Source organism: Lactuca serriola, chromosome 8 (assembly GCF_051521515.1).
Source record: "Lactuca serriola cultivar US96UC23 chromosome 8, Lser_US96UC23_V15, whole genome shotgun sequence".
Lineage (NCBI taxonomy): Eukaryota > Viridiplantae > Streptophyta > Magnoliopsida > Asterales > Asteraceae > Lactuca > Lactuca serriola.
In genome coordinates, this window is record NC_136415.1 from 21,232,582 (window position 1) to 21,304,670 (window position 72,089).

Consider the following 72,089-nt stretch of genomic DNA (forward strand, 5'->3'; position numbering starts at 1 on the left):
ATGTAAACCATATCACTATGGATTTATTAAGTCTTTTTTAATTATACACTTAATTAATTTAATAAAACCGTAAGGGTGCAATTTGAACTTTTTCCAAACTAGGGTTTTAGAATTTAAAATTTCAAAAATTAAACTTTTAATCAAACAATTTTAAATTGCAAAACTTGAGGGCAAGTCTTGAAACATTTCAAAACATTAGGGTTTAGAATTTAAATATTTCAAAGCTAAACTTTTAATCAAAAAATTTTAATTCCAAAACTTGAGGGCAAATTTTGAAACTTTTCAAAACATTATCAAGAATATTCTAGATCAACAGTTCAAATAAGGCAATTAACAATTAATTATGGTTATCTAATTTTGACCTATTCCAATTACTTGCAAGATAATTCACCAAATAACTTAAATAATTAAACATTATCTTATAAGGCAAGAAATATTTGATTAATTGGTAATTATCTACTATTTTGGCAAGGATAATCACCCAATATCATAAAAATCCGAATCTTTTCAATAAAAATCGTTTAGGTAATTATCCCACAACAAATAGAGCATAAAATCCCAATTTTCCCTCTGTCTGACCCCGAGACTCGTCGATTCAGGGACTGAACTCGCCGAGTCAGTTAGGCAGAGAGCAAAAAAATCAATTTTCAGGCAATAAACGATCAAATATGCATCAAATTCATTAACAAATAGCCCTAGGTTCTGATACCACTGATGGGTTTTGAGCACTCCATCATTCCTATGGTGCACGTGCAAACCCTAAAGCTTTGGATCTATTTAGTCTAATGAACATGCAATAATCATCCAAAGCCATAAACCCTAGATCTATCTTATTATTAACCGAATTAAGGGTTTAGAAATTACCTTTGATTGTTATGTAGTAATAACAATCTATTCCTCTGTGTAATTGGCTTCTGAAAGCTTAGTGTCACAAATGTCACACCTCTAATGGCTCACAACACCAAGAGCAAGAGGATGAAGAAGGAGAAGAGGAGGGGCACTCAAAAACGTCTAGAAACCCTAAGGAATCAATTAGTTACATTTTTTGGTGCCCTAGGGGTCCGTAAATATGTGAGGCTATTAGGGTTATCTAACAAGGAAACCCTAATTTGACTGCTTAGGCCCTAAGCAGCCCATTGACTCCCTTCTTAGATGCCTTGGACGATTTCTAATGGGTTTCCCCATAGAATTCGTCCACTCCTCTAATATGGAGTCCATTAGCCCAGTATTCAATTATCACAAAATTAATAGTTCTAGTCCCCTATGTTTAATTAATCTCTTTTAGCCACAAAATTAATTCTTAATTAATTATTGACTAATATTAATTAAGCAATATGATTTCTCCTTTAATATATTATTCTCATGATATATTAATAAATCATAATTAATCGTTTCTCTCCATAATTCATCCTATCAATTTGCTTTGGTGAAGGCAACCCAAAAGGACCATGCACCATCGGGTCAAGTACACACCAAAATAGTTATGGACTTAGACACTAATCCAAAGAGAAGAGATACTCACACTTTGGAAGACTTTAGGGTGTTCACGGCCACCAAGAACAAGTGTGTGTTCTTGGTGTTCTTGGTGAAAGATGATGATCTTGAAGATCTAGACTAAAAGTGATGAATTCATGGATGGAATCAAAGGGTTTCATAAGATGAAGAAAGATATCAAGAAACAATGGAAGAATAACTTACACTTTTGAAGATAAAGGAGGATATCCTTGATGAGACTTGACAGAGAATGGAAGTTCTTGACTTGAATATGTGAAGAATGATGAATAAATTAGGGAAATCTATACTTAACATGAGGAGTTCACGGTTAGGAGGGTGTTTACAACCGTGAATAGAATTTACGGCCGTAAACCCCATGTGGTTGGCTTTCTGGTTCGGGTGCAGCCTTCTGATCTCGAGCTAATACTTCCTAACACTCAATCCTTAAGTGTATTAGGCTTAGAACTCACTAGAATGACCCTTAACAAGGCTAAAAGGCAATAGAATTAAGTATGAATTTTGGTTGATTGGCTGGATTTACAAGATAAAAAATTTTGGGTTGTACCACCCATGGTGGGAAGTTGTATACGAAGAACGGAATATTTTGATGCTAGTTGAAGAATGGAATCGAGCCACATGTCTGAAAATCGAGCCATAAAACTGAACAGATCTGAAGTTGACGAGATGGTTCTAAATAGTTTGCAACATTCAAGAACTCTAATGAGTTCAGACGGGAATAATCAATGTTCTCGAAGATCTGGTGTGGAATTTTCTTGTTATTACTTGAGCTTCACAAATATGGTTTTGCTCTTGCAGATGTGTGTGTTCACTCATGTACACCATGTGTTCACTGAAATGCTTGACCAAGAAATCAAACCCAATGCAATCTTACACACACGGTCAATTCTCACATTAGGCTTTGGGGTTTTTAGGAGGGATGGTTAGAGAAGATGAAGAGGGTGATTTCTTCCCTGTTAAATTCAAGAACTAGAAAGCTTTTAACTTTCAATGGTTGAGAGATGTGTGAGTTATTCAGCTGCGAATCGTGTTTTGGCAGAGAGATATATGGATAGGGATTCTTTCGATTTTATTGATGGTGATTCTTTTGGGAGTGATTCCAGTTTCTTCAGGTGTGTGATATGTGCATATTTAGTTCATATTAAGTATAGATTTTTCTTCATTTATTAGCTAAATTATTGTATTTTATGGACAAAAGGTACTTAAAAGTGTTTGAATTATATTTTCAGTTAAAAAATGAAGCTCGGAAGCAGATGGAAGCAGGAGAAGCGGTTGAGAGATCAAGAATGGAATAAAGAAGAAAAACACCAAAAATAACACCTACTCGGCGAGTAGGGTCGACTACTCGGCGAGTCCGATCGAAGAATCGAGAAGATAATGACTCGGGATCCCGAAGATTTATCACAATACGGGGACTGAGAGATGGACTCGACGAGTCGCCACCTGACTCGACGAGTCGATTCGTATATATAAAGATAACTCCTCAGAACGATAGGAGAAGAGTCTGGAACGATTCATAAGAGTTTAGCTGCGATTGAGAAGGCAGAAAAACCCTAGAAGACGACGAAAGAAGCTAGAATTCAATCCCGGAGAGTAATTGAGGCAAAATTTCATCATTCCACTTATTCTTTTGTTTTATCACTATGGTTAAGCAATTTGACTTTGTTTGTTTGCTGTTATTTACTTCAATTATGAGCTAAAACCTTTAGACTTCTGTTTGGGGATACAAAGTTGACAATATGGTTTGATTGATTGGTAGGATTAATTCTAAGTTGGTGAATTTTTGTTATTTTAGCTTGCTAAAGAACCTTGTGTGTGAATAATAATTAATTTTCTGTTAATAGGAAGATAATTGATTAGCATGAACATTTATTGATTATTAACCTCATATGCTATGTGATCACTATGCCATATGTCTAGGATTAATGAATATGAAACTAGAATTAATAAGAAAATTGAGTAAATCCATGTGCAAGCTTGTAAGATGACCATCAAACAAGAAGTTAATTAAAAGAATAAATTAGTTAACTATTGCAAGTCTAACTTAACCCGAATAATTAATCTAGTGAATTTAATTAAATTAGACAATTGGCCACTGTTTAAGTTTGTTTATTTGCTAAGGATTAGGGTAGTGAATACGAATCTAATCACTTGAATCGGTAACCAACGAAAAAATTAATCCATTGCACCATTACCTTGAAATCAACCATAGAATCAACTAAGTTGAACTAAACAGAAGTTCCTTTCCAATTATTGAATCTAGTTAAGTCTTTATTTTCTAGTTCTTAAATTAGTAATAGTTAGTAAGTTTCTAGTCTTGTAAAACTAGATAAAACCCTTATTTATTAATTAACTTAGATAAAATTAGTTTTTAATTTTAATTTACCGTACCCTGTGATCGATACCCTGCTTATTTAGCTATACCACAATTGATAGGTTCACTGCCTTTTGTGTGTTATTTAATAATTAAAAGTAGGTTTAAAACTAAGTGAGTTTGCACACATCAAGTTTTTGGCGCCGTTGTCGGGGAATGGTTCTAAATTAACATTAAATTCTAGTTTAATCGATCCTTTGTGTGGGATTTATCTTACACAAAGTTATTTAAGAAGCAATTCAGTAAGTAGAATTAATTTTATTTAAATTTCATTTTTAGAGTAACTAGAAATTTTCTTTTCTGTTTTTGCCTTGAACTCGCCGAGTGCACTCGTGCCGACTCGGCGTGTACATCGCTGTTTCAGTTTTAATTTTTTTTTATTTATTTTTGTTCTTTTTACACGTTTTCTGTTTTTTTTACAGTTGTTTCATGACCCGAGGATCTGATACACCTCTGGTCCCCCCTCTTGAAGACCCGGAATCCGCGCTAAGGAAGAGCAAGGGCAAAGCCGTTGGAGAATCCGCTTCGTCAAAGAACTCACCACTCAAAAACCTCAAGTCCGTTTTCAGCAAGAAGAGGAGCAGCAAATCCGGAGCATCCAGTGCCTCTTTGACTATTGAAGACCCAATTCAAGAAGATATCGAATACGAGACCGAGGAAGATGAAGAACCCACATTCGAGCACGACTCCGAGTTTCAAGACGATTTAGTCATCACTATGGCTAATATCGATGAAGTCCCCATGGGGGAATGGAAGAAGAGGATGCGCGATGACACCGACCCGGGACTTGTGTAGCCCGCAATTCCCGCAACCGCTACTTTCGAACTAAAAGGCCACATTCTCGCTCAACTCAAGGAGATTCATTTTTATGGGAAGGATCACGAAGACGCCTACAAACACTTGGACGAAGTGAATGATGTGGCCGACTACTTTAATGTATCGAATGTCCCCCGCGAGACCCAACTTCTTCGCATGCTCCCAGTCACGTTCAAAGGAGCTGCAAAGGATTGGTTAAAGTCACTTCCTTCCGGATCAGTCACCACATAGGGCAAGATGAAAGAGGAGTTGATTGATCACTTTTGTCCACCCTCCAAAATAGCCAAGCTAAAGAAAGCAATTGCCAATTTCGAGCAACAGCCTGGAGAATCTCTTTATGAAGCATGGGAAAGATACAAGAGTTTGCTTAGAAATTGCCCACATCACGACCTTAATAGCCAACAAGAGGTCTCCATTTTCTACGATGGAGTCAATGTCACCACAAGGCAATTGCTAGATTCTCAAGGTTCGATCACGAAGAAGGCGCCCCCAGTAATCAAGGAGCTAATTGAAGAATTCTCTAAGCACTCTAGAGAATACCACAATCCAAGAAACGAAGTAAGTCGGGGAGTAGTGAACGCGGAAAATGATAGCATAGTGGCGGTGATAGCTAAGCTTGATAGTCTCGATAGAAGAATGACAAAAATGGATCAAACAATCCATGTTATGAGGGTGGGATGTGAAAATTGTAGAGGGCCCCATCTCACCAAAGATTGTGATGTGGATGAGAATGGAAATAAGAAAGCTCAAGTCTTCTATTCAAGTGGCGATAGATACAACGAAAATTGGCGAAAACCTAAGAAGGAATGGCTCCCATACGAAGAGTATAAGAAGGCTAAGGAGGAAAAATACAAGCAGAAGGAGAGGGGAATATATCAAAGAGAAGAACCGGTAGAAAAGAAAGCTGATTTGGAAGAAATGTTCACTAGATTCATAGCCGCGTCCGAAAAGTGACACAATGATCACGATGCTGCAATACATGAGACCAAAGACATACTAAGGAATCAGCAAGCATCCATCCTCAACATTGAGAAACAGCTGGGACAGCTTGCACACCAAGTGAACGAAAGAAGACCGGGTCAACTTCCAAGTAATACCGAAACCAATCCGAGAATGGAGAATGTGAGTGCAGTGACCTCCAGAAAAGAAGAAATTTTCACAAATGCACAAAGGATCTCCAAGAGGAAGACAGAAAGGGCAGAAGAGTCGACTCTAGCAAGACCCGATCTGACTCGCCGAGTCCTTCTAATGGACTCGTCGAGTCCATGCGTGAATGATAAAACTGTCAGTCCTTTAAAGCCATATAATCCCCCTTTTCGATACCCAATTAAAGCCATGCCTGCAGAAAAAGTCGAAGCATATAGAACCTTCATGAAGCATGTTAAAGCCTTACAAGTTAATATGCCATTTGTGGAAAAAATGCTCCAAACACCAAAATACTTCAACTTGCTAAAAGGTCTTTTTGCTGCTAGGAAAGATTTGGCTGAAGTCGCGGAGGTACTATTGAGTGAGCTGCCCGAAAAGAAAGGCAATCCGGGGAATATTATAATTCCGTGCCAGTTTGGTAATAAAGTTGTCACCCAAGCATTGACTGACTCGGGTGCAAGCATCAATATGATGCCTTTATCTTTCTTTAAGAGGTTGAATTTACCGGAGCCAAGACCGGTAAATATGAAGATCCATTTGGCAGACAAGACAATAATTCATCCACAAGGCGTTTGTGAGGATCTCCTTATTAAAGTAGAAAAGTTTATATTTCCGGTAGACTTTGTGGTGGTTGACATGGAAGAAGACCCCAAAATTCCAATCATTTTGGGGAGATCATTTTTAAACACCGCATGTGCCTTAATTGATGTATGCGAGTCTACATTAACATTCAGGGTGGGTGATGAGTCCGTAATATTTAAAGCTATGCCAAAAGCCAAGCAAGAGGAGGAAAGAAAAAAAAAACATCTCATTGATCCATTTGGATGATGAGATATTACAAAAAGAACTTGAACTTTTGCAAAAAGAAGATCCAACCAAGTTTCTGCTACATTCTGAAGAGGATGGAGATGTTAACAAGGACTTGGAGGAGTTAGAAAAGCTACTGGAAGAAGCCGACTCAGAAAACAACCAAGAAATGGTGGAATACGATCAGACTCGCCGAGTCACTTTACTAGACTCGACGAGTCCAGTCGAATTTGATAATAACTTGGATGATTTGGATCTACTGGTTGCTAGTCCTTTGTATAATCTAGATTTGAAAATTTTTCCTCATTCTTTAGGAGAACAAACAGAAAAAGAAGACATGGATACGGAAGTTCAACACACTTATATAGCATGTCTTAATGCAATTACACTTGAAGATAGGGTGAGCACAAAGAAAGAAGAGGAGGCAAAAGAAAGGAGGGTGGAAGTTGATCAACCATTCATTACCAAACCTAGAGCACGCACCTTCACAAAATACGAAGTAATTTAGTTTGAAGGAAAAGAAGTGAAAAAGAAGGTGAAAGCGCATGGGGTAAAGAAGAAAAAGAGGAGAATGGAAGCCCAAGCAGCTGAGGAGGACACTGTGAAAAAGAAGAGAGAAGAAGCAAAACGGGTTTACAAAAAGAAGATTCACGCTTACAAAACAAAGTACAAACCACAAAAGACTAGGCGTGCATTCCCGATGTTGGAAGATGACGAGACGTAGACGGGAAGGAGTCCAGCTAACGACTCCTTAAAAAAGAAGCGCTTGGCGAGAGGCAACCCGTTATTTAGAGTTTGCTTTCTTTTACTTTTTTGTTTAAAATTTTTCCTTCGTTTTTAGATTGTTAATTCTCCAATTCGTCGGACATGTCTGCTTGAGAGTGTGCATGGGCTAAGTGTGGGGTGAAATGATTTTTAGATAAATGAAAAAAAATTTATGAAAATTTATGAATTTTTATCAAGAAACTCGCTAAGTCTGACCGTGACTCGACGAGTCCATATATATTTCAGAAAAAAATTTGACATCGCGAATAGACTCGCCGAGTTTGACCACGACTCGACGAGTCTGTATTATTTACAGAAAAAAAATAATGTTGAAATTACTTTTACAGCCAGTAACTAGGGTTTTAACCCTAATGAATCAGTTTTTTTTCACACACACTCGCCGTGCGCCTCTCTCTCAACTCTCTCTCAAGCATTCAAGTGTTCTTCCATTTTTCTTCAAATTTCTCAAGTTTCATCAAAAAAGGTAACAAATTTCTTCCTCTTTTCTGTTAAAAGCATGAGTTTAAGGCTATCTATGATGTGAATTGCATCGAAAGAACCGATTTTGAATAAAATTAGATTTCTAGGTTTTCGATTTTTCAAAGATTATGATGTTTTGCATGTCTATTCTTGCCTAAAAGCCTTATATACATGTGTCTAGACAAAACCCTTGAAGAAATTTCGAGATCTCCTGGTCCAATTTAGACCGACCCGCCGACTGACTCGTGCAGTTCGTGCGACTCGCCGAGTCGTACATGGACTCGACGAGTCGAGTCGGGGAACATATGCATGATGTTTTTTGTAATTATACTCTGTGTTTCTGGGTTTTGTGTCTTTGTTTTGCAGAAAAGATGTTCAGCAGGGGGCAAAGTTCTGGGGGACACCAAGGTGGCTTTCCTTGGTTAAATTTCCCACAAATTGAGTCCGCTTCAACAATGCGGAAGTGGAAGAAAAAGTTAGCTGACATAAGGAAGAAGGAAATATATGTGCCCAACAGGATAGATTGGGATTGGTTGCAAGGAGTACGCTATGAAGAGGAGCTAGCTCCGTATATTTTAAAGGAGCTTACCCACGAAGGAGAAACAATGATTTGTGATAGGTGGAGCCGGGTCTTTCGAATCCAAGAGCCGGTGTATTTGGAGTTATGCCTAGAATTCTTCTCCACAATATCTTTCACGGGGGGAGTGGATTGTTATCACCCAACAAGTTTCAGTTTCTGTCTTGGGGGTGAATTTCATCAATGTTCCGTGCTCGACCTTGCCTGTCGATTGGGAATTTATGACCAGCCCTTGGTCTCAACAGATATCTTTCGGGCCTTTTTGGGGCAATCCCACATGGTGTTTCCCGATGGAGTTACTAGCACAGGGTGGTGGAACACGATTGGTAACAAAGTTTATATTCCAAAATCGGCACAAGAAGGGAGAATCCGATCACCTACGCATCGCCTTATACATCGTCTCATTTCATCCATTATTAACCAAAGGAAGGATGATGACAAGGTTTCTAACCTTGATGTCTTCTATTTATGGAGCATTATCACACCCGACATTTTTTGCAATATTCCATGGTGTTTGGCTTCATATCTATCGGAGGGTGCGGTTAAGGATCGCAAAACTTCTCGAATCAATGGTGGTATGTTTGTCACCCGGTTAGCCAACTCGTTTGGGTTGATGACCCGTGGTGCATGGAACTTTATGACGATGATTCCTACGCCTCCATTCAATCCAATTCTTTTCCGGCGGGCCAGGATTATTGAAGATTATGGTGGTGGTCATTATGTTATACCGCATGATGATCCGGTTGTTGGTCCCGAAGTACCGGGGAGGAGGGTTCGTTCGAGGAGGGAGCGGGATGTGGAGGAAGAGCCGCCGGTGATTTCGGTTGATAATGAAGAAGTACCAATGGATTGGTACAATGTGGAGATGACGCGGCTACAAGATCAAATGGCGCGGGGCATTAATTTTAGCAACCAATCACATATCCGGCTTTTCGATTATTTCAACATACCGCATATTGATGGCGGTAACTTTTCGTACATTCCATCATGGGACGAGGTGATTAGTGCAAGAAGGAGTGGTGCAGGAGGAAGTGGAACAACAGCGGATCATGACGAGAAGGAGGATTGATTTCTTTGCATTTTTTTAAACAATTTTCGATTTTTATGTTTTCTTTTATTTGGTTGGTTTGAATGTGTTTAGACTTTTTACTGTTTTGTTTAATGTGTGGTTGCTTTGATTATTTTTCAGAATTGAATTAGGAATGCTTGCATAGGAGAGTTAAAGTTCTAGAGTCGAAAGGGTTATAAGAGTGATAGAGAGTCAAGGAAGGGAAGCATTAGAGTCAAAGTATCGAGTCCGGTCCTTAGGGACATGAGCGAGTGAGTCCAGAAGTGAGGAGAAAATGTTGAAGATTTATTGGAGGCTGGCATATGTGCAGAATGTATTTTTTTTCGTCCAGCGATCTACTCGTCGAGTGCAATAAACTGACTCGACGAGTCGCTTTGTATTGTCACACACATAAAGATGTCCGCGCTTATACTCGACGAGTCATCAGTTTTTAACCGAAGGGGACTGCTGATTTGATGCTGATAAGAGTACCACTTGACCATTTATTCTTCCTATATTGATTCCTGAAGATCTTACACTGTTTTTCCGCGTATTTGGAGCGACCCACATGAGATTTGACACCCAAGGCATGGATGAGATGTTACCATGTCTAAAGTCAATTGGAGTTGGAGCTAAAATGCAAGTGACCAACCTATCCACTGCTATCCCAGGGGAGTTTGTTCCAATTCCCTTTTTATTCTCTTTTTATGTTTTTATCATGCATAATATGCAATGAGGGCATTGCATAAAATAAGTGTGGGGTAGGGGGTTGGTTACATATTAGAAAATTTAGAGTCTTAATTTAGGTTAATTTTAAAATTTTGTTGCATATTAAAAATATTACTTAGGATTTAATTTAGAAAATTTTGGTAAAAGTAAAATTAGGATCCCATGTTAGAGTTGTGTTGATAATTGCATGAAGACCCAAATGTTTAGTTGAGCCTATATATGTTCTAGTGCATTTGTGGCTTCCTTATTCCAGTGAAATCATGGGACAAAAACACGACCCTGCTCAGCCTGAGGGATGCAATATGTTGAGCAGCCTAAACCTGAAATGTATCCAGGAAGATTGTTATCGTTAGCCAATAAAGGTTGAGATTGAGCGCCCCTGCTTAAGCATGTAGGGTTTTGAGTGAAAAAAAGTGAGGTACATGTAAAAGAGAGAGAATTACAAGAAAAGTTGTAAGAATTTCGGAGCAATCAAAGTGAAGATCAAAAGATCAAAATTCCAAGAAATTAAAAAAGTTGAAGATACCAAAAATCAAACAATAAAGGTGGTGAATTCAAAGAGATCAAAGATCAAATTACCAAAGGAAGTGAAGAATTCAAAAGAGCTCCATGGTGGTATCGAAAAAGTTGTAATTCTAGATTATGTATGCTTGGGTTGCTCAATTTAAAACACCTTGAGGGTAAGAGGTTTTCTGCGGATGGATTCGGAGGGATGCATAAAATGAGCATAGTTCGGGGTGAGTAGGCGAGTGTTTATGAGGATTGTGAGTATTTGGAGTATGGGAGGTCCTTAGCAAAAATTTTAGACACAAATGCATGCGTTGCGGTCTTGGCGTAATGGCTGGGTTAGATTGGAGTTGTCATATATGATTCTAATGTTTTAAATTTTAGTTTTGCTTGGGGGCAAGCAAAAGTCAAGTGTGGGGTATTTTGATATGTGCATATTTAGTTCATATTAAGTATAGATTTTTACTCATTTATTAGCTAAATTATTGTATTTTATGGACAAAAGGTACTTAAAAGTGTTTGAATTATATTTTCAGTTCAAAAATGAAGCTCAGAAGCAGAAGGAAGCAGGAGAAGCGGTTGAGAGATCAAGAATGGAATAAAGAAGAAAAACACCAAAAATAACACACTACAAGAAAAAAGGCCTTTTACGACGCTCATTGCGCGTCGTAAATGGCTCAGACGACGCGCAAATGCGTGTCAAGGAAGGCCATGTCATAAAGATAGACGACGCGCATTTACGACGCTCATTTACGACGCGCTCTTATGATATGCAATGCGTGTCAAGGAAGGCCATGTCATAAAGATAGACGACGTGCAAATGCGCGTCATCTAGAGACGACGCGCCCTTATGATACGCAATGGGCGTCAACAAAGGCCATGTCATAAAGCTAGACGACGTGCAAATGCGCGTCATCTATAGACGACACGCTCTTATGATGACGCTCATATGTCATAAAGGAAGATGACGCTCATATGCGCGTCGTCTAGAGACGACGCGCTCTTATGATACACAATGCGCGTCAAGGAAGGCCATGTCATAAAGGAAGACGACGCTCATTCGCATGTCGTAACCTTACGTCTCTCGTTTTTACTACGCGCCTTTATGACGTTTTTACGACGTGCATTTACAACACACATTTACAACGTGAATACACATAATAAATGAAAAATATACCAAAACATTCATTTTCATCTAAACGTCAAACAACTTTACATATATGTTGAATTACCTAAGTTGTAACTACATGTTACCTTAAGTAACATTACTAAAAGTTAGCAAAAAATTGTACATGTGTCTCAAAAGACTACCTAGCATTACACATGTCAAAAGACCATACCTAGCATTAGTGGTTAACCATAACATTGTTTTGCGGATACATTGTCAAAAGACCATACATATCATCGATAAATGAAGCCTGTAACAAACGTTGACCATTCTTCACGTATCTCATCGATATCAGCAGTTGTGTACTCAGCTTTGCCATCCCCGATCTGTGAAAACATTTGCATATTGTTTTTATTAATAAAAAATAGCATATTAACATATTCTGTAACAGTAAGTTGCTATATTTTAACAACTAAGCATTGTATTTTCAAATGAATGAAAGCACATATTCTATAACAGTAAGGATGCCATAAATTATAGTAATGAAAGTAGAATGCTATATCCTTACATTGTCTTTGACCAACACTTCAATTCCTTCTTCCACTATCTCCTTCATGAACCTTAGCATGTAGTAGCCACATTCGGTAGATCCGGGCTGAACTGGACACTACAAAGTTACATATAAAATGATCATTTCAATTGATCCAAAAAATAAAGTTAAAACTACAATTTCAATAAGGAATTAAGTGCTGACCGTAACATTAACCCAATTTAGTTTAACCCTTTTGTTGGATCCACTTTGTGTAGTGTACAAAACCATTGCCCTATAAAAAAAACATTAACAAATATGTGTTTATTGTACTCACATCAAGTGTTTTGATAATTTATATTACTTACGAATCAACAATTTGCTTCAACTGCATATTGAAATTGCCAGAGCTCAAGGAATCAAGATAATAGCAAGTATCCGATTTCATGTCTAGTACACCCAATACCCAATGTCTTCTACAAAAACCACAAAAAAAAAAATAAAATGCCAAATAACATAATTGCAGTCATTTTAAAAATAAAATGTCAAATAACAATACCCAGGATTGTAGGGCATAAAGATGATGTCATTGCACTTTCTTTTAGACAACCGATCTGCTAAACCTCTGCTTGCATCGTCAATATTCTTAGATTTCCCTTTACGCGTACTTGGTGAGATTACTGCCGGGTTCACAAAGCAAATTCCATGGTCTCTTTCTGGGGAGCCATACTTCAATTTGTTAAACAACACCCTGTTATCATACAAACACTAAATTCATTAAACATTTTTTTAAGACACATTGTTATTTAAATTAAATTTCTTGCACTTACATCATATAAGACACAATAACAGCACCAGTCAGCTCATCCATTGTAAGAACTGCTTCAAAATCATCCCAAGTTAAGTACGTGTAACTATCGTACCCAAAAAGATCATTCTCACTCTGCACTCTTATAGAATCAACCTTTGTAACTTGTCCATCAGCCATCATTGCAGTCATTTTCAAAATACTACTGTTCTCAATCCTTATCCTTGTCTTCATTTGTGCTCTGGTCCACCTTCTTTGCACGGTCACATTTTGTTTCTCCTTTTTAATCTTCTTTTCTATTCCAATCAGTACTTCTTCCACATCATTCCCTTCTTCCACATCATTCCCTCCTTCCATATCACATGGTTGTTTTTCTTTCTTATTACTTCCTATTTCTTCTTTTGGAGGTGTTGCATCTTCCTTCACTGGTGTTACATCTTCATTCACTGGTGTTGTGGCTTTCTTCACTGGTGTTGCATGCTTTTTCACAGATTTTGCCACCACTTTTCCCTACAAATGCAATCAAAAATACAAATAGTATTACCAAAAAAATTAAGAACTCACTCAAATATCAGAAAAATTAAGATAACCAAGGGAAAATATGTTCAAATAGTATTACCAGGTCAGAGCATCGAATAACTAAGTGTCTTGGCCAACTTAGTATGTGTCCCAGTGCATCTTTGACCTTCACAATGAACTCCTCTTCAAGTGGAAAGGGTACTAAAGCTTCTCCTTGCAAAATTGTTTCAATCATAACTTCAATGTTTTCATCTGTTACATAAACATAAAAAATAATTAAGATTCAATCTTCTAAAAAATGAAAATATATAAATAATAATAATGCAAATATATTTCAAAATACCCGATGCTTTCATTATGGTTCCTTTAGCAACCACATTTGCAGCAAATTCAACCGCAAGAAGACATGAATTATCCTGCAAAATATAGTATGTTAGTTTGTAGAAAAAGAAAATTATTTAAATATATATTTTTCATAATTGTCTTCAAGGACTTACAAGTGATTCATTCTGTGGTTGTTTTTCAAAATCTTCAATGACGCCCCCTATTTGGCAACTTGCAGCTTCAGAAACATTAAGTACACCTCTTTTTAGTTTCTCCAAGTCATCTTCAAGTTTGTTTATTCGTTTATCCACCCTCTCGTTCTCAATCTCCAAGTAATACTTAACATTCTTGGGTAAATAAAAGTATTGCTGTGGCGTTATAAATCTACCCATCCCTCGTACACGCCCACGTTGTTCCTGAGTACCCAACGCCTCTGTAAGCACATCATGTGTTCCACATGTAACCTCTCCAAAGCTTCCCGATTTCTAAAGCTCATCCTGTAAAAAAATAAAATGGGACAAATGTTAGAAAAATAAAATGGGACAAATGTTATGTTTTTTTATATATTTGGGAATTAATGAAACTTACAATTTTATCAACAATCGTCTTCACATCTGCATCGTATCCTCCTGTCTTCAACTCTCTTGCTTTTTTCCACAACACTGCCCTATCAATCTCCTCTTCCGTCTTGCCGGTTTCTTGCATCTAAATTATCAAGAATAACAAAATCAATTAACATAAATATATACAAATAAAATAATCAATATTCAGTGGGAATCATACAATGTCATTAATGAGTCCAGCATATCCTTTTCTGCTCAAACGATGATTGTATTTATGATGTGCACGAGTATTTTTAGCTTTCATACTTTTCTCCTGCATTAGAAACATTAAAATTATAAATACAAACATTAAAATTGTAACTACAAATGCATATAAGAAAAGTTTAACAAACCTCCCACTTCTTTGTAACTCTATGGGATACAAAAACTTTCCAATCTTCTTTCTTTATAAACGGATAATCTTTCGGAGGTTTGAATAGATTTGCCTTGGGATCTTTACTTCGGTTCTTAATGAACTTGGCATATAGATAATGCTTGAAGTTTCTCCACTTCTTCCCGATCAATTGGAGAATTTGCTTCCGACTCTTTGGGTCAACTACAAACTTTTCCTGAAACATAAAAAAAAGGTTGGTTCAAAAACAAATCTGAACAGGGACAAAAGCAGGGACAAAAACAGATCTGAACAAAGGTAATAACAGGAAGAAAACAGAGACTTACCAAAACATATTGCCATAATCCTTCCCTTACTTCCTCACCAACTTCCAGCCACGAGTCATAGGTTATGGGAACCATTGTTCTTGCAACCAAACCCTCAAAAGTAGACAGTTTTGTGGCTTCCTTTCCAACCGGGACACCTTTTTTATTGTAAGTTATTACAAGCTTCACTTTATTAGCTTTTGTCTTTGTTGTCGGACCTCTTTGTTTGGAGTCCTCGTGATCAGAAGCTGAATCTGATTCCATGTCACAAAAACACAACCTGTTTCAACAAGATTCAAATTAAATTAAGTACGTTGTTATTTGTTGCAGTTGGACATTGATTAATCACATTCAAAATCTGAAATAAAAACATACCAAAAACTTTATTATTCTGCAAAAAAATATTTAAACTAATATGCCCTCGCCATCCGGACGCGTACACGAAAAATCATCATCAAGGTCTAATAAAGCGGAGTCTTGTGTTAAATCAAAAGTAACATCAAATTCCAACATATCATCAGTTTCACCATTTGATCCATACTTGTACATCCTATGAGGTGTGAATCCAACAACATGCAAATTCTCATCTTGTTGATCTTGAACATAAAAAACTTGTTTGACTTGACTAGCTAATACGAAGGGTTCAGACTTTTGACCAAGCCTATCAAAGTTAACTACCGTGAATCCTAAATCATCCTTTTTTACTCCACGACTATCAACCCAATCACACATGAATACAGGAATACTAAACATGTGATAATTAAGATCCCATATCTCCTTTATACGGCCGAAGTAAGTTACAGCACCATACACAGGATTGGAGTCTTTTGCACTAGCAATCTGCATGGTATGTGCAACTAAAGACACTCCACTGCATTGAGTTGTTCTAGACTCATCTCGAGATGTTGTATGAAAATGATATTCATTTATGGCAAAACCGCTATATTTAGTAACAGCAAAATTAGGCCCTTTGGCCAACCAACGAACATCATTACAAATATCTTCCCCGTTAGCCAAACGTTTTCCAACCTAATAGAAAACTATATAATTAATGTAATTCAAAAAAATAATTAAAAATATTGTAATTCTAACAATCTTATTTTAAAAACAAACCTCTTTCTTAAACCAACTAATAAATGTCCGACTATGTTGGCTCTACAACCATGTACTCTTGCGAGCATGACGGGGGTTCAGATCCTTCAATTCCAACATATGTTGCCTGAAGTATATTACAAGTTAAAAGAATGTTTTATATGATAGATAATGGTATAAGAATATACAGTTTCATGTAATTCTTACTCTATATACGGCTCCACAACAGTAGTGTTTCGTAATACATAAAGATGAGCTTGATCAAGTAACTGAGCATCTACAGCATCAATTGTAGCCTTTGATAAAGGCTTGCCACTGCGGATTCTTTCATCAACACGCTCATGAGGATTGCCAATTGATTTCTTGTTTTTTAAGTAGTCTGAACAAAATTCTAAGGCCTCCTCTGCCACATAACACTCTGCAATGCAACCCTCGGGTCGTTGATGATTTCTTACATACCCTTTAAGTGTTTTCATGTATCTCTCAAATGGATACATCCACCTAAAATGAACCGGGCCACACAACCTCACCTCTCTAACTAAATGCACCATCAAGTGAGTCATGACATCGAAAAATGAAGGAGGAAAGTACTTCTCTAACAAACATAATGTTAATACGATGTCACTTTGCAACTTGCCTAGCTTACTAACATCAACAACTTTACTACACAACTCATTGAAAAAATGACACAGGCTTAGGATTGTTCTCCGCACCTTCACATCTAATACCCTTTTGATTGCAAATGGAAGAAGTTGTTGCATTAGTACATGGCAATCATTAGACTTCAAACCATTCATCTTTGAAACATCATCCGACACGAGATCCTTGAAATTAGAGCAATACCCATAAGGAACTTTTATGTTAGACAGGGTTTCATAAAATAGATGTTTCTCTGCGGAATTCAATGTGTACTTGGCAGGCGGAAGCCAATGTCGATCCCCTTTTGGTTCAGGTCGTAATTCAGTCTTGATGCCCAACGCTTCAAGATCTTGTCGTGCTTTTAATCCATCCTTCGTCTTGTGAGGCAAATTCAACGTTGTCCCATAAACACTCTCGGTCACATTTTTTTCTATGTGCATGAGATCTAACTGATGGCGAACAGGCAACTTCTTCCAATATTCAAGTTCAAAAAAAATCGACTTTTTATGCCAAAATTTAGATCTCTCGTCGATACTTTCTTTTTTCTTCTTTGTCTTCTCCTTCTTTGGCGTTTCCTTCTTTGACGCTCCCTTCCTTGACTTTATCTTCTTTAACTTTATCTTCTTTGATCCTACCTTCTTTGATACTACCTTCTTTGGCTTTATCTTCTTACCCCATGTAGTCTCAAATCCCGCCAGATAGTCATAAATCTCTTCACCTGATGATGGTTGTGGCATAAAATCGTGCTCCTGTTGATTGTTGAAATGTTTTTTTCTTTTGCGAAAAGGATGTTCAAGTGGTAGGAATCTTCTATGCCCAAGGAAGCATACTTTTTTGGACTTTGGCAACCATTGTGAACAAGTATTCTTTGAACATATTGGACAAGCATAATAACCTTTGGTAACACACCCCGAAAGATTACCATACGCGGGAAAATCACTAATAGTCCAAAGTAATATTGCTCTTAAATTGAAGTATTCTTTCTTATGAGAATCAAAAGTCTCAACGCCAGTTTCCCACAAGAGCTTTAGATCTTCTATCAATGGTGCCAAGTAGACATCAATATTGTTACCAGGTTGGTTTGGCCCGGATATCAACAGAGTCAACATCATGAATTTTCTTGACATACACAAATAAGGGGGTAGATTATATGTTATTAGGATAACTGGCCAACAACTATGCTTGGAACTTAATGACTTGTGTGGATTGATACCATCAGCAGACAAGGCTAATCTAAGATTTCGTTTTTCTTGTCCGAATTCTTTCCACGTGTTATCAACAAGCTTCCAAGAAGGGGTATCGCGAGGATGAGTAAGCTTCCCACTATTGACCCGACCTTGTGCATGCTAAGTTAAGTCATGAGCAATTTGTGGTATTGAAAACATTCTTCTAAATCTAGGGATGATAGGAAAATACCACAAAACTTTTGAAGGTACGTTTTTGGAATTCTTCTTCCAATGAGAAGTGCCACAAGTTGGACAATGAGAAGCATCTTTATGTTCTTTCCAGAATAGAACACAATCATTTTCACATGCATGAATCTTCTCATATTGTAGACCTACTCCTTTTAGCAACTTCTTGGACTCATATATCGAGCTAGGGATGGTATTGTTTGATGGTAAGATATCTTTTAGGACAGACAACAAAGCATCAAAACTAGCATCAGACCATCCAAATTGACCCTTCAAATGTTGGAATTTCAATAATCCACTAAGTGCATTATACTTTGACCCTACATAAAGTGGCTTATCACACTCTTCAAGAAGTGATTTCAACGAATCAGGTTCATCGTCTACGTATTTGAAGGCATCATGAAGCATATCCTTTGTATAAATAGCATCAGGAGGAATGGAATTGTTAGGGCATCTAGAATCACTATTGGGTTGTTTTTCTCCATGGAAAGACCAAATCTTATAATTCTCATTGAAGTCGTGGGCAAAAAAATGATAACGGACATTGTCAATTGAGTGGTGACACAAATTGATGCAATTTACACAAGGGCATGGAATAACATCTAACTTTGGATTATTAGTTTGTGCAAACTCTAGAAAAGCATTCACACCTTCATCATATGCATTTGATAATCTACTAGAGGAAATCCATGATTTATCCATTAAACATTTGTTGCCAACCTACATAATTATTTACCATTTAAAGCAATAATGATTACGCATGTTTAGGGACAAAAACTATGCAAAAACAAAACTGTACAGGGCCAAAACTATACAGGGACAAAAAAATTGTACAGGGGCCAAAACTGTACAGTGACAAAACTGAAGCAGGGAACAAAACTGTATAGGTTATCATTTACTTTTTCAGCATCCAGTTACTTTTTCAGCTTGTTTGAATATTTTTATGTGTTTGTTATAAAATTTTATGAACTTTTACAAAAATTTGAAAATTAGAAATACTTTTAAAATTTTGAATATGATCTTTTTTGCAGAAATTTTAAAGTTAGAAATGGGCTAAACAGGTGTCCAGCACAAAACCACCTGCAAACCCGTTATTTCATAATTTATGGGTTTGACCTTTTTACCCTTGGGTGGTCAATCTGTTTAAAATTAGGTATTAACTGTCAGTTGACAGTTACATTCTAAAAATGTATAAATATTTATGTTTGATGTTAATTGTGATTAATACTGCATAAGAACTTCCTATAGGTATGGCTGTTCTTTGTTGTTTTTTTCTTTCTTTCTTTCTCTTCTGTCTTTGTTGGTTAATGAGTTGATGTTTCTACTTGTTTCCATTCCTGATTTAATGTGGCAGATTGAGGTTAGTAAAATTTTCATCACAAGTCGATTAATTATCATTTTATTATTATTTAAAGATGATTGAATTGATTTGTATGAATCCTGTGAAAGGGTGAGTACCTAAGATCTATAAAAGATCTGTTAGAAAAGAAGGAGCACAACTACAACCTAATCAAGGTAACTCACAGTCACAGGTAAACTCTCTGTTTCTCAAGGTTGTTTTTATAATCTGTAACAGCTTTAGTTATAGATTAATTATTGTTTTTGTTTTAATATGATTGAATTGATTTGTATGAATCCTGTGAAAGGGTGAGTACCTAAGATCTATAAAAGATCTGTTAGAAAAGAAGGAGCACAACTACAACCTAATCAAGGTAACTCACAGTCACAGGTAAACTCTTTGTTTCTCAAGGTTGTTTTTATAATCTGTAACAGCTTTAGTTATAGATTAATTATTGTTTTTGTTATAATATGATTGAATTGATTTGTATGAATCCTGTGAAAGGGTGAGTACCTAAGATCTATAAAAGATCTGTTAGAAAAGAAGGAGCACAACTACAACCTAGTCAAGGTAACTCACAGTCACAGGTAAACTCTCTGTTTCTCAAGGTTGTTTTTATTATCTGGAATAACTTTAGTTATAGATTAATTATTCTTTTTGTTATAATATGATTGAATTGATTTGTATGAATCCTGTTAAAGGGTGAACATGATGGATCTGTTAGAAAAGAAGAGGTGCAAGTGTTATATGTATTGCTTGTAGAGTAGCAAGAAGCTTTTTGGATGACATTCTTTTTAATCTCATTCTGTTGAGCTATATGTTATATGTATTTCTTGTAGAGTATGTACAAAATATGTTAGGCTTTTGATTGTTTTTAATGTTAAGTTAAAAAGGCTTGGATATTTTAAACGAATATTCACAAAAATGAATTTTTAATCAAAATAATATAATAGAATCTATATTAGAAAATGAAAAATAAAAAACTTATGTACCCTAAAAAATAGATAGATTAAAAATAAATACCTTTTCTTACCTGAGTATGTGGAATATCAGTGTAATTTATAGCAGAAACTGTTGCTTTATCACCCTTTGAGCCTGCAGCAAGTAACAAAAAAATTGTAACTCATTGTAACTATATGCATATTGCAATGCACAATTATGAAAAAAATTAACGAACAGCATTTAGCAAAATATGTGTGAAGAAAGGTTCACATAATGCAAGCTTGGATATTATACTTTGAAGCATGCGTTTGTTGCTTCTGGCTCTAAGGATTTGAACATTGGTGGGACTGGCATGCATATATATTCAAGAGAAACAGCCAAATGGAATTGTATTCATTCTAATATAGGGGTAAAAAATCATGGTACTATGATAACTGATGCATACATTGATGTTACTGTAAAAAATCATCGCCTAAGAGCTTTCTAAAACTCGAATGTTGTAAGTTTCTTGAAAAGACTTCATTAAAGTTACTAAAAATCACGTTTTCATAAAGCAAGCAATGCTGTCAACTCAGAAATCATGCCCATTTATGCTTTAGTGTGACCATGAAACTAACCACAGTCAGATTATGTCAAAGCCTAGAAACATCTCATTCATCAATCCTATTATAAGTATACAAAATGCAAAGCTAGAATAGTAATTTTTGCCATGTAAGCTAATTTTTTTGGCAGTGCCCATCATACCTACTTGCATGGGAAACCAGGGACATCAACCTTCTAAATGACTAAAAGTAGGTTCTACTCCTAATTGCATTTGATCATAAGTGAAAATGTTTCTTGTAAGAATAAATTAATAATTGGAGGAGATACTAACCGTATAAGATGCACAACACCAAGCCACATACAGCTGTAGTTACCACCCAGATCAATGCACTTTTAATCCTCTTGCCAATAGTCCTACAAGCAAAAATAGTTAGAAGCATAAATACATACACTTTCAATTTTTAATGAGAAGCTTCAAGTTACAGATGATGAATACAAGACAATGTTAAATGGGAAGCTTCAAGTTACAGATGGCAGTGGTTTGATACAGGTGTACAGAAAAGAATTTGAAGATAGGCTTGCCTTATTAGGCATGCTCATGTTTATACAAATTATAATTATTTAAGAACCCATGTTTTAATGTAGTTTTTGAATCTGACCCTTGGCTGTAAATAAACATTGTAAAGTGGTTTAATACTAATATTCATAAAACAAGATAGTAAGATAAGTTGGTGTATATATTTTGGTTTTAGAAAGGTGTGAGAGACCAAAAGAATTGAACATGTGTGTGGCTATGTATTATGTATGTATGTATGTTTGGAAGTAGCCATTAGCCAAAAGAATGGATCTTCTTTGAAAACAAGGGAAAAGTGGAGGGACCGAATTGTAATATTGTGTGCTTTCTGTTTTCATCGACCCACATGCAAGCAAAATGCTCCAATTCAGGAGGATTGATTGTACCTACAATCTCCTTGCCATCTATTTATAACTCGGTCTACCTTGATAAGCCTAGGTGTAAGATTAAACTACTCTTCTCTACTGAGATTTGTTAAGCATGGGGATGGTGTTCATGTGTAGTTCAAAAACAAAAACAGATTGTTTTCGCTACAAGATTCTTGGACTTCCTGCAAATAAACAAGATCAAGTAGCAAAGATTTATAAAGGAATGAGATTGTTTCTGTTTGATGTTGATCTCAGATTAATGTATGGAATCTTCAAAGCTGTTGGACCCGGTGGTTATAACATTGAACCAAAAGCTTTCAAAAATGAATTCCCATCTCAAGTTAGTAGTAGTGGTAGTATTCAACCATTCATTCATTTTTCATCTTTCATTTTGATTATAACTACTGATTAATGATATCTTTTATAATTGAATAAAATCAGGTTCGATTTAGCGTGCTTGATGATTGTTTGCCAGTAGCAGAAGAGAAATTTAAGGATGTCCTTAAAGAAAACTACTACACACGGAGTAAATTTGAAGGCCTCTTGAAAACCGATCAGGTTCCTTTTTCTGTTTTATATAAATATACATTTAAAGAAATGTTTATAGATTACGAATTAAATTTCACAGGTGAAGAAGCTGTGTAAGCTATTTGCAGTTACATCAAAAGGGCATAATCGTCCTAAATCCGGTTTAAAATCCCGTGGAAGAACACGAGCGGTTGAAAATCATCGAGTTAGATCATCCGATGAAAGACGTATAAGAAACAAATGAAGCCTTGTACAGCTTCGGAGTCCAATTGGAAAAACAGATAGAGTTAGTTCATTCTTCATACAGAGGTTTGTATTCTTTAGGGGAATTAATACCTCCTAAACCTCCGGATCACAATGTTATTTTGGTTCCCTGTTCCACTGTTGAATTGAATTGTCTAGTGGTTGATGTTTATTGGTGTTATATCTTAGTACAATCAACTAATAAAGAGTTGTTATTGATATACAAACATGAACAATTATTAATTGGCTTTGTATTAAGGCAAAGAATCGACTTTATTTTTAACAAGATGAGATGAATGTTTTGTTTGTTTGTAGCCAGAAGATTTGTTGCAATAAAATCAGAATTTTCTTTAGCTAGCAGTTTTGTGTTTGTCTTTTTTTGCAAATTATGCACCTATTTGAAAATTGAATATGATAAGTCTGATGAGTATATCATTATTTACAAGCCTCTACTTCAAGATGGTGGTATTGATAGAGAATGTGATAAAGAATGGACCTTCTTTGAAAACAAGGGAAAAGTGGAGGGACCGAATTGTAATATTGTGTGCTTTCTGTTTTGCTCTTATGCAGAAACATCCCTACGTAGCACTGTTATTGAAACAAAACAAAATGCTGAAGGTAGTCATAAGAAAAGGTAGGCATTAGGCAAAGGGTAATTTGGTCTTTGTGCATTGGGTGTTACATTTTCACTCCTGAAATTTTTTGTATGTGATGAAAATTGACAGGGATTATTTTTTTTGCATAAAATACTTGAGGCCTGAAGTATTTTAACTAAAAAATATATGTAAGAAAGTACAAATACGTGAGTTATTATATGACCTTAACCTTTTAATAATTTGCCAAGTACATGCCACGTAGGTTGCATGTCAGCAAACACTTATCAGATAATTTTTTTTCCTAAGTGATGAAGAGTGGTGTTCCTAACTTCTGTGTTGTTCTTCTAGCACTAAATGATCTAGGGTATTATTGTCTTTTTCTATTTTATGATACACAAGGTTTAAACTTTAATGATAATAATTAATATGTTAATTGATGTATTTATTTGTATAGGTATAAAGCAAGGGGAATTCGGTTGGATTTTGGTGATCTTGCTTATCTTTCATGTGAGAAAAGAAAGTTCTTTGAAACAATTGGAATGGAATTTGGAGTTCCGAGGTTTGGAAAGACTGGAATCACTGCTGGTAATGACCTCAATGAAGAAACTTTGGATGCTTTAAACAAACAGGCAAGCTTTTTATAGATTTTTAATTCTTAAGAGTATTGAATCATTTAGTATTTTGTAACTTTGAGTATCGACTTTAGCTTGGGCAGGAAGTTTCTCTTGAGAGAACTTTTCTGATTAGGGCAGGAGGATAATCATTTGGATTTCCTTTCTGATTTGTTCTTATTTCCATTTAGTAATCAAATAGCTTCCTAGATCTATATATCTCATATTTGAGTTTCATTTATCTGTTATTGGATTTTGGTTTCTATCAAAGAGGTTGTGTGATGATCAAAATGCAAAATGAATCAATGGCTGATTTCATAAATACATACACTTTCAATGTTTAATATGCTCTAACAAGTCTTTTGGTTCCAGAATAAGATGCTTTTTGACTAATTAAGTGAAACAACTTAGAAGTTTTTTCTATGTTCTTAAGAAGATAAAGTGTCCTTGCAGAATTTCTCAACCGTTAAAAAATAAATCTAGACTCAGACATCTACATTTAGGGTTTAATGAATGCTTCAACCATGATTTCATAATCTCAATCCCTATTACAAATCATCCATACATACCCCCAATCGAAATGAAAGATACAACATGATTTCATAATTTCATAAGTACAATCAGAAAACATAAAAAATTATGTTCTACCAGACCAGGGTTCGAAGAACCTGAAGAGAAACATCTCACAGGGGAGTTTGATTAACAGTATTTTGAGGGATTTTTCGACTTTCTTAGGCAACTGTCATTATGTATACACGGTTAGCCAATCCTTTCTTCACCTTGAGGACAAGGTGAAAGTTTGGGATAAAAAGCAGAGAAAATGTTCGCAAGATGAAAGAAGGGGATAAAAACATTACATATAACTTGAGAAGCTTGAGATTTTACCTTGTGTTCGACTTAAGAAGCTTCAGTAGGTGAGAAACCCTTGAATGTGTTCAACTTAGCATCAGATTCATGGCTACCAGGCGCTTCTTCCCCTTGTGTCGACTTTCTTCTGCTCTTTCTCTTCTGTTACAACGTTATATGGCCAACCGGGAAGTTCACTTGGGTCGATGATCGGTTCAACAGGAACACCTTAATCGGACCTAGGGCACGTAAATTTTAGCAGTCTTCAATGATGTCAGTTGAACCCATGGTCGTCGGCGAGGCGAAATCAGCCAGAGAAGTAACCTAACGATCGGAGGAGGAGACATTGTCTGCAAGGGAAGGCGAGTCGAGGTCTCACCGTCGATAGAATCGTAGTAGAGAGTGAAGTGACTGATGAATAGTGAGTGTTAGATATTTTGTTAGTAACCTCGATTTTTGTGAAGAGATGCGCGCCTTTCACTAAAATTATAATGCGACATTTTGAGACGGCGCACATTTTACATTAAGTGCCCTCCGTGTTTTTAAGTTTTTTACATTAGACACTAACTCTAAGGGCACTCAATAAAACGCGACATATATACTTAAATTTTTTGAAGAGATGACATTTTTTTAATGTCACTCTCTCTTGCGTAACATAGATCAATGAGCTTCGTATTTTGCGCGTCGTAAAAGGCCTTTTTTCTTGTAGTGACACCTACTCGGCGAGTAGGGTCGACTATTCGGCGAGTCCGATCGAAGAATCGAGAAGATAATGACTCGGGATCCCGGAGACTTATCACAATACGGGGACTGAGAGATGGACTCGACAAGTCACCACCTGACTCGACGAGTCGATTCGTATATATAAAGATAACTCCTCAGAACGATAGGAGAAGAGTCTGGAACGATTCAGAAGAGTTTAGCTGCGATTGAGAAGGCAGAAAAACCCTAGAAGACGACGAAAGAAGCTAGAATTCAATCCCGGAGAGTAATTGAGGCAAAATTTCATCATTCCACTTATTCTTTTGTTTTATCACTATGGTTAAGCAATTTGACTTTGTTTGTTTGCTGTTATTTACTTCAATTATGAGCTAAAACCTTTAGACTTCTGTTTGGGGATACAAAGTTGACAATATGGTTTGATTGATTGGTAGGATTAATTCTAAGTTGGTGAATTTTTGTTATTTTAGCTTGCTAAAGAACCTTGTGTGTGAATAATAATTAATTTTCTGTTAATAGGAAGATAATTGATTAGCATGAACATCTATTGATTATTAACCTCATATGCTATGTGATCACTATGCCATATGTCTAGGATTAATGAATATGAAACTAGAATTAATAAGAAAATTGAGTAAATCCATGTGCAAGCTTGTAAGATGACCATCAAACAAGAAGTTAATTAAAAGAATAAATTAGTTAACTATTGCAAGTCTAACTTAACCCGAATAATTAATCTAGTGAATTTAATTAAATTAGACAATTGGCCACTGTTTAAGTTTGTTTATTTGCTAAGGATTAGGGTAGTGAATACGAATCTAATCACTTGAATCGGTAACCAACGAAAGAATTAATCCATTGCACCATTACCTTGAAATCAACCATAGAATCAACTAAGTTGAACTAAACAGAAGTTCCTTTCCAATTATTGAATCTAGTTAAGTCTTTATTTTCTAGTTCTTAAATTAGTAATAGTTAGTAAGTTTCTAGTCTTGTAAAACTAGATAAAACCCTTATTTATTAATTAACTTAGATAAAATTAGTTTTTAATTTTAATTTACCGTTCCCTGTGATCGATATCCTGCTTATTTAGCTATACCACAATTGATGGGTTCACTGCCTTTTGTGTGTTATTTAATAATTAAAAGTAGGTTTAAAACTAAGTGAGTTTGCACACATCAGTGTGCATCTGATTTCGTATTCCAATCTCCTGATAATCGTTGAGCACCACTGATGGCACATCAACAACTTCAGATCCAAGCTTTGACGATTCCGGTGGTGGAGGACGATTCATCGTCGATCAAGCTATCTTTAAAGCATTCGTCAGAGCATCCCACGTATGTGTGGATTTTGATGATGCTCCTGGATTTCAATTTAAAGGGAAAGGGAAACGGGATTATGGTGTGTATGAGAGAGAGAGAGAGAGAGAGAGGGACCCTTTTCTGTAGTTATATTAATTAATTATATTATATTTTTTTCCTAAAATAATAAATAAACCTCATAAATGGTCCATAGGGTAGTGAAATGACAAAAATGTTATTCACTTAACGGTAGAAAGCTAACGGAGTTTTGCATAAGGACCAAACATCAAAAGTTTTAAAACCACATGGACCATCTGTGAGGATTTTTAAACTTAGGGACTAAACTTTAGATTTTGTGAAACCACGGGGACCATTTATGAAGTTTTGTCTTATAATTATAATAATAACTGCCTAAAAATAAATGTATAAGGGCAAAATAGATATTTTATGTCGGGTAAATGATTTTATGGACGAAACGTGCAATTTTAATGATATAAGGGACAATCCGAATTAATTTTTGAATATAAAAACTAAACGTATAATTTGTTACTTGAACCAGAGACAAATTAGTAATTTACTCTATTGATGGGGATATATGTGAAAGTATTTGTGATTTGTTGCCAACAAAGGCACATGATAAGAATCTTATTAACCAAAAATAAAAAGAAATTTAAAGAATTAAAAATTGAGAAATATAATTTTCTTGGTCGCTACGAAAAACGTAGAACACAAAATACGCGAACCACCTAAACATGCATTCACATTGAACAACTTCCAAGTTTCTGTTTAATTAAATTTTCTGGATAAATTCTAAAAAATTATTGTAGTTTTTATTTATTTATTTAACCAATAATATATATATATATATATATATATATATATATATATATATATATATATATATATATATATATGGTTAGGTTCATGTGAGACGACCTAATTTTGTGAGACCGTGAGACGCATTATTTTATTTATTTTATTTTTAAATTTTTTTTAGTTAATTCAAGTTCCGAAAATAATATTTAAAAAAATAATTTTTTGATTTTTCCATTTATATTGCATTTTAAAATTATTTTTAGAATATTTCACGTATTTTAAAAAAAAAAGATTTATTTTTTTATTTTTTTTATAAATTTTTTAGTTAATTTAAGTTCCGAAAATAATATTAAATTTTTTTTTAGATTTTTCCATTTATTTTGCATTTTAAAATAATTTTTTAAAATATGTCAGTGTAATATTCTATTTAGAATATTTGACGTATTTTTCAAAAAAAAACGGGATTTTTTTTTATTTTTTTTAGTTAATTAAAGTTCTGAAAATAATATTTAAAAAAAGAATTTTTGGATTTTTCCATTTATTTTGCATTTTAAAATTATTTTTAGATTTGGTCTCACGGTCTCACAAAATTAGAATGGTCTCAAATGAACCTGAACCTATATATATATATATATATATATATATATATATATATATATATATATATATATATATATATATATATATATATATATATATATATATATATATATGTTAAATTTATATTGGTTTTTGGTTAAATAAATATATAAAAACTACAATAATTTATTTATTGGTTAAATAAATAAATAAAAACTACAATAATTTTTTAGAATTTATATATATATATATATATATATATATATATATATATATATATATATATATATATATATATATATATACACTAGCCGTTTACCCGCGCAAAACGGCGGACGACAAATAATTTGTTTCGATAATTAATTTCTTTTAGATGAAGAATGATTATTTTCAATTCAATAATTAGTTTGTTTTAGGAAACATGTCATATTAAAAATAAAGAAAATTCATGAAATGACCAAATTATAAGGTGTTGAGTATTTATTTTGATGAAAAAAGATGTGGTCAAAACCTTGGAAGAGAAGATTTATAGGAGTTTGTTTAAATTTTAATATTATTTTATTAGTGATTAGTTTTACAATTAGCTTAATGATTTGGACATCTTAAAAAATATTATTATTTTATTCAATCTATTTTTAGAAATAGTGGGATTTGTTATATATATATATATATATATATATATATATATATATATATATATATATATATATATATATATATATATATTAGACGTTACAATCCGTGTCTACGTGTCGTGTATTCGTGTTAGACACGAATTTACACGACACGAATTTGTTAAACACGAACACGACACGTAAAAAAATTGTGTGACACGTGATACGACACGAATAGACATGTTTTTATCCGTGTTACATGTAAACACGAAAAAACACGTTTTTAATGGCTTTTTTTTAAGCTAGGGCTATAAACTAATTATTGACTTTTACGCAAATGGTCACTAATATATTATAAATATAAAATTTAACCCTAAAGTATATATGTGTATATACGTGTTTGTACGTGTCATGTGCAACACGAATTTGTATCGTGTCTTATACGTGTCGAAACAGGTAAATTTGTGTTTGATACGTGTAAGACACGAAACATGAATTTAAAATACGTGTCAGACACGAATAAACACGAAACATGAATTTTTCAAACACAGACACGGGAAACTCGTATCGTGTTCGTGTCGTGTATCAAATTGTCAGGTCTAATATATATAGGCTTAGGTTATTCTATTCAAAGTAATTATTGTGTTATTATATGCATAAATGTGGGCCAATCAAATTTACTTATTTTAATAAAGTGATTAATATATATTATTGAATTAAATATAATTGAAAAATATCATCTTAATTAATTACAAGGGTAATTTAGTCAATTAATATAGATTTAATAAAGGAAAATTGTATTTTTAAGGGATCATAGATTTTATTAATTTTAAAAATCCGATTTTATGAATTATAATTCTTTTAATTCGGACATTCTGACAGAATATGTTTATGAGTATATTCAAAAATAAAAATATTCTTGAACCTATTTCTTGATCATGAATTTAAAACTTCTTGTAGAATAACAAATTTTTGAACAATCAATTGAAGAATAAAAACAAAAGTACATTATTTCTTATAGAATACGGGTAACAATTGTTAAAGAATAAAACTAAAAAACAATCAAAACGGGAAAGAAAACATCAAAATCTAACAACGACTAATACATTCTAAAAGAATAATGTGGTCCATTTCAATTTTATGGTCCGTTCTTCAAGCATCAACTTCTATGATTCCAACAGAATTGGAATTCGTCATTCCATTCCAACAGAATCGGTTCTAGTCATAATTTTACCATTTGCATTCTTTCACTTTTTGAACCTTCACCACTTTTAAAATCATGGTCTTTTTCCTGCCCCTGTGAGAAATATGGAATATGTCAAGATTATGTCCATGAATAGATTTGCAATTGTAGGTAAAAAGAGAATAATTGTAGTGATAAGTACTTGTTTGTGTGATAAAATAGTTCCAAACAGCTTCATCATACCCTACATACAGGAAAAAAAAAAAGAGAAGATCCAATCAGTTTATGATGATTTAAGCATACGCACAATGATTAACAATCTTAAACATAACTGGAATTCAGTCACATTAAAATGGAATATATTCAAAGACAAGTAAGATCTTACAGTAATTTCCTTTTCTAATTCAATTGAATGTTTGCTTGAAAGGGGCATTTACATTTTCCACATCTATCAAATCCTACCAGACCACAACGACTAATAAACTGTAACACCTTTCAACCTCCAACACTATACGAGTTATATTCATAAGCATAAATGGAAACAAATCACAAGATGAAGTAAACAAACCTGGGGAAATCGAGGCAGAGAAATGGGTTTTTGGAGCCGAGATCTTTGTGATCGCCGATCTTGCCACCAGAAATCGGAGAAATTAAACCTGGAAAGAAGAATAGAAACCAATTCTTCCGGGTAGATTCCTGAGTACATCTGTAATGTGGTGTTTAATCACTCTCTTGGAGTGGTTTAGAGCCAACGACGAAGCTATCGTCAGAGCTTTAGATAGTAAGTTCTTTGAAATCGCAACAATTCACATATTAATGAAGTTTTTGAGCGACAGGGTATGATCAGAACAGCTAGCGGGGAAGAAACAACTTACAAACAGGTTATGTAACCATCTTCAAATCTTCTTCGGAATCTAAATTGCAATCAAATCAAATACCTTTTTGATGTTTGGGAATTTTTCAAATGATAGCGATCAATAATAGGAGTCGGGGGATGGATTCTTGCCGTCACAAACTTGTGATAGGGTTTTCGCAGACAAAGGGGGCGTCAGAGGTGGGCGACATTGGTGGATAAAGGCGACGAGTGGTGGAGGACCATCGGTGATGATGGTGATTATGGTTGTGTTGTGCCCTTCAACCTCGGCAGTAATGGTGTAGGTGGTGGTGTTAAAAAGCGGTGGAGAAAACCTAGGTAGCTGAAGTTAATAGTTACCATAATTATAGGATATTATTTGTGGAAACTAATTATCAAATTACCTATTTACCCTTATTTATTTATTTATTTATTTATGTTTATTTTAAATTTTGATTGGCCCACATTTATGTATACAATAACACAATAATTACTTTAAACACCTGAACCTAGCTCTCTCTCTCTCTCTCTCTCTCTCTCTATATATATATATATATATATATATATATATATATATATATATATATATATATATATATATATATTCTAATTTAGCCGTGGATATTTTGATTTTTTCAAAAGAATTTTTTTTTTCAACCGGTATAAAAGGTCTCCCATATAACTATAAAACTTTTATAAAATTTAATCACATGATTTTTTTTATTAATATTTTTTTTAGTTTTTTTTTACGGTTCAACCATTTGTTTTACAATTTAACAACTAAAACTTTTGAATTTTCTATTTTTTGAAAACAACCTTAACAGACATTCTAAAACCATAGATTTTTTTTTCTAAACCTCCAAAGTAAATAAATAAATTTGACGACAGTGGTACATTTAGAAAAAAAAATTCCTTGAATTACTTAGATGTCTGATGGATACATTTTTTCTTTGCGGAAGAATGTACTATTTTTAAATAAAAAATTAGATGCGGAACTCCGCTTTGCGGGGTATGGATTTGTTAACATAGAAGATGCAAAGTCACCATCTTTCCATCTCATGGTAATTTTGATTTGATACCAACTCTAAAAAAATAACATGTTTGATTCTAGTGCCGATCAAATAATGCATTTCAATTTCGCCATTGATTCGGAGTTACATAACTTTCGAATTAAAAGCTAACTCAACTTAATAAGAGGTCCTGAAATAACATAAAAACTTATTTGCTTCACTCTCTATAGGTAAAAACTTTTCTACCTTTAAGCTGTTGTAGTACAATGAAGTTGACTGAACTGCAGCAGTGTTTGTGCAGCTCTATGTTGTCGAAGTCTCTGGTGTGTTAAGGTGAAATCCTTGGTAACAGAAATTAATTAGCTCAGTTATATATGAGTGTTTCTTTTTAATTAATACAGAAATGTTTCACATAGTTGAATGGTTGTAAGAGTGGTCACCAAAACATGAACATGAACATCTTTTTCCTTAAATTTGGAAGAAAAAGAGTTGACATCATTGATAGAAAAAGATAACAGACCTATAATAACAAAAATGACCAAACTACCTTCCATTAAATTTTTGCTATTTCTTTCTTTCTTTGTTTTATAAAGATGACAAAATATACCTCTAAGTGAACATTTTGGTTACCTGTGGTAGAATGAATTTTAGAGAGCGAAGTTTCTCCCTCTTCCCACCATATACACATTTGCTCCTCTAGTATTATATATAAATAATATACGTTGAGAATAATGCAAATAGTTTGTCAATCTAGAATAGTCAATTTTTGTCAATAAAGAACCAAACCTGATACTTTCTAATATTAAAAATAGATATAGATTCTATTAGTTCTTATTGCATACTCTAAATGACCCGCTTTACAAAAGGTGTGGATAATCGAATTCCTATCGTGGGTACCAATTGATAACCTAAACTAATAGCATATAAAAATTATCAAAAAATAACTGAATACGGGTACTTGGATCAGTAAGAAGTATTAGTGTATGATATATAGTCTTGTGTTTGTATTCTTATTTGGCCCTTTTGTATTTGGCCCATTTTTGATGTAATCGTGTGTGTGTGTGTGTGTGTATATATATATATATATATATATATATATCAATCAATGAAAGGTGATTTTAATGAGAAATACCAAAATTTCATGGTATCAGAGCGTATCAAACTTTCCTGAAATCTCTCTAGACCTAGGCGTCGCCTTCTGTTCTGTCAACTGCCTCCTTTGATTCTTCTTCTATTCTGTTCTATTTCTTCACTTTTCATTGACTTTCACAATGACTGGATCCTCTTCTTCTGCATCATCTTCTACACTTTCTGATAAACCTTCTTCTACGATAAACATCAAACATGATGTTCCCTTGATACTTGATTTGGATCGTATGAATTACGATATCTGGCGTGAACTTTTTGAGATCCATTGCATTGGATATGGAGCCAAAGGTCATCTTGAACCCCCAAAAGAAAAGATTTATGCAGAAAACAACGATGAATGGACCCGGTTAGATGTCATCGTGAAGTCTTGGATGTATGGCACCCTTGAAATCTCTCTTCTTCATCTGATTTTTGAGAAACAGACAACAACATATGATGTTTTGCTGAAACTTGAAAAAGTTTTTCGAACCAACAAAGCAAATAAGGTAATTCAACTGGATAATGAACTGAGAAATATTACCATTGGAACTTCTTCTGTCATAGAATATTGTAATCGTATCAAAACCCTTGCTGATCTCCTGAATAACATGGATGCAAAAGTTCCTAAACCTAACCTTGTTGCTTACACCTTAAATGGGTTGTCTCCAAAATTTCGAGTCTTTGCAACTACAATCCGTCATCGGGACCCTCTACCCTCGTTTTGGGACGTCAGGTCTATGCTCATCCAGGAGGAACAACAACTTATTCAAGAAGACAGCCGTCGATCTTCTCTTACCTACTCCGATACCGCCTCATCACCTCATGCCCTTGCCACCGAATCGACAAATCAGCCGTCATCTCGAGGTGGTCATCATGGGGGATGCAACGCCGATCGGTACATAGGTGGTTGAGGCGGAAGACATGGTGGTCGAAACTTCAATGGCAACTGTGAACCTCCTTTGAATGGACCGTATCAGCAACGAGGTGTGGGAAACGCTTCAGGGAATTGGGTCTACGGATGGCATCAGGTCAACAATAATGGTGGACTTAAATCTTCAAATGGTGGACCAAATTCTCTTGGGCTTCTTCCAACCCCTAATTCGGCTCCTCATAACAATCATTTTGGACCAAGACAACCTTGGGTCCAACCGAACATAGCCCAACAACATTTATTTTTTGGTCCACAACAAGCTTATCAGACCAGTCATTCTTCTCAACCTTTTTTGTGGCCCAACAACTCATATTCAACAAATCTGGAGCCCACTTCTCTTCCACAAATGTTTAATACTACGTCATTAAACGATCCAGGTCAAGATGGCTGGTATATGGACACCGGGGCTACATCGCACATTCACGCCAACACAAGTATTCTAAAATCTGTTTCAGATAATCATTTATTTTCTTCATCTATTTTAGTAGGAGACGAATCTTCTATACCTGTGACTAAAATGGGACATTCCACTCTTCCACACAATAATATGTTTCGCACTTTACATCTTAAAAATGTTTTGATCACACCATCAATTATTAAAAATCTTATATCTGTTAGTCGTTTTGTTCGTGAAAATAATTGTTCTATTGAATTTGACCCCTTTGGTTTTTCTATGAAGGATCTTCAAACCAAACAAATTCTCATGCGATGTGAAAGCAATGGTGATCTTTACCCTGTCACTACTCCAACAACTCAAGCTCTATTTTTCGTTTCTCCGTCTCTGTGGCATCAACATCTTGGGCACCCTAGTCATCATGTCCTTAAACACTTAGTTCACAATAAATCTATTTCTTGTTCTTCCAATAAAGACTCTAGTTTATTTCATGCATGTCAATTAGGCAAACATGTTAAATTGCCTTTTAGCTTATCTTCTTCTACTTCTTTGTCTCCTTTTGAACTTGTGCATTCTGATGTGTGGGCATCTCCTATTGAAAGTACTAGTGGCATTAAATATTATGTCATATTTTGGATGATTTTTCTCATTATGTGTGGGTTTATTCTTTACGTGCGAAGTCTGATGTCTTTGATAAATTTGTTCTTTTTCGTTCATTTGTCAACAACCAATTTAAAACCGAAATCAAAGCTATTCAATGTGACAACGGAGGTGAATATGAAAATCATAAATTTCATCAATTGTGTGATCAACATGGCATCCACATGCGTTTTTCATGTCCTTATACATCTCAACAAAATGGTAAATCTGAATGCATGCTTCGTTCCATTAACAATGTCATACATAACCTTTTTTTCAATGCTCGTATTTTTCCCACCTATTGGGTTGAAGCTCTTCATATGGCTGCCCATTTGCCTAACATTTTACCTACAACCACTCTAAAAAATGACACTCCATTTCACAAACAACCCTCTTACAATCACCTTCATGTTTTTGGGTGCGTTTGCTTTCCTCATATCGAGGCTTCCGATAAACTTTCTCTGCGATCAACACCCTGCATTTTTCTGGGTTATCCTACTAATCACAAAGGATATCGTTGTCTCAACCTTGAAACAAATCAAATAATCATATCTCATCATGTTGTATTTTATGAAACTGTTTTACCTTTTGGATCCATGACTCCAAACACTTATCTTTCCTACTCATTTCTTGATCATGTTCCTCCACCTACTCCTTATACTCCACTCTCACAAAATACTACTATTCACTTTGACAACGACTCTCCTCTCGAGACTCCCTCTTCCTTTGATTCCTCTCCTGAGGATAATTCCTCCCTCGGCACTCCAACTCCTTCGGGTCCTCCAAACTCTCTGTAGGTTTCTTCTCCTTCTCATGATGTCACATCAGCTCCTGTTGAGGGACCTCCTTCACATATTGCTCATCCTCCATCTCAAATCCCATGCGCACTCGCGCCAAACAAGGCATCTTTAAACCTATTCAGAAACTTAATCTTCATGTTGCCTCTGAATCTCCTGTCCCTAAAAATTATTCTCAGGAATTTAAAGATCCTAACTGGCTAAATGCGATGACAGATGAATATAATGCTCTTATCTCTAACAATACTTGGATACTTGTGCCAAGACCACCTGCTGCTAATATTATAAATTGTATTTGGTTGTTCAAAAAGAAACTTAATGCAGATGGCTCCTTATCGCAATATAAAGCTCGTTTGGTTGCTAATGGTAGGAATCAGCGACCCAACATTGATTGTGATGAGACATTTAGTCTTGTGGTTAAACTTGCCACCATTCGTACGGTTCTTAGCATCGTTGTCACTCACAAGTGGCCTCTCAGACAGTTAGATGTGAAGAATGCTTTTCTTCATGGTTATTTATAGGAAACAGTGTATATGTAGCAGCCTCCAAGTTTTCGAGATCCTTCAAGACCTAATCATGTATGTCGCCTTCAGAAATCTCTTTATGGTCTCAAGCAAGCACCTAGGGCATGGTTTCAACGTTTCACCACGTTTATCTCACGTATTGGCTTTGTTCATAGCAAGTGTGACTCCACCCTATTTATCTACAGTCAAGGATCTCATATGGCATATTTACTTCTCTATGTCGATGACATTGTTCTTATTGGTTCCTCGTCGCACTTACTGACTCACATCATATCGCTATTGGGTACGGAGTTCTCTATGACTGACCTTGGTGATCTTCATTATTTTCTTAGTATTTCAGCTGTAAGAACGTTCGATGGTCTGTTTCTGTCTCAACAAAAATATGCCAATGAGATTCTTGAACGTGCGTCTATGCTTAACTGCAAACCAACCCGAACACCGACTGATTTGTCTGCTAAATTTGATGGGTCTGGGCCTCCTATTTCTGACCCCACTTTATATCGTAGTCTTGCAGGTGCTTTGCAGTATCTTACATTTACCATACCTGACATTACATATGTTCTTCAACAAATATGTCTATACATGCATGATCCCATGGAACCGCATTTTACTGCTCTGAAATGCATCTTGCGTTATATTCAAGGATCCATCGATCATGGCCTTCAACTATTTACGTCTCCTAATCGTGATCTTGTGGTGTATTCAGATGCTGAATGGGCAGGTTGTCCAGTTACTAGGAGATCTACCTCGGGTTATTGTGTTTTCTTGGGTCACAATCTTTTGTCCTGGTCTTTGAAACAACAAAACACTATTTCACGCTCCAGTGCTGAAGCCGAATATCGGGGAGTCGCTAATACAGTTGCAGAGACTTGCTGGATTCGTAATTTACTGTTAGAGCTTTATTACTCTCCTCACTGGGCTACTCTTGTTTACTGTGATAATGTTAGTGCCGTTTACATGTCATCCAATCCTGTTCATCATCAAAGAACTAAGCATATTGATATTGATCTTCATTTTGTTCGCGCCAAAGTTGCCACGGGTCAGGTTTGTGTTCTTCATGTTCCATATTCATCTCAGTATGTTGATATTTTTACCAAGAGTCTCCCCTCACCTTTATTTCTTGATTTTAGAACCATCTTAAACGTACAGTCTTCTCCTCCCGTACGTTCTCACTGCGGGGGGCTATTAGTGTATGATTTATAGTCTTGTGTTTGTATTCTTATTTGGCCCATTTTTTAATGTAATTGTGTGTGTGTGTGTGTGTATATATATATATATATATATATCAATCAATGAAAGGTGATTTTAATGAGAAATACCAAAATTTTCAAGAAGGGCAAGGATTCTGTTCCTGAATTCCTACGGCTTACGTGATTCAGATTCCCGTTTGCTTCGGTTTCCGTGTTTCCCTCCAACTTGTCCAAGTGTCATATTCTATATAATAATAAAAAAACAATTCCAACTTTAGTTATGACATAGAAGTTGTGTTTACAAAACATGTGGGAATTATATGAGAAATAAAAACCTGGTGTAACATCTTTTGATACCTTTTTTCTGTTTTTTCATTTGTACAGGAGCTACACTTACAGGTAATCTCTGCTTCTTGGGAGGCTGCAACAATTTTAACATTTTAAAAAAAATTAACAATTGTTGTAAAAAAAAATACTATGAAACTTGTTGGATTAGTGTCTAAGTCCATAACTATTTTGGTATGTACTTGACCCGATGGTGCATGATCCTTTTGGGTTGCCTTCACCAAAGCAACTTGATAGGATGAATTATGGAGAGAAAGGATTAAATATGAATTATTAATATATTATGAGAATAATATATTAAAGGATAAATCATATTGTTTAATTAATATTAGTCAATAATTAATTGGTAATTAGTTTTGTGACTAAAAGAGATTAATTAAACTTAAGGGACTGGAATTGTAATTATAAGATAATTGCAATTTGGGCCATGGATTGCCTTTTATTATAAGGTGGACGAATTCTATGGGGGAAGCCCATATGAAATCGTCCAAGGCTTTAAGGAAAGGGCTCCATGGGTTGCTTAGGGCTTAAGCATCCAAATTAGGGTTTCCTTGTTAGATAACTCTAATAGCCTCACTATATATAAGACCCTTATGACTCAAAAACGTGGCTAAGCTTCTTGCTAGGGTTTTCACACGGTTTTGGTAGCCTCCATCCTCTCTCCTCTTCATCCTCTTGCTTATGGTGTTTGTGAACCATTAGAGGAGTGACACTTGTGACTCTAAGCCTTCCAAAGTCAATACAAGGAGATTTGGGATTGTTATTGCTACATAACAATCAAGGTAACATCTTAAACCTATTCTCATGTTAATATGATTACTTGAATGCTATAATTAGGGTTTATAGTCTTGGATAACTTGCATGTACAATAGAGAAACCTAGATCCAAGCATTAGGGTTTGTATGAGCACATAGGATGTTCTTAGGACCAAAACCCATCAGTGGTATTAGAGCCTAGACTGGTTTCTATTGTATTGATGCTTGATATGTTTAAAAAATTAGTTTTTTTTGGTTTCTGGAGACTGGACTTGCCGAGTCCATAGCTGAACTCGCCGAGTCCATGCAGACTCGACGAGTCCAAGCTTGACTCGACGAGTCAACTCGTCAGATGGAGCATATCTCGGGATTTCTTGCTGTTTTTGCTTTGGGATAGTTACCTTATCATATTAGATCAATATAAATCCGATTTTATGATATATTTGACTATATTCTTGATCTAATTGTAGATATTTATCAATTAATAAAATATTTGTTTCCTTATGTGATAATTGATTAATTATTTTGATTAAATTGGTAAATTGTTTTGCAAGAAATCATTAAATAAATCAAATATGGATAATTATGTGATTAATTGTTAATTTAGATTATTTGTTATTTGATCCTTGTGTTATGAAATATTTCATATTTTCCCCTTTAGGTTTTATAGTTTAAATTTGAACCCAAAAGTTTTGTTGTTTTGAAATTTAAATAGTTGAAACCCTATTGTTTTGAAAAAGGTTTCAAAACTTCCCCTCAAGTTTTGGAATTTAAATTTTGATTAATAGTTTAATTCTGATATATATTTAAATTCTAAACCCTAATGTTTTTGAAATGTTTCAAAACTTGCCCTCAAGTTTTGGAATTTAAAAGTTGATTAAAAGTTTAATTAGGAATGTTAAATTCTAAAACCCTAGCATTGTTTTGAAAAAGGTTCAAATCACACCCTTATGGTTTTATTAATTAATTAAGGTGTATAATTAAAAGAGGTTTAATAAATCCATAAAAGTTTAGGTTAACAATTTAATTGAATTAAAAGTATAATTGTTAAATTAAACCACCTAGTATTTTAAAAGTGTAAAATACACCCTATACTATATATATAACATTAAAAGTCTAACATTATATATGTATGAGTAAAAGTCAGTCTTACCGTTAGTAGACCTCATTCACGAAGCTGGTCTATAAGGGGTGTTTAAGGAAATTGCCTATAAAATGGCGATTGAATGGGTATCCACTCTTACCCACCGCACTCTTGACTAGTGGAGGGTCGTTAGCTGAACGGGTAGGATAGGACGAAACCTTCCATTATAAGTATAATGAATTATTAAAGTAACTAAATGTTTTCATAAAATTCCCAATCTTAGTTACTTAGGCAAAAGTGAATTGATGCAATTCCATGAAATTACACTTTGTGCCCTTGAAAAGACGTTAGTGGAGCGTGTGTGGTTTACCGGTACACTAAATGGTTCTAAGCAAAGGTAGCAAAGGGTGACTCAATGTTTGTCATAGTTCGGTGGAGCGTGTGTGGTTTACCGGCACATCGAATAGGTGACTGTAACATGTGAGGGCACCATGTAAGTTTGCATGGTTATTCACACCCGCTTTGTGATCCTCGGCATCCCAGTCACAAACAAGAGGGGCATATCGAGATTTAAACATGCCATTGAAAGTTCAATGAATCTCAAAGGATCTAGGAGTTTTCATAGATTTAAAACTTAAATTCTTTTTCGTTTTTCGTGGTGGAAATTAGTGAATCATCATTCACTTACCTTCAAATATTCTGCAATTAAGGTTACGACATCCCTCTCCCGAGTTGTAGAATATTGTGTTGGGTCCTAGCCTTAGTATCTTATTTGGGTGATTTACTAAGAACTCAATCAATCAACTAACTTGAATTCGTTTTCTCTCGTTTTGAAGATGTCAAAGTTCGACAACTATGGTCCTCTCAAATCCCGTGGAACAAGCATTCCACATGAAGACGATATTCCACGATTCGATCGAGGAACAAGAGATCATATTTCACTTCCTCCTCATCCTCCAATTACTCTCCCTAACCCACAAGTTCGAAGGCTTGAAAAGTTCAAGATCACTCAAGCCCTTTTGGCAAGTGAACATAAAGAAGGAAAGTCGGTGTGTGCACACGTCCTAGGGATGAAGTCACACATTGATAGGTTAAGAATGTTGGGATCCGTTGTCTGTGAGGAAATGGCTGTTGATTGGGTTCTTCAGTCACTTCCTAACTCATATAATGAGTTCGTAAGAAAGTACTATATGATGAACCGCGATGTGACCCTTATAGATCTCACGTATATGCTTATTGCTACTGAATCAGCAATGGTTTGGCGCAATAGAAAAGCAAAGTTGATTGGTGAATCTGCCTTCAAGACCTCTATGGATATAGACAATGGCAACGAAAGACATGCTATGATCGAAAAGTTTGATCATAAGAGAAAGGCAATGTCTGAAGTAGTTCCATGTCATGTTCCAAAGGAGTCAATTTGCTTTTATTGCCAAGAGAAAGGGCATTGGAGACGAAGCTGCCCCATTTACCTAAGAGATCTAAGAGATGGGAGAGTCGAAACATATGGCTCTAATATAGGTAAAATCCATTAACTAACTCTTTTAAGCTTCTATTCTAGATTCTTAATACATAATGTGATAAGATTGCAATTGATGTTTTGTAGGATCGAAGAAAAGAAAAGAAGCTTAAGGGAAGAAGTGAGCAGAATCTAACCGTGAAGGAATGGATTTCGATCGCATTTCTCAAAGATTAGGTTCTTGATCTATTACTTAGAGTTAGAATTAGATTGCTAAGAAAGATGTATTAACATAGTTTTTCAATAAATTGCATTGTAAAGACAAAATTTTCCGCAATAAAATAAATTTTGATTTTATATTATTTATTTATCCTTGCAATGGCATATATGAAAAATTGATGTTTGAATGTTTCTATTATTAGCAATAATGGATTTGGTTCTTATTATGTTATTTATGGAAAGTCGAGAGTTTACCAAATAGGGAGAGTTTCTCATCGCCCAAGTTTCAATTGGACAGAAATTTGGAATCGCGCAACTTGGTTGCATGATGAATGAGAAATTTCATATTTGGAAATTAGACTAATTCATTGACAAAGTGTCAAGTGAAGGACATGGAGATCGAATACACAAAGTTGCGTGTTGATCAAGTCTACCATAAGAGTAACAATGATATTCGTCATGATTTACTAAAGGTTTAGTAAATGTGATTATACTTACAAGATTAAGTGTAATTCTAGATTGATTGAAAAAAGGTTTAAATCAATAGTAGAACGAATAAGAAGAATCAAGTAGGCAGAAAGATAAAAGTTTCTCCATTCTAAGAAGAAGGGAGAGTAGCTTTTATGCTTTATGATACGTCTTAATGATTAAGAACCATATCTCAATTAATCCTCTAAGTGAGTCTTAGTATAATTGTATGTTTAAGAAGAGAAATCAAGAATTGAAGAAATGGTTAAATCAAGAAGTCAATCATACTTCGTTCCAATAACAAGTCTTAAAGTTAAGATTGTGACATTGAGTGAAAATTATTAAAAAGGTTTGTAACATTCATCAAATGTGGAAAGTTGTGATGTCTTGGATAAGACAAAGACCAACTAGGACCAATTTATGAAGAGTTTTGATAAAAGCTACACTAACTCTTGAATATTTGTTTGTCAAGAAATGTTTTGACAAGAGAATCTTATATGTCAAGAAGTCAGTGGGAGTCTTAATGGTCTTGAAAGGCTTCAAGAACAAATCAAATAAACCTTATCGATCATCACTAGCACACGAGTTGAGGTTCACAACCTATCGTGTTGACGTTATTTTGTTTCTGTGTTGTTCCAGTTGAGTTAATTGTGCATGTGAGTCCTATGAGTTCTCATTTGAATGCATAAAAGGCAAGGACCTTGATCAATGGAAAGTACATTGATAAGAAAAGGTGAGCTGCTTAACTACTTGGAAGACATGGTGGGCAACTGTGCTACCATAAGGCAAGAAATCGAGATTAAGAAAGTTCGATCCATATGAGTTTGAATTTGTTGTAAACTTTGGTTTTGACAAATTCACATGGATAGGAACAAATACATCGTTTAAATCAAAGTGTCATAAGATTTCCTCCTTCATGAAAATGATTGTGAGGAAATACTTTCACTAAGAAAGATTTTAAGAAGATAGTGATTGTAAAATTGCATTCTCGAATTCGATTATGGTTACGGTATCCCTTTCCATAATTTGAATTGTGAGATTTGGCAATTAGTCTGAATTGTTTAGACACACATATGAGATATCTAAGACAAGGGTGTATAAGTTCAAGAAGCCTTGATAAGAGATTATCAAAGCACTAAGTATTAGAAACATGAACTTAAGAAATTCAATAAGTATTGATTTTCTAGAAGTTAAGCTGGTTTCTGAATACATGTGAAAACTAGTGGGAGCATAAGTGTTATGTTTATAATAATCATCATGATAGCGGGAGCATAAATGTTATGATTGTATGATTATTAAGGATAGTATTGCAAGTTAGCAGTATTAATTATAGAAAACAAGAGTCATACTTTGCAAAGTTGTAAGAGTTGAAAGGTTGTTTTGCTATAACTAAGGGAGAGAATATTATGCTTCATTTCAAATCTAAAGGCTTAGGTTGAGAAATGTTAATAAATTTAGTCAAGGGTACATAGTGTGTTCTTAAAATTTCGATTATGATTACGACATTCCTCTGCACAATTCGAATTTTGAGAACATAACAAATAAAATATTATGGCAGAAGATTGATGAAGTATCAAATCTTTATGTAAGACATTATGCATTGTGTCCCATACGCTTCGGGTATAGGATCGATTGCAAATGCTATAATATTTGACCATTCTAAAATTTTCCAAATGTCTAGCGCATTTAGAGGGAAAAGGGACAAGAATCGGTTTTGGCTAAAATAAACAACTATCAAAGGACAATCCAAAGTTCGCCGAGGATTGGTCGCTTGTGAGTAGTTGGAAGTATAGTATTGGAAAATATGGAAATGTTTCCAGATTGGATGGACCATATCGACACTATTACGAATAGATAAGATTCTAATAAGAATAAGTTGTCATATGGAAAATATGGAAATGTGTCCATATTGGGAATTGAATATTGAAAATCTATGTCTAGATTAGAAACTTTTATGCAAAAGGATGTTTAAATGAATGTACTTTGAATGAGAGACATCATATCTAAGGAGTTGTCTTGTAACAATCTCCGATAGAGGACTTTGTAATATCATTGGCAATAGTCTTTGTGACTTTGGTGCAGTGACATTACAAAAGGATCATTGCATAGAATGTTAGAATCTAGCATATTCTATAAGTAGCAAGAATTTGATATTCTTTCACTTATGAAAAAGGATTTGGAGTTGTGAAATGATAATGATTGGAAATGTGCTCAATTTGGTCTATTTCACAAAGTAAGAACCATAGGTAAACATTGTGTGCATGCTAGGAGCATGGGACAAGTGTAATAATTCAAGTAAGAAGTTGATTACCCGAAACGACAAATAATGAGTAATCGATATGGTGATAAATAAAATGAGTTTTATTTATACTCAAAGGTTTGAGGCCATATGGGATTAGTATTATTCTTGTGTTTCACTTTGCATGTTTTGACTTCCAGAATAATTGAGTTTATTAAGAATAATCGAATTATTCGAACGGGCCACAGTCGTTCATATGTTGGAAGTAGATATGAATGAAGACTGTCGTGAATTGGTGTGTGGATTGTCTAAAAGAGTATTAGACATAAGCAAATGTTTGCTGCAACGTTCATGAGTGCTTATGAATATGATTTGAGCATTGGATTAAACCCACGCTCACTTGGATCACTCCATGAATTGTATCACGAGTGATTGGTGAGACGATAACATCTTATATTCTTGAAACCGAGATGTGTGAGTTGTATCTTGCGAATCGGTTGCACATTGATAATATGTAAACGCACTAGTAACTTGGTGTTATAAAACATATTGTTGTGTGTGATTCGGTGAGTAAGTGCAAGCAAGCATTGTATCAAAGTTTATCCGTTCCTTTTATCCAAGGTAGGATAAAAGCGATATCTTTGGGACCCTCGATGGTTTAGTGATGACAAACGTAAATGCTCGGCCGGGCTAGGGCTAATTTGATTTGTTAAATTAGTCAGTCATCATAAATCGGGAATCGAGATATAGTACAAAGAGAATGATTTGAAATCATATCTCATATGATATCTAGAATGGAGGAATATATGATCCATTATCTAAGGACACGCGTATCTGATAAGATCAGAGTTGACAGCGGCTTTGGAAAGCTACGATTGCAGATCAGGATCTGAAGTCATACGCATAATAGTTATTAGACTTATCCAAGTGGGAGACTGTTGGATTAGTGTCTAAGTCCATAACTATTTTGGTATGTACTTGACCCGATGTTGCATGGTCCTTTTGGGTTGCCTTCACCAAAGCAACTTGATAGGATGAATTATGGAGAGAAAGGATTAAATATGATTTATTAATATATTATGAGAATAATATATTAAAGGATAAATCATATTGTTTAATTAATATTAGTCAATAATTAATTGGTAATTAGTTTTGTGACTAAAAGAGATTAATTAAACTTAAGGGACTGGAATTGTAATTATAAGATAATTGCAATTTGGGCCATGGATTGCCTTTTATTATAAGGTGGATGAATTCTATGGGGGAAGCCCATACGAAATCGTCCAAGGCTTTAAGGAAAGGGCTCCATGGGTTGCTTAGGGCTTAAGCATCCAAATTAGGGTTTCCTTGTTAGATAACCCTAATAGCCTCACTATATATAAGACCCTAATGACTCAAAAACGTGGCTAAGCTTCTTGCTAGGGATTTCACACGGTTTTGGTAGTGAAGCTGAGAAACATTAAGGAATTTATTTAAGTAAATTTTATCATGATGTGGCGTTATAAATTTTATATATCTATTTAGTAAACAATAATTTGTGTAATCGTGGCCTTTGTTGCAACAATATTTGTAGGATTATTATTATTGATGTTAGCATATGTGTGTATTATTAAATGTGAAAATAGCATTTGGTACCAAGATACACCAACCAAGCAAACAACTTGAAATATAAATTGAATTATGAAGATTGAAGGGTAAGATTGTCATTTTGTCACATTGAGAGACTTCTTTAGTTCCAAAACTTGTTAATACGTTGATGTTGTTATATAAGTTAAGCCACTACAGATCTACCTCACATTTAGAAAAAATATTTTCGGAATTAACATATATTTTAGTCGATTAAAGATATAAAATTAGAAAATTACACATCAAGTATGATTAAAAAAATAGAATTAACGTACTTGTGTATCTAGTAGTCATGATACCATGTATGACTAAAGTTCCAACACCTATAAGGAGGTTAATGCTAGCAGAAACATGGACAACACATACACATCAAGAGCTTAGGTAGAATAAATGTAATCAGTAGATGTCATGGACTCATGGAGAGTTATGTTCATACCTATATAAGCAAGCCTAAAAAGATATTGAACTTCCAAGAATAGATAAATCCACAGAAACCACTACCCGCATGATTCAACATAATGTGTGACATTCTTTTTCATGCTATCGGACACAAAAGTCATATTATAATTATATATAGTAGATAGTTGTTTTTTTAACTTGATTGACAGAACTTAATCTGGTAAGCTATAGAAATAGTTGCTAGATAAAGTCAAAGAAATGAGGCTTTTCCCCATTAAGTCCTAACTTTTTTCCATCCAGACAGCAGTTAATGGATAAAACATATCAAATACTTGGTCAAATCATGTCCAAAAACTATATAAAAACTCAATATTTCAATCATATGTTATATCAAGTTTAAGGTATATATATATATATATATATATATATATATATATATATATATATATCCTCAAGAAAAAAAAGTCACCAAAATGTAAAAGTCACATTGTCTATCCTTGTAGTGAACTTATGAAATCCCATAATATCCATTCGATGTTCTTTACGCAATAAAAAAAGTCAAGAAATTAAATCATCAATAGATTCATAATATAACCAAAAGTCCTGATCAAACAGGATTTGATGCATACATGTAAAGTTACCACTCATACGGAGGACCGTAGTTACAATCTTTACAATTTTGATATTTAAACTTCAATTCTACCTGTAAAAAGAATGAAAAAAAACACCAGCACAATGAGAAATAATTGGTTACCAAAACGATCAAGGGTGTAATTTTGTTACATAGCATATCTTAGCTGCATCTGGATTCATGGCATGTTCTATCAATGCCACATGTCATCCTCCTACCAACATGAACCTAACAAAACCCACCATTTCCCAACTTCTTTTTTTAATGAGAACTTGAAAAAGTAGAAAAATAATTATCAAGTTAATACCTTCTCACAACATTAATTCACTGAACCAGATGTAATTTTACCATACAAAATTCGTCTATATCAGAACCTTAAACTAACGGTCAGGGGAACATACCTGGGGAAAATCGAATTTGAAGAAGCAACATAGGTTAAAGGAAGAGAATATAAATTGAATTTAGGTATTCCACCAACAAAAAGATGCAACTATAAAAATGTCACAATTCAGCAGAACTTACTCAAGCCATGGTTGTAGAGGATCTTCACATTCATACTCATCAATCGCTTTAATTAGGTTTCTGATACAAGTTAAAAACAATAATAAGTCAATTTATAAAATTCATTATGAAGCATAACTTCACTCAAGAGTTTTTCCCAAACACCTAATATGCAACTGCAGACACAACCACACGGTAACCTTCTGATTTCCAAACAAAACCGGAACCAGACATAGCCACGATTCCCCCACAAAACATTATCCTACTTTAATCAAACCCTAAAAAAAGAATCCAAGCAAAGGGAAACTTACAGTTTGCCATTTGATATAAGAACACATAAGCATAGGCTTCATTCTTCAACATTGATAGGTTGAAAGTCAATAAGTGACAGATGAACGTCTTCCTTCACTCTAAAATCAGTTGCATCAGTGATTTCAACATGTCCTCGTGAAAATCAGATTATTAAAAAAATAAAAAACTACCAATCATTTTTACCTTGTAACATAGAGACATATTTAAGCAACAAAATGAGCTTTCACCCCTGTCACTATTGATCTTCCCTCTGGAACCCTCAAATCCTTTGTTTATAAGCGAAATATGTAGAATGAATATGGATTTGCTCCATCTCGTTGTAATCAGTGGTATAGAAGTGAGGCACCATCAACGTTTCCTTTATTCCCTTATCCGTCAGTTCCTTTTTTGGTGGTGGGGTTGTGGCGGTGGCTTCTGATATACGAATTTTTTTGGAAGAAATAGTTGTTCCTTGGAATAGAGGCGGTAGAGCAGGTGACGAACGGCTATTGGATTGTGATAAACATCAACAGTGTTGGTGATGTTGAAGCTTTGTTACTGTTACAGAGAAGAATCCCAATCCTTAAATCAAACTCTAGCACCCATCGATACTCAACAATAGGACCAGAAGTCGGCGCAAGGTTTTTTTAGTCGAGACAAAATCGTTGAGGCAAAATATGGGAAGGGTAGACACGAAAATGGAAGACTGAATGGGCAAAGGGATCAATTTGGTGGAGAACGAGTATTCCAAGCGATTGACGGTGTGCCTTATACTGACTGGATGAAGACCCGACGGTGGAAAATATGTGTCGAGCAGTAGACGATAGCATATGGTGGAAGGTGAATGGAATAGTCACTCTTCCTAAGCTGTTACGTATGTGGATTAAAGCCATTGGAGGGAAAATATGGTGGAAGATACGTGTCAGGGAAACGCATGGAACCATACAAGAGTTAAAGCAACGTAATGGAAAACACGTACACAGTGGACATCCCAACGCCACCACGTGTACAGTAGGGCTCTCAAACCATGGAGACAAAAGGACCAGATCTGAGGGTAGAAAACGAAAAAAAAAACCTAAAAATGAGTAATATGAAAACCCTAAATATACAAACTAACATAAAATGCTCCCCTAAAAAAAGGAGACACAATTGTAATGCCACCCATAATCAATGGACCATTTCTGCCAAAACATTAGGAACTTTATTGTTCCTAAGGATGGTCCTTCTTTTGTAACATCCATAAAATTCAAGCCAATTTAAAACTTTTCAACCATTCAAAAATCATTAATTATTACAAAGTGTTTTCAAAATAGTTTCAAGTCAGAGTATCCCAAAAATCAAAATCATAAAATATGAGGAGGTGCACGATCACGCCTACGCCTTCCCGCGATCATCTGAAGTACCTTAAATAAAATTCCAAAACTGTAAGCCCGAAGATTAGTGAGTTTCCCCAAAATACCAATGCCATACAATCACAATCATATCATAACAAATAAACAACATGCATTTAGAGTCTACAAAATGACTGGGTTGCCCTTACCGGGCCTGCAGTCTATCTGGCACACTCTCAGAACCTTCAACATGTTTTATCCATCCACCTGGGCCTTCAGTCTATCTGGACCGTTCTTCGCACCTTCGACCTGACTGATATGCCCTACCGGGTCTGCAGTCTATCCAGGCCGCTCTGGGTATGTTGGCCTACAACACAAAGCTGGTCTACCTCAACCCACCCCCAAACACTATCAACACATAGATATCAATGCTAGCATATAGAAACAGTCAGACTGATCTAAAAGATCACTAATCATAGCATCATCCTATATACCAGAATACCGACCTAACAGGTCACTAACATAACATCATCTTATATGCCAGAATACCAACCTAACAGGTCACTAAGCATATCAACATGCAATAACCTGGATACAAATACAAAAAGGGTCGAGATTGGTGCCTTCGACCCTGCTAGTATAGTGACAACAACTCACCTCGCAAGTAGTGCTGAATTGGACTGAAAGTCTCCGACCATTGTCTCACCAAAAATCCCAAACTATCCAAAATAACGAATACTAAGTCAACTCATGGGATATCAATCTTGACTAAGGGTCCACATAGTCCATTTTGTCTTTTCTCTAATATGGTCCAAGGCCCCATATCAAATTCACTATCCAAAAGTTCATATATATAAGGCCCATTATTGGCCAAATTTTCCCAATTGTTCCCCAACTCCCTAATCGGCCTCATTTTAAGATCTATTACCACTACTGGCTCAAAACACATTTATTCAGAAAGCCCAGCAAGGCCTATGTCAAACAGGCCCAACAAGGGGCCCAATCCCGAAACCCAAATTATGAAAAGCCCAACAGAGGGCGTACGCGGGGAGTACTCCTGTGGTACACTGGGCGTACTCCTCTTTGCGTTGACCACCATCGAGGTGGTTAACTCAGTACGCTGGGTGTATAGAAATTAAGCAGGGCGTACGCAAAGTTTCACCAAAACCCTAATAAGTGCTTAATGGCTTAAGCACTTAAGCCCAAACTCCAGATCCATCGACCAAATGTGCCTTAGAACCATAAAGTCTTGAGCTTTAAGACTTTAGACGTCCATAAAGTTCTTAATACATGGTCTTAAACCATTAAGACCTTTCTACTACATGCATGGGACACTTTTAGCCACTGGGACATCATATTTATCACTTAGGACCCTTTCTAGGGTCTAAAAGGAATGCTTATTTCGTTCAAAACATAACATGCACCAACCTGGGACTTTTGCGACAAAAAGTGGTCTTATAAAGCTAGCGTGGCAAGATCTACATCATACAAGCATAAAGGTTGGAGATTTTTACCTCATGGATTTCTAGAGCATAAAGAAACCTCAGATCTACAAGCTTGTCTTCCTTCTATAACTTCTTGATGCAACACCATCTTCTCCAACTACTCAAAACACACACTTTTGGTTTACACACTCAAGAAAAGGGTTAGGTTTTGGGGAAAATGGCTCAAAACTATGGATTCTAAGATGATGGAGGGTTTGAGCTCATAAGGACGTTTATATAGCACCCAAACCTTAAATATTAGGGTTTCCATATATCGTCAGTATGCCTAGCATACACAAGTGTACGACTAATGTACTAGGTTGTGCCTAGTACGCTTAGCGTACCTTATGTACGCTTAGCGTACTCGTCTTGTTCTCAAGGTTGCAACTTTACCCCTTAGGATACGACTCTTCCAACTCCAGGGACTACAAATGACAAAATAATAATAAAATAGAGGATTCGGAAATACCTGCAAATCTCGGGATGTTACAACTCTCCCCCACTTGACCTAGACTTCATCCTCGAAGTCTGCTATAGCAAATAGATATGGATAATGCTCCCGCATCTTGGACTCTGGCTCCCAAGTCCATTCGGATCCTTTCCGATGCCGCCACTGTACCTTTACCAGAGGTATATCCTTATTGCGCGGAACCTTTATCTTCTTCTCCAATACAACCACCGGCTTCTCCACATAATTTTGGCGCTCGTCAACCTGAATGTCATCTAACGACACTACCACATCCTCGTCCAATATGCATTATCGCAACTGCGAAACGTGGAAAGTGTTATGAATTTGACAGACCTCCTCAGGAATATCTAGTATATATGTCATCTTGCCAACCCTGACAATAACCCGAAATGTTCCAATGTATCTGTAACGCCCGTAGATTCGGGCTAGTTAATTTAGAGGCAATAGGGGTCGAAAGCGACTTTTCGACAAAAGATTATTTAGAATAAACAATATTAACCAAATTGTAGATTATGTTACAAGGTTTCCGTACATATAAAGAACGCCGAAATCCGAGTTATAACGAAGACGTTATGACCCCTCGAAATTTCGCGTCAGAACCGGCACGGTACCGGGAAACATAAATAGTGAATTTACGATAGAGTGAGATTTAGCCTTAGCAATCTAAAAGAAAGTCGTATAATATGTTAAACTAAGAACATCGATAAAAAGAACGCCCAAATCTGACTTCGTATGAAGAAGTTATGATTTTTCGAAGTTTCGGACTAGCAGTGTACAACCCAAAATTCGAATATTAGATCGAGCGGTTTTTAGCCGACATGACCTAAACGAGAATCGAAGATCTCGTTAAAAGTAGCGTAACGAGAAAAAGATGGGCAAAAACGGATGTTGGATGAAGAAGTTATGAGGATTTAGCGGACCAATCATGTCCCGGCCCGTTAAATATATAAAATTTAAAATCGAGCCAAAATTAGCCGACGAAGTCTAAACGAAAGTTGTAGAGTGCGTTCCCGCCTTCGCGTGGATATAAAGAACGTCGAAAACGGAGCTCGTACGCGAAAGTTACGAATTTTTAAAGTTTATGATCGTATTTACGAAGGCTGATGGGGATTGATGACGTGGCACGTTGTGGGCCGTCCGATGATGGTCTTAGATGTCGCTTCGGATCATGCCACGAAGCCTCGCCCTACGCCCCGCGTACGAGATCCGGAACGCCCCGCATAAACCTCGGTCTGATCCATCCGACGAGTGGAAGACAGTTGGGTCCAAGCTGGAGTTCTTATCCGAGGAGTACGCCCAGCGTACCCTCGGTAGGCCCAGAGTAATGTCCGAAGCCTGACCCTATAAATTGATGTGCGAGGCTGCCATTTCTCTTCACCCCAAAACCTCTTCTTTCTCTCACTACTTTCTCTCTCTAGCACCTCTAAACACCCCTAAGCCCTAGATAAAACCCCTAGCTCCCGGAGTCCCGAGAAAAAGAGCCTTTCGGTTTCGAAACGCTGCTCCAATTAAGTTCTGGTTTTCGATAAAATTCGCTGTAAGTGTGCTACGCTTACGCAATTTTTAATATAGCTTTCAAATAATTATAGGAATGTTATTAGGTCCTTAAAATAATTATTTGGGCTATTATTATGAGTTATATTGAGTGTTATTAACACTTAATAATAGTCAGACTAATTAATTTGTCGCGGTTATCGTTAGACTAAACCCTAGTGGTATTGGTACTAGGTTTTATCGAAGGAAAATCGTTTTGAGAGTATCGAAGCGTTGTCCGAGTGCTGGGTCATCACCTTTCAGGTGAGTGCATAGTCCCTTTCATCTTACACATAGATATGAAGTATTTTATATAAACTACGTGCTGTGTGTGCATATTATCTGAATACTTGCTGTCTATGCTGGATGAACGTTTTATACATGTTTTAAAGGATTTAAACTGTATACGTATTTTATATATTATATGTTGGGTATGAGATGGGTAGATGAATGATGAGAGATAGAAGATGATGTGAGTATACATTGGCAGCTATAGACTTAGTGCCTATAGGACGAACACCGGTAGCTATGGACTTAGTACCTATTAGTTGGACGCTGGTAGCTATGGATTTAGTACCTGTTAGGAATTGGTAGCTATGGACTTAGTACCTATTAGACGAACACTGGTAGCTATGGATTTAGTACCCGATGAGTAGACTATAGCAGCTATGGAATTAGTGCTTTATGAACGAACATTGGCAGCTATGGATTTAGTGTCAGTCCTATAACCCTGGAAGTAAGGGACTTCGGAATAAACGAATGCAGGATAGATGACTCTTAGGTTAAATCCTTAAGAGTAAAGAAGATAATGGGGATGGGTAATTGGGTGGATTGTTTGATTGTTTAACATAATATTTATATTATTGTGGGTTGAAACCCCTATGTACTCACCAGGTTTCCCAACCTGACCCACTCAGTTTATTTATATCACAGGTGTTGATATGAAGTCACTTTACACTGAGAGATTTAAAGAGATGTAGATCACTAGTGTAAACAAATGTAAGTTCTGTTTATGCTTATGTTTCTGTATTAACGATGACATCCCAAACGTTTTAAAATGAAATAAATACGTTTCTTAGAAAATGTTTTAATAACGTATTTACCATGTTTTTATGGTAACAAATTCTGCTACATTTTTATAAAATGAAGTACTCTAATTTTTATAAAGCATAAACAAAAATCGGTCTTTTCTGGTCGTGATTTTGGGTATGTCACAGTATCGGGGACCCAACTTCACCCTTTTTCTGAAGCGTATCACCCCCTTCCAGGGTGATACCTTCTGTAATACCATGTCGCCAACTTGAAACTCCAACTCAGATTGGTGCCAGTCGGCGTAACTCTTCTATCGGCTCTGAGAAGTCGTAGCCTCTCTCTAATCTACTGGATCTTCTCGGTAGTCTGCAGAACTGCCTTTGTCTGACCCATCACCCGGTGACCAATCTCACCCTAACAAATTGGGATGCGACATCTTCGTCCATACAACAACTCATATGGTGGAGCACCAATACTGGAATGAAAGTTATTGTTGTAGAAAAACTCTGCAAGGGGTAGGTAGGAGTCCCATCTCTCACCAAAGTCGATAACACGGGCTCTGTGGATGGTAGGATGTACTGAAATGCATTTGCGTGCCCAGTTCCTTGTGGAACTTCTGCAAGAAACGAGAGGTGAATCGAACATCAAGGCCAGATATAATAGAGACCCGGTACCCCGTGGCGAGTGACGATCTCGCGGATATATATGTCGGCCAACTTCTCGTCCGACGAACTCTCCCGTATCACTAGAAAATGGGTACTCTTGGTCAATCGATCCACGATGAACCAAATAGCGTCGAAGACGCTAATCGTCCTTGGTAGCTTGGTGATGAAATCCATCATGATTTGCTCCCATTTCCACATGGGAATCTCCAGAGGCTGCAGCTGGCCATGCGGCCTCTGATGCTCGGCCTTGACCATCCGGTAGGTTGAGCACCTCTCAACGTACCATGTGATCTCCCTCTTCATGCATTGCCACCAGTAACTCAGTCGCAGATCTCGGTATATCTTGGTGGCCCCGGGTGAATAGAGAAGCGAGACTTATGAGCCTCCTCCATAACAATTTGTCTGACCCCACCAGAAATCAAACCTAGTCCTGAACGCAATAGGTCAATAATGCCTGACTATCCTGCACAAATCGGGTGTTCTCGCCCCTGATCCTCTCAAGCTTCCAGTTCTCCGGCCACATACCCTCAATCTGAGCTTCCCTAATCAAGCTCACGTGTGGAGAATCCACAGATATCCTCATACATGTAGCTGGAGCAAAAGATCCAGCTGACTTGTGGCTAAGGGCGTCCGCAACCACATTCGCTTTACCAGGATGGTAAAGGATCTCATAGTCATAATCCTTGACTACGTCAAGCCACATGCGATGTCTCATGTTCAGGTTCGGCTTATCCATGATGTGTCTCAGACTCTTGTGGTCTATGTATATGGTACAATGGACCCCATAGAGGTAATGTCTCCAAATCTTGAGAACAAATACCACTGCGCCCAACTCCAGATCATGAGTAGGGCATCTCATCTCGTGCGGCTTCAACTGTCGCCATGCATAGGCTATAACCCGTCCCCTTCGCATGAGGACTGTAACGCCCGAGTTTCAGGGCTAAGCATTTTTATACAATGTAATAGTCTAGGTCAACTCTTGTAACTCTTTTTGAAGTAATAAAGATGAAATATTTGAGTATTATGTGAATTATGTGTGTTTATGTGCTTATTATTTAATTATAAATGTATAATTAATAAAGAATAAAAATAAGCGTCAAAATTAAAGTGTGAGATAAGCCTGATATCTATATATAAAGTTGTAGTGGTTGAAACAAGGATTCCGGGGATATAAAGAACGCCGAAATCCGAGTTATAACGAAGAAGTTATGACCCGTCGAAGTTTCGCGACGGAACCGACACGATACCGGGAAGCGTAAATAGTGAATTTATGATAGAGCGAGATTTAGCCTTAGCGATCTAAACGAAAGTCGTAGAATATGTTAAAATAAGAACATCGATAAAAAGAACGCCCAAGTCTGACTTCGTATGAAGAAGTTATGATTTTTCGAAGTTTCAGATTAGCAGTGTACAACCCGAAATTCGAATATTAGATCGAGCAATTTTTAGCCGACACAACCTAAACGAGAATCGAAGATCTCATTAAGAGTAGTGTAAAGAGAAAAATATGGGTGAAAACGGACGTCGGATGAAGAAGTTATGAGGATTTAACGGACCAATCCTATCCCGACCTGTTAATAATATAAAATTTAAAATAGATTCAAAATTAGCCGACGGAGTCTAAACGAAAGTTGTAGAGTATGTTCCCACATTCACGTGGATATAAAGAACATCAAAAACGGAGCTCGTATGTGAAAGTTACGATTTTTAGAAGTTGAGAGTGCAATTTGTGAAGCTGGTGATGACGTGGCATGATCCTAGCCTTCCCTTGCTCCCCACGGTCTCGCATCCGATGACCGACGCGTCTCCCTTGCATTACGCCCTACGTCTGAGGTCCAGTACGCCCCACGTACGATCGCTTCTTATCCACTCCGAGAACAAGCCATGTGCGAGACAGCTGGAAGCCTTATCCGAGGAGTACGCCCAGCGTACCCTCGGTACGCCCAACGTAATTCCGAGATCAGGCGCCTATAAAAGGCATGCAAAGGGTCCGAGCTTTTCACACATTTTCACACTAAATCTTTTTCTCTCTCTAGTTTCTTTCTCTCTCTAAGACCCCAAACCACCCCTAAACCCTAGATAAACCCCTAGCTCCCGAAGGAAGCCCCGAGGCTCCCGGAGTCCCGAGAAAAAGAGTCTTTCGATTTCGAAACGCTGCTCCAAATAAAATTTCGGTTTTCGTTAAAATCCGTTCTTTTATTAAAGGAAAATTGTTCTAAGAGTATCGAAGCGCTGTCCGAGTGTTGAGTCACCACCTTTCAAGTGAGTGCATAGTTACTTTCAGCTTACACATAGATATGAAGTATTTTATATAAATTACATGCTATGTGTGCATATTATCTGAATACTTGCTATCTATGTTGGATGAACATTTTTATACATGTTTTCAATGATTTAAACTGTATATGTATTTTATATCTACGAAAATATTGGGGTAAAACATGGGTAGATATAATAGGTGATGTATGATAAAATGATGAGAGGCCTCGATGTTGATGTTGTTGATTCTGTCATCTAGCAGAGTATGGATGACGACCACGAACACTTCTAGACTGTCCAGTGGAACGCTAGCAGACTCGCAACTTGTAGGTGTTTGTGAACGATGTGTTCACCGGTGTACTCCATCCACCACATGGTTGCCTTTAGGACATTTATTGCTAAGGAATCCCCTTAGTAGTAGTGTCCATCCCGATGATGATCCTTAGGCTAGGTCCCTTATGATAGGTGTTTAGGGACATAAAGTGAGAATAACGGGAATGGGTAATCAGGTTATTGTTGATTGATGAAATTAATAAACTTATTTATTGTGGGTTGAATACCCTATGTGCTCACCAGGCTCCCCAGCCTGACCCACTCAGTTTCTTGTATTACAGGTAGTGGCGCATGAGCATAGATGTGATGTTTTGGGATGAGGGATTACGGATATAGGCCTGTAGATACGAAATAATGTAGTAAGGCTTATATTGTACTGTTTATGCTTTTGATCTGTATCAAACATGACATCCCAAGTCTTTTAATGAAATAAATTTCCTTGGAAATGCTTTTGATAAATCTTTATCATATTTTGTTTTGGGACAAATTCCACAACACTTTTATTTAAAATGTTACTCTGATGTTCAAACAAAGCATAAACAAAATCGGTCTTTTCTGGCCGTGAAAATGGGGATGTCACAGTTGGTATCATAGCATTAGTTTAAGCGAACTAGGAATTTGTAGGATTTCTAGACTTAAACTTAGAATGCTAAGCGATGATTGTGAGGTGTGAGCACTAGCTTATTTTAGGAGTTATGCCTAAAATGTTTTTATGTGCTAAATGCTTTGTGCCTGACATGCTATTATTTGTTCGGATCTATGGTCTGTTGCCGACCGGATCTGAAAACCTTATGTGTTTAGGATTCTAAACGTACGACTACGATATTAGAACTAACATGTAAACGTTTCAGAGTGATAAGGACGATTTAAACGTCTATCTTACATAAAACGTTTCGGGGTGATAAGGACAAGGACTATTTTTTTGTTGCGCACTTGGTCCCTATCTTACATAAAAAGACTATTTTACCATTGATTATTTTAATTTATTTAAATAAACATACCCCAACCCCACTTCCACCTCACATTATCTTACATTACCTACCCCACCTTATTTAAATAAATAAATAAAATCAGGGGCAAAATAGTCTTTCTAGGTACAAGGATCAAACGTGCAACAAAAACAAACTGTATGTACCTTCCGAGTTAAAAGAATAAGTTAGGGACCAAACATACAAATTACCGTAAACTATATGGATCATTCGTGTAATTTACTCTACATATTAAAAATGTTTGAACACTTTTTTGTATATTATAAGTCTGGGTGGTGTGGTGTCACACTTGTCATAGTCCACATAGGCGTCACGTCATTTTTGCCATACTTTCGCCAAAATTTGTCATTTGCTAGGCGCGAGTTGCCACACTTGTCATGCTAAATATATATTTTCTTTAATTAATTTAGAAAATGAATATTGCAAACATATTATTTTTTTAAAAACTTAAATTCCATTAAAAACATAGATATTAAAAAATACATCGCACTTGAAATTCCAAAAATAAAATAGAAATTCAAAAAAAAAAAAAACAAAACAAAAACAAAGAAATTAAAAATATCACAAGAACACTACAAATTCATAAACGTCACACTAGAAATTCAAACACACAACCAACTAAAAATTTGAAGACAAAGACTTCAAATTTGACATCATTTGGGCTCCGCGTCATAATTTGTTAAAACTCAACAAACTTGAAATTTTTGTTAGTTTCAACACGATAAGCCTTAAGAGCATTCTGTAACAAAACATTTTCGTTTTCATTATTTCTGGCATCATGCATTACCCTACAAAACACAATGGTAAACCGATTTGCGCACAATGGTAAACCGATTTTCGATGGTAAACCGATTTGCGAGTGCGTGTGCGTTTCTCCATTTAGCGTAGAGTATATCTTTTCTTCGTGGTTAAAGGACTTGGCGGTTGTATATGTCGGTGACTCTACTCCAAAAAATAGTCGACGAGTAGTCACTGTGGTGTGGATCTTCTACTAAATCAATTCATGAACGAGCGAGTAAGATCTCTTCTTCATTCGACCAAACAATCGTCATTTTTTGTGATGAATAATAGAAAAGAATGGAAAAATAAAAAAGTTAAGAGAATAGAATTAAGGAGATTTGAATAGGGTGAAGAGTGACTAAGAATGATAGTATTTATAGGTAAAGATTGAAGGTTTAAAATTTGAAATAAAAAAAAAATGATTATATTTTTGATGTTGGGATTTTTTGGAAAGAAGGTAATTTTTAAAAAAGATGTTTATATATTAAATTGGTTAAAAGAAAAAAAAAAGAGAAAATCTCTCTTCACGGTTTACTCTCGCCGAATTGCCGAGCCGAGCTTGGCATGCCTCGGCCTCGGCCCGGTGTTCGCCGAGTTCACCGAGTACTAGCCGATCTCCACACCCACCAGCGTAAGAATTGTTATTCATTTATTTGAAGAGTATCCATGACCAAATATGTTATTTCTTACATATATCATTAGAAGATCAAAACTCCAAAAACTACATCGTTAAGAAAAAGAAAAAGAAAAACTTTATATTAAAAAATTAAAAAGAATGTTTGAATATAATAATATTCCACAAATAAAGTACTAGTTCAATTGAAACTATTTTTGTGACTTTGTTTTCGTATATGTCATTATGTCAACCAATTTGGCATGCCAGCAACAAAGGTGTCACATATCCTTATTATAATAAATGAATAGGTTAAATCTCCTATTGACAAGTGTCATTATATTAGAACTTTGTCATTAAAATTATATACATTTTATTATGCCACTTGTCAACATATTAATTATCAATTTCAAATTTCAAAATTTAAAATTCTCACCTTAATTACATTAAATTTTAAATGTTTTCATTTTAATTATATTAAATTAACAACATTAGATCTAAAAATAAAATTAATACAAATTATAATATAACTTCACGTATTTATTTAAATTAACGATTGTAATTTTATATAATTAAAAATATATCTCTTAAGTAATAATTTATTTAAAATAATTGATAAATAAATTTGTTTTTCTAATATAAAATTTTAATTAATTTTATAACCGTGGTTTTCACGGGTTATAAACTAGTTATATATCAATTTAAACGGAGCTAACGACTTATGTCAACTAAATAGGCATTATGAAGTATGATGCGGAAAATAAGGAATTTTTTTTATGGTCACAAGAACGGAAGAACAATATTACAGCTCTTAGAAAGATTTATTGTCGAATTCTAAACTCAAAACTCAACAATAATTCAAAGATTAAGTAATCTTTTTTTATATCAATCTAGGTTCAAACGTTCAAAGACTAATTGCAAGAGAACATGAATTAATTGGGGAACAATACGGTTACATTATTTGGTATTCTAGGGCAAGTTGGTGTTGCACTGGTATCGAATACTATATTATATATACATTTTCGGTACGAGTACCGTTTAGAGTTTTCGGGGACTAAAAAAGTTCTAGGACCACTTAGCACCGATTGGAGTAATGTAATTTCGGTGTAGGAACTTATTGTAAAAGAGAAACAAATAAGCTTTAATGTAAGGGCAAGTTGACATTGTTTACTTTTTAAAACTTCTGTGGGAATGAAACATAAGGTCATCAATAATATTCATCACTAACTACATTATAATGGTGTATTGGAGAGGTTCAATCATCTTATGTGAAAGGACGAAGCATCCTTGACGGACCACTAATTGTCAACGAGATTTGCTCTTGGGCAAATCGTATGAAAAAAAGAATATTACTTCTCAAAGTTGACTTCGATAAAACATTTGACTCATTAAACAGGGGATTTGTAGATTCAGTGCTTACTTAAATGAGATTTGGAAATAAATGGAGAACATGGATCTACGGTTGCTTATCATCATTACAAGCTTTAGTGATTCTCAATGGTTCATCCACTAAAGAATTTGACATTAGCAAAGGGGTACGACACGGTGACCCCCTTTCTCCATTCCTCTTTATCATCGCAATGGAAGGTCTTAAAGTAGCTCTCAAAACGGAGATTGAAAAAGGAAATTTAAAAGGAATTAAAATCCCTAGAAATGGACCATAGATCTCTCATCTATTCTACGTCGATGACGCATTGTTCATCGGAGAGTGGTCCCGATCCAATCTTAAAAACTTGGCTCGTATCTTGCGATGTTTCCACGTATCTTCAGGGCTTAAAGTCAATTTCTTCAAATCCAAAGTCTTTGTTATTGGGGCTTTGAATGCTGAAACCTCAAACTGGGCTAACATCCTTGGATGCGTAGCTGGCTCCCTACCGTTCACTTATCTCAAGGTCCCGGTTGGGGCTAATATGAACCTGGTAGAAAAAATTGGAAACCAATTATCTACAAGTTTCATTCTAAGCTCTCATCATGGAAATCAAAAACTTTGTCATTCAGGGGCAGATTAACACTAATCAAATCTGTCCTGGGCAATCTTCCCACATACTACCTTTCGATATTCAAAGCCCCAATGACAATGATTGATGCACTTGAAAGGAAAAACAAGATTCACTGGGTATCATGGGAAAAAGTAACGGAACCAAAGGAAAATGGTGGATAGGTGTAGGATCAATACATGCACTTAATGTGAGGCTCATCGTCAAATGGTGGTGGCGTTTGAAAAATGAAACAATGTCACTTTGGAGTCAGGTTATAACAGGTATTCACTGTCTTTCTAATAAACCCTATGATTATCTCTCAAAGAAAACTATTACTGGGGTGTGGAAAACTATTGCAGGGACCATGAAGGATATTCAGGAATTTGGACTTAATCTCGACGACATTTTCAGACAGGAGATCAAATTTGGCGAAAATACCATGTTCTGGAAGGACACTTGGATGAATAATGAGAAACTAAAAACAAAATATCCTTCACTTTATGATTTAGAATTACGTAAATCATGCTCTGTTGTCTCTCGTATCGTAAATACTGGTAACTTTTGGGAATGGAAATCATGTCCATTAGTTGAAGGATTATCCACAGAATTAGACAGGTTAAAATAAGAGATTGCTTCGTGTCAACTAGAATTTGGTCATGAAAAATGGACATGCTTGCTAACGTTAGAAGGAAGTTTCACAGTGGAAGCAATCAGAAGGAGACTGGACATAGCTACACAACACTCTTCCAATCTTACATTGATCAGTTGGTGCAAGGTTATCCCAATAAAGGTGCTTTTTTTTTGTCTGGAAGGCTATACAAGGACACATTCCATCTGCTATGGCATTACAATTGCATGGCATGAATATCGACTCGACACTATATGGAACTTGTATTGGTGAAGTTGAGTGTGCTGATCTTATTCTTATGAGATGCTCATACGCAAGACTTATAATGAACAAGATATTCGAATGGTGTGGATTAAACAAAGAAGAATTCAATGATGTTGGTGAACTACTTCAGTTTGCACCCTCAATGGGATCGATGCCCTAAAAGCGCATTAAAATGTTATGTATTTGCTACAGTCTGCTATGGAAACTTTGGAGGATCATGAATGACAAATTACTTCGAGGAGTATCTACTACAATTTATAGAGGCACTGAAAACATCAAAGGGTTGGCATATTTATGGCTCAAATGTAGGGGCAATGGTTGAGTTGGTAATTGGATATATTGGAATTCATCCCCCCTTTCTCCCATGTAATAAACTAAAAACTACGTTTGTTCTTCTTTGCCCTTGCCTAGTCAGTTGCTAAGCATTGGGCTCTTTTAATATATTTTGTCGTTTCTAAAAAACTATTATAGTGGTCAGTGTCATATTATCATCACATTCAACCATTAAAACTACAAGATACCTACCACTAACACTCCACTCCACATCATTTTTCTTAATTTTTTTTAATTCAAAAATACAATAAAACCATACAATTTATTTTAACTATTTTTTCAATCAATAAAAAACATTACATTAATTTAAAAAACTACATTACTTAAAAAAAACTAGAATGAAAAAAAAAACATAAAAAAACATAATATTCGTTCATGTTATATTGGTACAAATGATCCACGACATCTTCTCGAAGATTAAAAAACATTTCACTATTATGAATTTCAACAACTCGTGCTAAAAATCGAGTCATTCCGGGTACAAATTCTTCAAATGAAATAACTAGGTTATCCAGATCATAGATGCGGATCACACTACCTTCACTTTTAATAAACATACTATGCATTATAATATATGCATTTACCATTTGTTTAATTATATCTTTATTTTAGAGTCGTGTAACGTATTTCATTACATGTCATGTCTGGTTGGTGATTCCAAATGTAACACTTGGTTCCTGGTATGTAAGATTTATCTGAGTATTTTGTATTTTGGCCTTGGACTCAGCGAGTTGGAGGCCCGACTCGCCGAGTAGAGACGAGACTTGGGACGCGGTTAAGTTGGCGACTCGGCGAGTCCGCGCTGTCTGATGAAACCCTAATTTCCAAGGGTTTGCACCCTATTTAAACGACCATTTGCGCCCCAACTCCGCCCCCTTCACCCTCAGAAGCTCTCCATACGTTCTAGCCCTTGTTCTTGTGAGTTTGAAGCCTTTGGTGTGTTCTTTTGAAGCTTTGGAGTGAGAAGGAGAGGAGATCAAGAAGAAGAAGAGGAGGTCAAGCACCTTTGAGCAATCTCAGAGTGTTCACTAAGGTATGGCTCGTTTCCCCCATGTTTTCATACTTATGGATCCATTAAAGCCCTTTTTGATCCGTTTCCAAGCTTATGTATGCTTGTGGACTCGTAATAAGCTGGGTAACTTCTAGATCTAGGTGAGATCGAGCTCCAGGAGCTTGGATCTACTGCCTTTATGGACCCATGTTGCATGTACACCCTAGATCTACTCTTTTGGTGCATTTTGAGCCCTAAAACCCTCATTGGTGAATATCTACACGTAAAGTTGGAAACTTTACGTGTTATTCATGCTCTAGGAACCCAGATCTGTGGATAGCATAAGCTGGTTTCAAGCAAAATCGACCATTTAGAGACTACATGGTAGCGACTCGGCGAGTCGTTCATCTGACTCGGCGAGTCTGCTCGCGAGTCTCCGAGTTTGTCCCCTTTTCGTTGTGTCGAGTAGAGTAGTGAGTCACGGGGTGTGACTCAGTGAGTTGGAAGCCGAACTCATCCATGAAGGAACTTGGCGAGTCAATGCCCTGACTCGGCGACTTCAAGGCAATCTCCTTAGATCAAGATCAGACTCGGCGAGTTGTTCATACAACTCGGTGAGTCGCAACATAAGTGTTCATCGGATGAAGATGAACTCGGCGAGTTGTTCATACAACTCGGCGAGTAGGATGAAGGACTTGAACATCAATTTGGAAGGAGAACTCGTCGAGTCAACGCCTAACTCGACGAGTAGAGACGGGATCCAGGTCAGTCGATCGGACAGGGACTCGGTGAGTTGGCGAGCCAACTCAGCGAGTCGGGTCAACTGAAAGTTGACTCTGACTTTGACTTAGGGCATGATCAGGGGTAAAATGGTCATTTTACCCAAAGGACAGTTAGCAGTGTTTGATTGAGTATGTTGTGGGAATTACAGCTGGAGGATTTCCGGAGCAGCAGCAGCAGCAGTAGACAGTCAGTTCCCGATCAGATCAACAGCTACTTCGAGGTGAGTTACCTTCCAGTAGTGGTGGGTCTACGGCCACAATGTCGGCCCACTAGTAGGAGTTGTATGTAGATGATTGTCTCTGTGATATTCATCTAGGGATTACTACTACCTGTGTTATGTTTATGTGCTAGTATGATATGATGTTATGTGCTAGTGACAGTAGGGGGAGATAGTCACCGAGATATCTGGTCGATAGGGCCGAAGGGGTAGTCATACTCAGCCATGTTAGATAGATTCTAATATTGTGATACATGTTATGTGGTAGTAGTAGAGGGGAGAAATAGTTCCCCAGTATCCGGTCGAGAGGACCGAAGGGGAGGCCAGCACCCAGATATGTTAGGCAGTATCCGGTCGAGAGGACCGAAGGGGAGGCCAACACCCAGATATGCTAGGCAGTATCCGGTCGAGAGGTCCGAAGGGGAGGCCAACACCCAGGTATGCTAGGCAACGTCCGGTCGAGAGGACCGAAGGGGTAGGTCGGGCACCCAGATATGCCTGACAATATATGTATGTTATGTGATTATATGGTATGTGGTACAGTGGGGGAACTCACTAAGCTTCATGCTTACGGTTTTCAGTTTTGGTTTTCAAGTACCTCTTCTTCGAAGGGGAAGGAGTCGGCGCGGTAGCGGCATATCACACACTCTCTTGTTTCCGCAGTTATGAGTTTATTCTGGGATTGATACTCTGATATTTTGGTTGTTCAAATGTTGTGGATTTCAATTTGGTTTTCGATGTGAAATGGTTTAATTAAACAATGTTTTAAATATTAATGTTTTCTGAGTAATGTTTTAAAAACGAAATTTTTGGACGTGAAAATTGGGTCGTTACACCAAATGCCCTTTCTATATCCTTCGTAGTTGATTCCTACTTTTTTGTGAACAACTTTGCATTTTTACTTCACAGAACCGAATATGCCTTCATGAATGTAGAATAATCAAGGTATATCTCATCACAAAGGTAGTAACCATATTTGTACGAATGTCCGTTCACCATGAATGACATATCAGGTGCTTTGTCGATCCAAATATCGTTGAAAATAGGGGACTGAACAAGAATATTAATGTCGTTGTTAGACCCCGCAATTCCAAATAACGAATGCCATATCCACAAATCCTGAGATGCAACAACTTCTAGTATTATACTTGAGTCACCTACATCACCTCGACTAAATTGACCGTGCTACACATTTTGATATTTTCCCACACGACATGTGTACAATCAAGGCTACCAATCATTCCCGAAAATCTATGTCTCTTTTTATGGGCCAAATATAATCTCTGAATACCATGTGCAGTAGGTTTATGCAAATATTCTTGGTGAAAATCCTTATACACACATGCACAAAACCAATCTACACAATCAATTGCGATCTTCTCGGATACTTTCAAATACTCGTCGGATGCATAAAAGGTTATACAATATCCCAAATATGTAAGGTCCAACCACACATCTTTCTATACTACTAAAACTCATTCTTCCTCTAGCATCGAGTTTTTGTTTAAAATAATCATAACGGGCCTCTAAAGCATTACTAATATGTAAAAATACAACCTTTTTTAGACGGAAATGACGCCTGAACGAGTCATCGTTATAAAGACAATTATCGACAAAGTAATCACGTACCAATAAGTCATGTGTGGTTTGACAATCTCGATTGACAACCGCTCTTGAATGTGAAACAGACGGACTTTCTTCATCGTGTAGTGTTGCATAACATTAAAGAACGTTAAGATGAATTCTCCGTCGTCATCAGAATCGAAATTCTTAAAGAACCATAGATATGTTTTTAAGAGAGTATATGATTTGAATGTAACAATGTTTACGTAAATGTGGTGTTTATATAGGTAAGTTTTATATATTAACAAAAATTAAGAAATTTGATTTTTTGACCATTGAACGGCTAAAAGGAAGAAATGGGTTTGATTGGTCGTGATCAATTGTCGAAGGGAACACATAGAACCACAAAAATGTCTGACCACGAATGGTCGGGGTAGTGTGCACGAACAATGCTCATGACCATATAGACCATGAGTCCTTCGTTGTTGGTATACCGGAAGGCCTAAAAAATATGATTTTTTTAACATATGTGAACTCAAATGCGATCTTTTAGGATAATATCGAGTTTTAAATTTAATCTAAAAGGTAGACTTGGAAATGTATGCATGGCCTAAAAGAACATTTTGATTTAGATCTAATTCTAGTTAAGTCGGTTAACCATAAGTTTCCTTTAAGTAATTTTTATAGTTTCCATTTTTTAGAATATAGTAACTCAGCATATGTTACCATACTCTTAAATCTATATTTTTTTTGTCCCAAAGGAATTAGTAATTTTCATAGTTTCCCATTTTTAGAGGCACCAATCCAACAACATCAGGTACCTATTAAGCCAAATGCTACTAGGAATGAATATTTGGACGGATGAGCATTTTGACCGGGGAGCCGGACGGAACCGGAACCGGATAGAACTGACCGGTCCGGGACCATGACGATATTCTTGTGAATTTTTAGAACCGGGAAATGGTAGAACCGGAACCGGTGGAACCGGCAAAAACCGGAACCGTATGTTGCTATTTTTCGAGGACTGGTTCCAACATTAAAGACACGGTAAGAACCGGTAGAAACCGAGAACCGGTAGAACCAGAACCGGTAGAATCGGCAGTCCGGTTCGGTTCTTAATTTCGGCCGACTTCGGTTCCCGGACCGGGTCCGGTTCGGACAAGTTCTAACCGGGTCGGTTTTGCTCATCCTTAAATTCTACATACCCTTTGGTAGAATGTCTTGTCATTAGAGTTAAGAGATGTGTTTTTTTGGTATTACTGAAGTTTTATAAAGAATTATTATTTATCAATTACTTTCTCCAAACAAATAGACTGAAAATAATTATGAGACTATCATATGTCCAAGTTTGTAGACAAAATACGTTGAAGTTCCTATTTTTTTTTTTAATTAAATCATATTAAACCTATCCTATGACCTTTTAATTTTCAACCCGAAAACATTAGCATAACATCCATTTCTACTTTTAAAAGATATGTAGAAAATGGTTTCTGCCACGATAACTTTTTTTCGAAGCAGCAATGAGATGTATATTAAAATTAAAACAACTACACTTAGCAAAGATGCTAAGGAGCAAAATGCAAAGTAATGGTTCAAAATGAGAGATACATAATAGAATTACAATGAGAGAAATATGATATGCTCCATTCCACCCAATTCACACATCGGAGCTTACTTCTATGTTAGCACCATAAATAGGAGATGAAAATAACATTGTCTATCACTTTTGTGTGAGAAATTTGACTTCTATGTTTGCACCATAAATAGGAGATGAAAATAACATTGTCTATCACTTTTGTGTGAGAAATTTTTAACCCCTTAAATACTCTGTCGTTTCTTACTATCAGTGTTCCAAAGTAAACAATACACAATTGTGTTAAAGAGTTGGTCATAAGTATCCTGCTGGTTTAACCTTTGTTTCTCCTTTTCTTCTCATCAGTCACATCGGACCTTTAATGTTATAAAGACTATAATATCCCTCAAAATAATGGTCTTGCTTATTTATTTTTGGATCCCAAACATAAGAATGAAAAGTTAGAAATGGTGTTGTGATCTTGATTTAGATTGATGTTTTGTCTATTGGTTTAATCGGTGATCCTATTTATAAGACAATTTTTTCAATTTAATACCTAGTTATTTTTGTTATTGAGTTTTTAATTTGAAAATTAATTAAACAAACAAAAATATATTCGGTAAAAACTGTTAGTGTATACTACATCGGTACGACACAATCTTATAAGTGACTATATATGTTGGAGTTTTTCCTCTCTCTCCACAATGACTCTTTTGATAAACAATCTTGGACTCCATATATATTTACAAAAACTTATACAAAACATACTTTGTAGTTTATAAAACATAAAACTAATTGTTAATATATTTTATATGTGTGCCACATAGTTATTTATAGACTAAATTGTAAAAATGGTCTTTGTGGTTGTCAAAATTCTACGATTTTGGTCCAAAAAAGTTTGATGGTGCATCAGTGGTCCAATTACAAATTTTTTTAGTGATTTTGGTCTCTATGGTTTATTTGTGGTATTAGTCCACACTCCATCTAAAATGACAAATATTCCCTTAAATAATTCTTTTTAATTTCTTTTATTTATTTTCTAATTATTCTAATTAAAAAAAGACAATCACCCCTCTTATCCTTACGTATATAATCACCCCTCTCCGTTGTTGTTATGTTCTTCATCCCTAAAACAACCCTCACATGGAACAACCAACATTTGAAGATCTGACCGTTGCCAACACTAGACTGCTGACATCAATATGAAGCTCATCGACACCAACATCTGTTGAACCTCATCTTCGTCGATAAACATTAACCTCTGTCCTAAAACCCTAGCTTTGATAGCGGCTTTGACAAAAAATAACGGGGAGGACTCCCTCTATCTCCCTATCACAGGTCTACTCAGATCTGTCAACCCACCTTCATCATCGCCACCTCCTCTTTAATGTAACCCTATCATCCGAATGTGAAAGTTTTAGAATGAGAAAGAGACGAGGAAGGGACAGATACAGGTGAAGGAGATGAGTGGCGACATTTGGGTGTTGTTGGAAATCATATGTGTAGGGTGGATGAAAAGGGAGGTGTAGCGGAGATAAGTGGCGACAAATTCGTTGGTGGAAAGATTAAGAAAGAAATGGGCTAGAGGAGAGGGGTGATGGTGTAAGTGGTTGTCGTTTTCGACTCTTAACCCAAGCTCCGATAAGAAAACTTTCACTCTAGCGATAATTGCATTCAGAAAATCATATATCTGAAGGTGGCGACTTTGATTTAGTCCGGCCAGGGGAGGGAGGTGATGGTGGAGTATATTGATGATGGTAAATTCGTATAAGAGGGTGAACAGTGGTATAGGTGGGTCGTATAGAGAGAAAGAAAGGTAGGGGTGATCCTTTCTTTTATATTTAATTAATTAAAACAATAAAATATAAATAAAAAAAAACAAATATAAGGAGTAGAATAGTTTTTTCAAGTGTATAGGGACCAAAATCACTAAAACGCTGAAATTGGACCATCGATACACCAACAAACTTTTTTGGACCAAAACTACAGAATTTTGACAACCACAAGACCAATTTTGCTATTTTGTCTTATTTATATCTCTGTATATATATTGTAGTCACATTTATCTCAATAATTATTTTTTTGGAGAGACAATATTAAACTCATCATATATCTTGCATGGTATTAGAGACGTCGTCTGTATACATGGATTAACACATCGTTGTCTATCTTCACTGAGTTTCCGTCTAAGAAAGAATGTTAGTGTATCATATGTCGGTGTAACAATCTCTTATATCTTTTATATATGTTTGAAGATAAAGACCTTTTAAGAGATAATACTAAACTACAATATATACATAAGACACGGTTAATTGTTTATTGTCATTAGACTCACATTTGTGACCAAAATTACTCCAACCATACTTTGTAATTTGTATAGTTGTATCCATATAAATCTTCTAATGCTGTATGATTATTTTGTCAAGAAAAATCATTTATTACATACTTGACATAAAGTAAATGTTCAATGACCACCTTTTTTTATAGATCTTACACCCAATTTGTATAGTTTATTTTATTTAAATTGTTCAAAAACAAAAGTAAACAATAGTTATACATACATATAAACAAAGAAATTTCTAAATTACTTTTTGTCGACAACACACATAGAACATGATTCTTTTAAATTTTGTTTATGGTACTTGCGTTACATGTGTAAACCCTTGGCTAGTTTTGAGTGCTTACCAAAAGTTCGGTGACAATCGTGGAGCATGGAAAAAGTAATGCCTTAAATATTCTTATTTAACTTTTTTATATTTTATTTCATGATTGAATTTTGGGACCTGTAGCTTTCAATGGTCCTAATTTTATCCTCTAAATTCTTAAAATCTTCACTTTTTTTCCATGTTTGTATGGTTTAACATCCACCACTATTGGATCTTATCCATGTCCCATCCTTATCGAATTCCAAAATTAATCTATCTTTTTCAAAATATCTGAAGCTCCATTCGATTTATGATAAAATAACCATTTTACATCAATCATAAGGAAAAAAAGTTTATGTTTAAATTCAGAATCCAATAATTGACTTTGTAGTAAAGAAAACTACGTATCTATATAAATATAAAATATAAAATTACCCACTTTGTTTTGTATATATGCACCCAAAATTTGTTAATTCTAATTTGTAAGTTTTTATAATCAAACTAATTTTATGGATTTTTTATATAATTTTAGTTAAGCTAACTAATGAATATCAACAATTGTTACATGATTAGCATTATTTTTTAAAATGTTATTCTTGTTCTGTTGTCGGAATTTAAACATTTTTTTAGTTTATCTAATGGAAAGTAAACGGAATTGCTAAAAGGAAAATATATATATATATATATATATATATATATATACAACCAATCCAACATTGTTTTAACATTTAAATATACGAGAGTGTTAACAAATATATGAACAAAGTCCAATGCTAATTTGAGTCCATGGTAATCCTCGCTTTTCTAGAACTCCTTATGTAAAAGATTTAATAAATACTAAGTTATAACCCGTAGAAACTACGGTCGGTATATTTAAAAAATTTTATATAGATAAAAAAATAATAAATGTAAAAAAAACCAAGATATTGTCGATTGTAAGTTATTATTAATTAATTTGTTAAGCAAAATAAACATAATAATGTTATTAGGATATGATTTTTTATTTTCAAAATTTGAATTGAATTTGATTTGTTATAAAAAAAAAGAAAATAATAAAAATTATAAAAAAATGTCACATGTCAAAAAGACATTCTAAAAAACTGACACATGCAAGTGATGTCCAGCTTAGCTGGATTGATGCACCGGGTTTTATACCCATGTGGGGCGTGATGTCGAGAGTTCTATTCCCTTAAACTACCTCTTGTGGTGCCACATGTGAGGAATTTTTCCCTGAAAATCTCTATGAGGGCTGGGTTTGCCCTGTAAAGGAGCTCGAACCCGGGGTGCTCGTTGAAATATTGCGAGTAGGCTCCACTTAATTCGTTTGTCGTTTCTAAAAAAAAAAAATAAAAAAAAAAAAATAAAATGACATATGTCATTTTCAAGTTTTATTTATTAGAAGAGTTAGATAAGAGAAAAAAAATAGAGCACTAGGAGGGAAAGTGTCTTATGAGTTATGCATAAATCATAATCAAATAAAAAATAATAATAATTGGCAACACCAAAACGTATTCAAGAAATCACTCCATGGGTAAAATATCTAGTCAAGATAATAATTTATTATGAAATTCTTGGTAATTTTATACAAATAAAAAAATGGTGATCATTTAATCAAATTCTTGATATCATTATAGTTATTTTTGTTATTTTTATGATTATCCGAAATCAAAGACTACCATAACTCATATATTGCTTTTGAAGATACAAAATACAATAATACATATATTCTTTGAATTTGAAGTCGCCAACTTATAACAATCTTATTTTATTTATAAATGTTGAAAATAAACAAAAACGAATTTTAATTGTCTTATTTGTATATGCTTCTTAAAAAAAGAAAAGAAAAAAAGCATCCAATGGTTGCACATCGGGAGAACAAGGACCAACATTA

General features: G+C 35.5%; 4 protein-coding genes and 1 non-coding gene across 5 annotated transcripts; 2 read left to right on the top strand and 3 right to left on the bottom strand.

The window, feature by feature from the left end:
• Positions 1-4,987: 4,987 nt before the first annotated feature.
• LOC145071575 (small nucleolar RNA R71) lies at positions 4,988-5,094 on the bottom strand. Its single transcript, XR_013690581.1, has one exon. It is a non-coding gene; the product is annotated as a small nucleolar RNA R71 (small nucleolar RNA).
• Positions 5,095-12,013: 6,919 nt separating this feature from the next.
• Positions 12,014-12,869, bottom strand: LOC145071141 (uncharacterized). The gene is made up of 4 exons (XM_079018050.1): positions 12,767-12,869; positions 12,624-12,693; positions 12,438-12,536; positions 12,014-12,255 (listed from the first exon to the last, which is right to left on the bottom strand). The coding sequence occupies exons 1-4, from the start codon at positions 12,844-12,846 to the stop codon at positions 12,163-12,165; spliced, it is 342 nt and encodes a 113-aa protein (XP_078874176.1). The 5' UTR covers positions 12,847-12,869; the 3' UTR covers positions 12,014-12,162.
• Positions 12,870-15,207: 2,338 nt separating this feature from the next.
• LOC145066696 (uncharacterized) lies at positions 15,208-21,090 on the bottom strand. Its single transcript, XM_079013974.1, has 9 exons — positions 21,027-21,090; positions 20,824-20,885; positions 18,476-19,171; positions 16,646-18,385; positions 16,471-16,527; positions 15,749-16,337; positions 15,658-15,666; positions 15,343-15,562; positions 15,208-15,220 (listed from the first exon to the last, which is right to left on the bottom strand). The coding sequence occupies exons 1-9, from the start codon at positions 21,088-21,090 to the stop codon at positions 15,208-15,210; spliced, it is 3,450 nt and encodes a 1,149-aa protein (XP_078870100.1).
• Positions 21,091-22,332: 1,242 nt separating this feature from the next.
• Positions 22,333-22,978, top strand: LOC145070135 (B2 protein-like). The gene is made up of 2 exons (XM_079017079.1): positions 22,333-22,557; positions 22,659-22,978. Exons 1-2 carry the CDS (start codon positions 22,336-22,338, stop codon positions 22,860-22,862), a joined length of 426 nt encoding a protein of 141 aa, XP_078873205.1. The 5' UTR covers positions 22,333-22,335; the 3' UTR covers positions 22,863-22,978.
• A 10,410-nt stretch (positions 22,979-33,388) lies between these two features.
• On the top strand, positions 33,389-34,156 carry LOC145066697 (uncharacterized). Its single transcript, XM_079013975.1, has one exon. The coding sequence runs from the start codon at positions 33,389-33,391 to the stop codon at positions 34,154-34,156; it is 768 nt and encodes a 255-aa protein (XP_078870101.1).
• Positions 34,157-72,089: the final 37,933 nt, after the last annotated feature.

Coding starts and splice junctions, on each gene's coding strand:
- LOC145066697 (XM_079013975.1), top strand. CDS start 33,389: ATGACTGGATCCTCTTCTTCTGCATCATCTTCTACACTTTCTGATAAA.
- LOC145066696 (XM_079013974.1), bottom strand. CDS start 21,090: ATGCATGCCAGTCCCACCAATGTTCAAATCCTTAGAGCCAGAAGCAAC. Junction 20,886..21,026: donor CAACAAACGCATGCTTCAAA/GTATAATATCCA, acceptor TACTTGCTGCAG/GCTCAAAGGGTGATAAAGCA. Junction 16,528..16,645: donor TTGATCAAGCTCATCTTTAT/GTATTACGAAAC, acceptor AATATACTTCAG/GCAACATATGTTGGAATTGA.
- LOC145070135 (XM_079017079.1), top strand. CDS start 22,336: ATGGTGTTCATGTGTAGTTCAAAAACAAAAACAGATTGTTTTCGCTAC. Junction 22,558..22,658: donor AAAATGAATTCCCATCTCAA/GTTAGTAGTAGT, acceptor GAATAAAATCAG/GTTCGATTTAGCGTGCTTGA.
- LOC145071141 (XM_079018050.1), bottom strand. CDS start 12,846: ATGAAATCGGATACTTGCTATTATCTTGATTCCTTGAGCTCTGGCAAT. Junction 12,694..12,766: donor TTGAAGCAAATTGTTGATTC/GTAAGTAATATA, acceptor TTTTTTTTATAG/GGCAATGGTTTTGTACACTA. Junction 12,537..12,623: donor TAAATTGGGTTAATGTTACG/GTCAGCACTTAA, acceptor GTAACTTTGTAG/TGTCCAGTTCAGCCCGGATC.